This window comes from Salvia splendens, chromosome 16 (assembly GCF_004379255.2).
Source record: "Salvia splendens isolate huo1 chromosome 16, SspV2, whole genome shotgun sequence".
NCBI classification, from domain to species: domain Eukaryota; kingdom Viridiplantae; phylum Streptophyta; class Magnoliopsida; order Lamiales; family Lamiaceae; genus Salvia; species Salvia splendens.
Window position 1 is genome coordinate 15,268,592 of NC_056047.1, and position 70,599 is coordinate 15,339,190.

The following is a 70,599-nucleotide window of genomic DNA, read 5'->3' on the forward strand; positions in this document are numbered from 1 at the left end:
CAGGAAGTCGTGTACCTTGACTATTACGTTCTCGAGCACTCCTTCAGGGCAGATGCATGACCTGTCCGCCAATTGGATCACAACCTTCGTATCCACCATACCTACTACTCCCACTAACCTCTTGTATATGGACAGGGGGTAACACATTTATGGATGCTCCCAAGTCACACATAGCATGCTCAATTTTTACAATCGCCGATGGAAATAGGCAAGGTGAACATACCTGGGTCATTGCATTTCGAAGGCATCCTCCGCTTCTGAATTACCGCGGACACATTCTCGCCTATCAAGATTTTCCACTAGGTCTAGCCTTCCCAGCTATAAACTCTTTGATGAACTTGCTGAAAACTGGCATTTTCAAGCCTGTAAGAAGGGTAGATTTATCTCCAGTTTCCCGAAAATATCCATAAGATCCACTGGCTCATCCTTCTTTTTCTTTGCCTCTCCTCGGTTTGGGAAAGGTTTTGGTCGTTCCTTCCCGGTTCCGGAACATTCACCTGCTGAAGATTCATCGACTCCTTTTTTCTCTACTACCAATTTCGGTTCTGGATCTAGGAAAAATGGTTCGATTGTCCTGGGCAGCCGTTTCTCTAAATCTCCTGCCTGAAGTTCATCTCTAACTGCAGGGTTGCTTTCAACCGAGTTTCTTGATTCAGTGGTTTTTTCCTCTGTTTCCTTATCCTTAATGGGGGCTCGTGACCTCCCTGTACCTCATGACCGGCCCTTCGTACTCCTTCCCAGATCTCAGCGTGATCTGGCTAATATTGGCTTGTCAGGTGGTCTTACCGATGCAGGAATCTTGCCCTCGTTTCCCCGCATATCACTCAAGGAAGTAGCTATTTGAGACAACTGTTTGGCCAACATATCCATTGCCGCCTTCTGTTCTTGCTGCGCATCCTGAAGCTTGTGGACCACATCATTGTTCGACTGTAAATTGTTCTGAATGTGCTGCTGGGAACTAACGAGGTCGTGAACCATCTCATCAAGGTTCCTTGGTCTAGAGCTTGGCTGACTAGGGCCTGACCCTATATTTTGGTTTGTTCCACTTCCTTGGCCTGGGCGAATGTGCCTTTGACCTCCTGGATTGTTGTTGAAATTGCTTCCTTGACCTGGGTAAGGTGCTTGGAAATTCCTTTGATGTGGTGGTACATAAGAATTCCCTTGATAATTTTGATTCTTGTTTCCCCAGGTCGAGTGATCTCCTTGATTACGGTTGTTCCAATTTCCTTGCCCCTCATGATTTCTCCAGTTACCCTGCCTCTCGGGCTGCGGTGCGGACTGTATACTCAGTTGGGGTGCTGGCTGGCTTTGCTCGTTTTCAGACCATCTAAAGTTCGGGTGATTCCTCCAGGGTGCATCTCTTTGTCTTCCTTGGTTCCAACTTCCATCAGGATTCCAACTTCCCATCGCGTTCGCCTGGGCCTGGTAATCACCTTCCTGAGGTCCGTAATATTGCTGGAGTTGATTATCTACTGGACCTAACAACTTAGCAGTTTCCCTTGGTGCGGCTGTATTAGTTTTTTCGATAGCATTCAGCAAGGCTTTCTCCAGCCTATCAATCCTTGCTTCAACTTTGTCATCCTCCTGCTCCCTCAATGCATTCACAGAGCCTCTTTCTCACAGCATTCCTCGTACTGTCATACGCCTTCTTGGCGTCGATTAATCTTCCCAAAATCTCTCTTGCCTCACTTCCTCTCTTTCTTGTAAAATTCCCCCCGCTCGAGGAGTTCATCAAATCCTTAGACTCGGGAGTTGCCCCTTCATAAAACAGAGAGTAGGTCTCTGCCTCTATCATCCGATGATTCGGGCATGCGTCCAGCAATCCCTTGAACCTTGACCAGTATTGGCTCAATGACTCATCGTAATCCTGCTTGCATTCCACTATCTCCTTCTTCAGAGCGTTCGTCTTGTTGGATGGAAAGAAGTAATCTAGGAACTCCAATTTAAAGTCCCTCCAGGTGCGGATAGAATCCGGGGGTAATCTCAACAACCATGTATTTGCCTCCCCCTTTAGAGTGAAAGGAATCGCGCGCAAGCGATAGTCCTCCTCTGTCGCATCATTAGGCCTCCTTTGAATGCCACATAACTTGCTAAACTCGTTCAAAAACTCGTACGGGCATTCACTCCTTCGCCCAGAAAATGTTGGCAAGACACCTAACACATTCGTTTTGATCTCAATAGATCTCTGACGTGGGTTCATCACTATTGCGTGTGCTGGTTCTCCATCGAGATGAGCCGTTAGTGACCCTATTTCTGGATCTGGGTCCGCTACGTGTGCCATCTCAACTTCCTCTTCCTCCCCTGTTTCTGACTCTGTTTCCGATTCTGGTGGGGACTCCGGATCTGTTCGTCCTGAAGATTCCCAAGATTCGTCACTCAAAAACTCAGTCGGGAACGGATCTCCCGTCGTGAACCCTGATCTGGTAGTCACAGTGGAGGCTGTATCCTTGATCTTCCAAACGAACTGACCGTATTTCCAACCAGACGAGTTTACTCCGGTGGAAGCTCCTGCTCATGTACTACAAAGAAAACAGAAAGAAAAAGTAAATTAAAATTATTCACACCAAAAACTCTAGGCACTAACACAAAGTACGCCATCCATCCCCGGCAACGGCGCCATTTGAAACGAGGTTTTCTATTTTATATCGCGTGTGCACAGAAATAGATCACTGCAAGCGCTTGGTCAAGACACCACGCTCCTTAAATCCACTAGAGCACAAGGTCTAGGAACTTAAGAGAACATAAAGTGCTTGGTCGTTGGACACACATCGACTCCCCCTTCAAAAAAATATAAATCCCTCAAACCCGAATACTATGAATTAGTATAGGGAAGTGGGGTCGATCCCACAGAGATGGACTCGCAAAGTAGTGCTCAGAGACTTTGGACAGACAAATGGCTGCTGCCACGCAACAAAAGGGTTGAGAATTTTAAACTAACTCTAGACCTAGGCAGAAAATGTAAATGCTAGACCTAGGACATGTTAAACTTGTAATTCAGACTTCGACAACAAGAAACATAACCACTTCCTAGACAGTGTAAACAACTACCTAATCTAGCTAAACAGAATATGACTGAAAGTGGGGACCATAATTCCAAAAATGGCAAGTACGGAAAGAACTGCAGATTAACAAACTCTGACGCTAGCTCGCAGCAAAATGCATCTTCTCCACCCAATTGAACTTGCAGATGAACAAACAGAGCAAAAAGCGAGATTCGAACAGAATATAGAGATTTGGTCGTCGTTATCTTGCTGCAACTCGGAAACACATCAGATCTGCGTACACTAGACGGAATGAAAGAAAACACGTAAACTAAGCATGAAAATCAGATCGAAACTACTCAGATTCACGTCAGAATGCTTGATCCACTCCGGATCCAAGACATCCGAACCCAACAACCAACAAATCCAGCAAATCCAACCAAAATTCTTCCACAATCCAACTCCAATCTCCCAGGATCTGACCATTAACCTACAATAACTCAGTAAACAGCTGCGAAACGCATCCAACTCCGACAAATTTAAAACTCCAAAATCTCAATAAGCGAAACGATCAAACCAGAAATCAACACAATCGCCATAACGGAAAATCAAACTTGCATTTAAACCAGAAACTATTCGGTGAAAACAGCGAACCGAGCTTCGAACAACGAAGCTCGGCAGAGTAAGCAAAATGCGGAAAGCGGAAAATAAATTGTTTCTTCGCTCCTAACAAGAGCGGTGTTACACCATTTCGGAAGCTAAGATGAAACCCGAACGTGCGAACTGAGATCTCCTCAAAACTAGTATCAAGTGTGTGTGTGGGAAAGTGAACTAAGCAACAGGCTGTGGTGAGGTCTCCCCCGGGAAGATCCCTCCAGCTTGCATGCTTCTGCCTTTTATAGATGCGGACATAGCCCTTGAGTCTTCGTAGAAATCTCTATTCTACCCTTCAACTCTGGAGCTTCCTCCGTCGAGCAATTCTCTTCATAATCGTTCACTAAATCGCCAGTTCCTCGACCTTGTGATTTTTTGGTCTTCTTTCCTGGACCTGGCGAATTCCTTCACACACCTGGCTTAAAACGTGCGTTAGTCCTAGTAAAATCACGAATTAAATCCCTAGACCCATGCATGAAATTAGCCTTATCAAACTGCTCACACTTAAACCATGCTTGTCCTCAAGTATGAAAGACAAGAAAAAGAAATAAGGCGAATTTCAATGCACGACCCCCCCCAAGTACTATTTTACAAACAAAACAGACTCCTAGACCTAGACAACTACAACACGAAACACATAAAAATCACAAAAGAGAAGAAAACACATAAGCGCATAAACTGGTATTTTCCTAGCAGCCATCCCCACAAGTTTAAGGTCAATCCAAGCGTTTACAGCCTCAGATTCCTCCCCTTCCCTTCTTCTATCTAGTCGAGTTGTCAGTTCGTCAAGATAGCCTTCTGACTTCCCAATTGTTAGATTCACTCGATCACTCATTCCTCACCAGGGATGTTAGGATCGGATCGCTCTTAAGTTAAAGTTACTCCACTGATGCATCGGGTTATGAGAGTTTCTCCTTCCTACCGTCTCCTTTTTATTCCTGGGTCTGGTTACTACTGCTTCCTACCCTTAAATTTTTTTTTTTTTTTTTTTTTTCTTTCCTGGACTTCGTCCAGCTTATACCTCCGGTTTTATTATTTTAACTCCTCCCCTGGACTTCGTCCAGCTTATACCTCCTTTTCCTGGACTTCGTCCAGCTTATACCTCCAGAAACCCCTTTTTTCCGTCAGACTCTTCTCCCTAAGCATCAAGTGGTAGCCCATTCTTTTTACAAGTTAGCTCAAAGTGTATAGGCTTATAACTCGCTCTTATAGTAGGGCTGCACAACTGGGTTATCTAAGGCATCCTCTATCGTTCTCACTTCATCCAACTGACTTTGATTTATTAAGAGAAAAGGATTCACAATTTAGCATGTATTTTCTCTTCAATTACTCTCCCTAAGGGGCTTTTTGCTATTTATTTTACCAGTTATGCAAACACGAAACCTAAAAAAAACTTCTACAAACTCCTAGACCTAACAGAATATGTATAAGACACTAACTGCACTAACTGCGTCCCCCCTCCCACTTCATTTATGCTTGTCCCCAAGCAATCCGTATGAAGTGGAAAGCAGGCCAGTTAGTGGCGACATGAAACGAACTCAACAAAACACAAACTTCTCACACTTAGACCAAGCATTGGGCTAAGTGGGAGAAGGAACAATATACAACACAAAACATGCTATGACATATAACCCCTTCTCACACTTAGACCAATGCCTGGTCTAAGTGGAAGGGTTCAACACATATATACAGAACCTAGCATGCTGACAGGTAAAACAGAAATAAAACGAAAGAACTGTTAAATAAAAGAAAGAAAAAGTTACTTGGGTTTGAGGGGAAATTCAATTCGGTGTCTGGCCCCCGTGGGAGCCAAACTTTGGTGGCACCGTCGGCTGGGTCACCTTTGCTTTCTTCCTGGCCGGCATCTCCGGCTTCACTGGTCTGTCATCAGCAGGTCGGGGTATGGCTGTCCTCAGGACCACGGGTCTAGCGGAAGAGGGGGTGATGTGAGGCCTCGGGCCTTGTGATGGCTTCTGCGCGGATACACTTCCTGGACTTAGCGTTGTAATGTTGCCGCTAGACCCAGGAATAGTTTCTGATGCATCCGGGAACTTTTTGTGCAGCCATTTCAGCATGGTCGTCATCAAAGCAACACCCTCCGCCATCCTGTTGGTTTGCTCTGTTGACGAAGCCACCCAATCGGTGATTCGTCCCCTTAGGACTGCGGCCTCTTCCCTGCTTTTTCCGAATTCCCTTCGGATCTCAGTCATTTCCTTGCGTACCCCGTCGATTCCTTTCCTTACCTCCTCAACCTCTTTCTGAACTCCCTGAACCATCAGCCTGACTTCGTCCTCAGTGGCTTGATCCTTTACCTCCACACCATCGGGTTCCTGCTTGACTTGTGCCTCTGACTTACCGACCTCATAAAAACACACCTCCTTCCCTCGGGCGATCAGCAACCCCTTGTTGAAAAAAAAGTCGAAATTGAAGACTTCCGGGGCTGAGCACATCTTTACTACACGGCAGGCCTTGCTGATTTTAATTACAATGTTGCGCTGCAAATAGGCCCCGAGAAGATGGCACGTGTACAGATGCCGGGACGGGTTGGAGGTGACTTGATGGCAGGCTTGGGCTAACCAATAACCCAAATGAACTCGTACTCCTGTGGCCATGCACCACGTAAAGTATAGGTCGGCGGTCGTCAGGGCGTTGTTGGCAGTGCCCATCAAGTTGTAGCTAACAAAGTTTGGGCGAATCGCAGGACCCGATTTTCTATATGGTGTGCCTTCGACCAACTTGTTTTAAATTGACCCACTCTTGAGTGAGTCAAGAACTCCCACGCACCTTGTGCCTGAAATCCTGGCGTCAACTTCGGCGGACCAACCATTCTGTCGTTCCACAGGCCCTCATCATCTTCTGTTCTCGTTAGCAAGCCCATCCGCAGCGTCCACTCCCGGATACTCATCCTATGTTCTTCATTAAAAAGCCTGAAAGCTATGGAATCCGCATCCAAATCGGCGGTGGATTTGAACCGGAAGATGGAAAAGAATTCACGGGCCGCGTCGACTGGAACTTCGAAAGTGCTGTGCTTTAGTAACCAATCAAAACCGATTGCATCTATATACCCCCTGAACTCATCGTTAGAGCTAATATGTTTGAGTTCCGCCGGGTGGTACATTTTTCCGGACTTCGCCACCTTTCCCTCAGCACTCTTTTCCTTGTATATGGCCACACGTTTTGGATCGTCAAATCTTCTCATATTGTCTAGCAGCTCGTTTGTAATCCAAATCTCCGTCGGCTCAAAGTTCAGTACATCCTCGTCTTGCTCCTCCTCTGAATCACTGGACCTGGCAGGATTCTCGGGGTCCGCGGCGTATGGTACCTTGGCGGGTGGAGGAAGTGGAGATTCAGTAGATTTCCCCTTCTCCTTCTCGGTCGAGGAGGAAGCAATTTGTTTCCCTTTCCTCTTCTTAGCCCTCGCGCGGCGCCCCTCTTCGTCACTCTCCCTTCCACTCGGCCTGGGGGAGTCTTCCTGCGCAGACACGGCGGTCGCTAGGTCCAGCGTATCCTTTTCCTTTTGTTGGGCAGAAACGGCAATGTCATCAAGAATACTCCGACGTGTCCGTCTCCTTGTTTCCCTTAGATTAAGCTGCGAATCGGCCTCCTCAGAGACCTCAGTTAAATCCACTATCATGTTGAGTCCTGCATCGACAGTTTCTTGAGCACCCTCAGAATCGAGTGCTCCACTTTCCTCTGCTAACAATGGGGTTGCCCCCGTGATATAAACAGGGGTTTCTAACCCCGTAAGATTTCCTTCAGGTTGGGCTTCAGTGCCCACAGATTTTTCGGGAGTCCTTCCCGCATCAACATCTTCCTCAGTAAATTGGGCTTCATCGCCCCCAACTACGTCTAGGGTTTCCTTTTCAGAATTTAGGGCTTCGCCGCCCACTTGAACATCATCATCATCAACGGCATCCCTCTCAACAGACGCCTCCAGAACAGGGGTTTCCCCCTCAGCCCTACTGACAGTAATAGCGGTGTCTTCAACTACCGCAACAAGAGCATCTACCCCCCCAACAACACTCTCCACCAAATTCACAGCAGGAATATCAAGGTTTACTCCCTCTGAAACACCATCACCTCCAAACTTTAAAACAGGGGATTCCTTCTGAGAATCAGAACCTAACCTGGGTTCACTTACGGCCAATAACGTCAGTCCCGCGGCCAGATCTGTCTCTACTTCGCGAATCTCCGCAATGGGTGATCCTGGAACATCGGGCACTGCATCGTCCTCCGGCCTGGTGGCGGTTTCTGGGACTGTGTCCTGGGCAGAGGTGGTTTCTTCTGGAATAATGGTAGCAGCCTCCGGTGCGGTTTCTTGTACAGCAGTGGGTGGTGTCTCGACAACCTCCGGTTGTGTCACGGTGGTTGTTGGAACGGCTGGCATGGGTTGTCCCATTGCAAACATCGCGAACGCTTGCATCGCTTTATCGGCCCCTCCGAACTTCTGAAATAGTTCATTCATGAACTCCGCCGCACTCTTCTCGGCGGATCCAGAAGCGCTGCTGGTTCCTTGTTGGTTATCCATGATATTCTGCAGAAAATTTTGAAAAGAACTTGGGCGAAATTTTCAGATTAGGGTTAGAGAGAGATTGAAATTTGGGGTTTTTGATTTGGGAGAGAGAATATTTGGAGAGAGAATGAGTAATGAAAAAAATAAAAAAGGCCAAAACCGATCATAGTGTAGGCATTGGAGAGGACAGTTTCCTTTTGCAGGCGGGTGCAGGTGGTGACGCTAGCGACCGTACGCCTCCCCATAAAGTGCTCTTTGAAATCCGGACCGGTGCCAATTCCCTCCAAAACTCTTTTACCCCACAATTCCTTGCTCAAGTAAATTCCTTCTGCCAAAACGCACTAAAAGAAAACATCAAACTAAAAAAAACAAATATGAAACGCCAAACTCCCCGGGTCTAGGATATGACAGCATCAAAAACATTCCCGATGGGTCTGGTGTTTCGAAAATATTTTTGGAAGAATAAAAATTTTTTATTTGTTTGGATTTTTCTTGATTTAAAGAAAGCAATTAAATATTTACAAAATTGTTGTCAAGTGTTCTCAAAATTTCCTGGATCAGGGTATGGTTAAACTTTATATTACTAGACCCAGGAGATATTTTAAAAACACTTCCTTCCTAGACTGGTTAGGTGATATCAAAGAGTGCGCGTAGTGGCGCTTCGTCCACTACACACAACTCTGAGCTATCCCTAAAGACCTTTATCCTATGTCCATTGACAAGAAAAGGTATGGAGTTTGGTGCACTTCCCTGGATTTCAACTGCTCCGTTTGCTCGAAGTCCCATGATGATGTAAGGCCCAATCCATTTAGACTTTAACTTTCCAGGCATCAACTTGAGCTTGGATTGAAACAAAAGGACTTTCTGTCCTACCCTGAGTTCCTTGACCCGGAGATTTTTATCATGCCAAAGCTTAGTTTTTTCCTTATACCACATGGCAGATTCATAAGACTCAAGCCGTAACTCTTCCAGTTCCTGGAGCTGCATCTTCCTCTCTTCTTCACAAGCCTGCGGATTCATGTTGATCTCTTTGACCGCCCAGTATGCTCTGTGTTCGATTCCCACGGGTAAGTGGCACATTTTTCCGAATACCAACCTATATGGTGACATACCAATAGGCGTCTTATAAGCTGTCCTATAAGCCCATAATGCATCATCTAGTCTCTTACTCCAATCCTTCCTAGACGGGTTCACCGTTTTTTCGAGAATGGCCTTTATCTCCCTATTTGATATTTCTGCCTGGCCGTTGGACTGAGGATGATAAGGTGTAGACAACCTATGGTGGACTCCGTATTTCTTCATGAGAGCCTCTATTGTACGGTTCTTAAAATGGGTTCCTTGGTCTGAGATGACAGCCCTAGGGATCCCGTACCTGTTGAAAATGTTAGACCGCAGAAATTTGGCTACTTCCACAGCTTCGCAGGAGGTCGTAGCTTTTGCCTCTATCCATTTCGAAACGTAGTCCACCGCCACAAGTATGTATGTATTCCCATATGAAGATGGAAATGGACCCATAAAGTCCATACCCCAAACATCGAAAATCTCACAAACAATCACCGGAACTTGTGGCATTTCGTCCCTTCTAGAAATTCCTCCAATCTGCTGACACCTTTCGCAATTCTGGCAGAATTCGAATGCATCCTTATGTAATGTAGGCCAGTAGAAACCACTGTCTAGAACCTTCCTTGCAGTCTTCCTAGGTCCAAAGTGACCCCCACAAGCTAAAGCATGGCAATGATTCAGCACATCCCTTTGCTCCCACTCCGGAATGCATCTCCTAATTACCTGGTCAGCTCCCATTTTCCACAAATACGGATCGTCCCAAAAGTAGTATTTGGCTTCACTTTTTAATTTCATCTTCTGGGCCCGGGAAATTTCGTCGGAACTGGGTACTTCTCTAGTGACCAAGTAATTTGCTAGATCAGCGAACCATGGCTCTGCATTCGCCTGGCATTTCCTTTTTTCAGCATCTCCTGGACCTGTTGCTGCCATTACTTCTTCCCAATTGATAGGTCTAGGAGAATCGTTAAAATAATAAAGATGTTCTTCCGAGAACGCATCAGGTATTGCTTCATCCGTCTCACCTTGGTAAATGCGACTCAGGTGATCAGCCACCTTGTTCTCCGTCCCCTTCTTGTCTCTGACTTCCCAGTTAAACTCTTGTAACAGTAACACCCATCGGATCAACCTTGGCTTAGACTCCTTCTTTGCCAGTAAGTACTTTATCGCAGCGTGGTCTGTGAAGACTATCACCCTCGACCCGAGCAGATATGGTCGAAATTTTTCAAAAGAGTACACGACTGCCAACATTTCATTCTCCGTGGTGTCGTAATTTTTCTGGGCTTGATTTAGCGTTTTTGACGCATAGAAAATTACGTAACTTTTTCCATCAACTCTTTGACCTAGCACCGCCCCTACTGCATAGTCACTCGCATCACACATGATTTCAAACGGCAAACCCCAATCAGTTGCTCTGATGATGGGGGCAGATACTAATCTGTCCTTCAGCAGCTGAAAAGCCTTAATGCATTCCTCATTAAAAACAAACTCAACATCGTTATGCAACAGATGAGTGAGTGGCTGAGCAATTTTTGCAAAATCCTTTATAAATCTCCTGTAGAATCCTGCGTGACCTAGGAATCCCCTCACTTCCTTTTGATTTGTCGGGTGGGGCAGTTTTGATATCACGTCCACTTTTGCTTGGTCCACCTGTATGCCCCTTTCCGATACTACATGCCCCAGGACAATTCCTTCAGGGACCATGAAGTGGCATTTCTCGAAATTCAAAACCAAGTGCTTCTCTTGACATCTTCTCAGCACTACATCCAAGCTCGCCAGACATGAATCAAATGAATCCCCGTATACAGTGAAGTCGTCCATAAAGATCTCGATGCAATCTTCCAGCAGGTCTGAGAAAATACTCATCATACATCGTTGAAAAGTGCCTGGTGCATTGCAAAGGCCAAACGGCATTCTCCGATATGCATACGTTCCAAACGGACACGTGAAAGTTGTCTTCTCCTGGTCCTCGGGGTCCACGTAAATTTGGAAATACCCACTATATCCGTCCAAGAAACAGAAATATTGCTTGCCTGCTAATCTCTCCAGCATCTGGTCAATGAACGGAAGGGGAAAATGGTCTTTCTTGGTTGCCTCATTCAATCTTCTGTAGTCAATGCACATCCTCCAACCGGTGACTAGCCTGGTCGGTACCAACTCATTCTTGTCGTTCTTGACAACCTGGATTCCCGACTTTTTGGGTACCATGTGTACTGGGCTAACCCATTCACTGTCGGGTATGGAATAAATGATTCCTAGGGATAACAACTTCAATACCTCCTTCAATACCTCTTCCCTCATATTGGGATTCAATTTGCGTTGAGTGTCTCTGCAGGGTTTCGCTCCTTCATTTAATCGAATGTGATGCATGCACAGATCAGGGCTAATCCCTACCAAGTCAGAAAGTGTCCAACCAATAGCGTTCTTGTTCCTTCGGATGACTTTCAGCAGCTCCTCTTCCTGTTCCTTGATCAAGTTGCTGTTGATAATCACCGGAAAAGTCTCATTCGCCTCAAGGTAAGCATACTTTAGGCCTGGCGGAAGTGTTTTCAACTCCTTCTTGGGAACATCTTTTTCCTGGGGCAGGGGGTTCTTTTCTGCTGCTCCAGTCGTCATCCCCTTAGTCGATCCAGGAAGATCTTCCTTGGTTGCCCCATAAAGTGTCTCCCTCGATCTGGCTAGCTCGGGCTTGGTGCAAAATTCCAGAATTGCTTCTGCTAGCTCTTCATCTGACAACTTGCTCGTATTCATTGCTTGGCACCAACTGGCCACCTCCCTATCAATAGCATGACTCATCTCTGAGTTCTCAATCTGTCCCTGCATTAATTCAGTCTCGAGGTATTCCTGGACCAAGGGGTTAATGATATCTACAGAATGCATATTTTCAACATCAAGTGGCTTCTTCATTGCCTCATCTATGCTGAATGTATATTTATCCCCATTGTAATCGAGACAGATAGTACCATCAAAGACATCAATGATAGTCTTAGCAGTTCGCAGGAAAGGTCTCCCCAATAATACTCCGCCAGACTCTACAGACTCATTATCGCTCATCTTAATCACATGGAAGTCAGCCGGGTACAGGAAGTCGTGTACCTTGACTATTACGTTCTCGAGCACTCCTTCAGGGCAGATGCATGACCTGTCCGCCAATTGGATCACAACCTTCGTATCCACCATACCTACTCCCACTAACCTCTTGTATATGGACAGGGGTAACACATTTATGGATGCTCCCAAGTCACACATAGCATGCTCAATTTTTACATCGCCGATGGAAATAGGCAAGGTGAACATACTTGGGTCATTGCATTTCGAAGGCATCCTCCGCTTCTGAATTACCGCGGACACATTCTCGCCTATCAAGATTTTTCCACTAGGTCTAGCCTTCCCAGCTATAAACTCTTTGATGAACTTGCTGAAAACTGGCATTTTCAAAGCCTGTAAGAAGGGTAGATTTATCTCCAGTTTCCCGAAAATATCCATAAGATCCACTGGCTCATCCTTCTTTTTCTTTGCCTCTCCTCGGTTTGGGAAAGGTTTTGGTCGTTTCCCGGTTCCGGAACATTCACCTGCTGAAGATTCATCGACTCCTTTTTTCTCTACCAATTCCGGTTCTGGATCTAGGAAAAATGGTTCGATTGTCCTGGGCAGCCGTTTCTCTAAATCTCCTGCCTGAAGTTCATCTCTAACTGCAGGGTTGCTTTCAACCGAGTTTCTTGATTCAGTGGTTTTTTCCTCTGTTTCCTTATCCTTAATGGGGGTCGTGACCTCCCTGTACCTCATGACCGGCCCTTCGTACTCCTTCCCAGATCTCAGCGTGATCTGGCTAATATTGGCTTTGTCAGGTGGTCTTACCGATGCAGGAATCTTGCCCTCGTTTCCCCGCATATCACTCAAGGAAGTAGCTATTTGAGACAACTGTTTGGCCAACATATCCATTGCCGCCTTCTGTTCTTGCTGCGCATCCTGAAGCTTGTGGACCACATCATTGTTCGACTGTAAATTGTTCTGAATGTGCTGCTGGGAACTAACGAGGTCGTGAACCATCTCATCAAGGTTCCTTGGTCTAGAGCTTGGCTGACTAGGGCCTGACCCTATATTTTGGTTTGTTCCACTTCCTTGGCCTGGGCGAATGTGCCTTTGACCTCCTGGATTGTTGTTGAAATTGCTTCCTTGACCTGGGTAAGGTGCTTGGAAATTCCTTTGATGTGGTGGTACATAAGAATTCCCTTGATAATTTTGATTCTTGTTTCCCCAGGTCGAGTGATCTCCTTGATTACGGTTGTTCCAATTTCCTTGCCCCTCATGATTTCTCCAGTTACCCTGCCTCTCGGGCTGCGGTGCGGACTGTATACTCAGTTGGGGTGCTGGCTGGCTTTGCTCGTTTTCAGACCATCTAAAGTTCGGGTGATTCCTCCAGGGTGCATCTCTTTGTCTTCCTTGGTTCCAACTTCCATCAGGATTCCAACTTCCCATCGCGTTCGCCTGGGCCTGGTAATCACCTTCCTGAGGTCCGTAATATTGCTGGAGTTGATTATCTACTGGACCTAACAACTTAGCAGTTTCCCTTGGTGCGGCTGTATTAGTTTTTTCGATAGCATTCAGCAAGGCTTTCTCCAGCCTATCAATCCTTGCTTCAACTTTGTCATCCTCCTGCTCCCTCAATGCATTCACAGAGCCTTTTCTCACAGCATTCCTCGTACTGTCATACGCCTTCTTGGCGTCGATTAATCTTCCCAAAATCTCTCTTGCCTCACTTCCTCTCTTTCTTGTAAAATTCCCCCCGCTCGAGGAGTTCATCAAATCCTTAGACTCGGGAGTTGCCCCTTCATAAAACAGAGAGTAGGTCTCTGCCTCTATCATCCGATGATTCGGGCATGCGTCCAGCAATCCCTTGAACCTTGACCAGTATTGGCTCAATGACTCATCGTAATCCTGCTTGCATTCCACTATCTCCTTCTTCAGAGCGTTCGTCTTGTTGGATGGAAAGAAGTAATCTAGGAACTCCAATTTAAAGTCCCTCCAGGTGCGGATAGAATCCGGGGGTAATCTCAACAACCATGTATTTGCCTCCCCCTTTAGAGTGAAAGGAATCGCGCGCAAGCGATAGTCCTCCTCTGTCGCATCATTAGGCCTCCTTTGAATGCCACATAACTTGCTAAACTCGTTCAAAAACTCGTACGGGCATTCACTCCTTCGCCCAGAAAATGTTGGCAAGACACCTAACACATTCGTTTTGATCTCAATAGATCTCTGACGTGGGTTCATCACTATTGCGTGTGCTGGTTCTCCATCGAGATGAGCCGTTAGTGACCCTATTTCTGGATCTGGGTCCGCTACGTGTGCCATCTCAACTTCCTCTTCCTCCCCTGTTTCTGACTCTGTTTCCGATTCTGGTGGGGACTCCGGATCTGTTCGTCCTGAAGATTCCCAAGATTCGTCACTCAAAAACTCAGTCGGGAACGGATCTCCCGTCGTGAACCCTGATCTGGTAGTCACAGTGGAGGCTGTATCCTTGATCTTCCAAACGAACTGACCGTATTTCCAACTAGACGAGTTACTCCGGTGGAAGCTCCTGCTCATGTACTACAAAGAAAACAGAAAGAAAAAGTAAATTAAAATTATTCACACCAAAAACTCTAGGCACTAACACAAAGTACGCCATCCATCCCCGGCAACGGCGCCATTTGAAACGAGGTTTTCTATTTTATATCGCGTGTGCACAGAAATAGATCACTGCAAGCGCTTGGTCAAGACACCACGCTCCTTAAATCCACTAGAGCACAAGGTCTAGGAACTTAAGAGAACATAAAGTGCTTGGTCGTTGGACACACATCGACTCCCCTTCAAAAAATATAAATCCCTCAACCCGAATACTATGAATTAGTATAGGGAAGTGGGGTCGATCCCACAGAGATGGACTCGCAAAGTAGTGCTCAGAGACTTTGGACAGACAAATGGCTACTGCCACGCAACAAAAGGGTTGAGAATTTTAAACTAACTCTAGACCTAGGCAGAAAATGTAAATGCTAGACCTAGGACATGTTAAACTTGTAAATTCAGACTTCGACAACAAGAAACATAACCACTTCCTAGACAGTGTAAACAACTACCTAATCTAGCTAAACAGAATATGACTGAAAGTGGGGACCATAATTCCAAAAATGGCAAGTACGGAAAGAACTGCAGATTAACAAACTCTGACGCTAGCTCGCAGCAAAATGCATCTTCTCCACCCAATTGAACTTGCAGATGAACAAACAGAGCAAAAAGCGAGATTCGAACAGAATATAGAGATTTGGTCGTCGTTATCTTGCTGCAACTCGGAAACACATCAGATCTGCGTACACTAGACGGAATGAAAGAAAAACACGTAAACTAAGCATGAAAATCAGATCGAAACTACTCAGATTCACGTCAGAATGCTTGATCCACTCCGGATCCAAGACATCCGAACCCAACAACCAACAAATCCAGCAAATCCAACCAAAATTCTTCCACAATCCAACTCCAATCTCCCAGATCTGACCATTAACCTGCAATAACTCAGTAAACAGCTGCGAAACGCATCCAACTCCGACAAATTAAAACTCCAAAATCTCAATAAGCGAAACGATCAAACCAGAAATCAACACAATCGCCATAACGGAAAATCAAACTTGCATTTAAACCAGAAACTATTCGGTGAAAACAGCGAACCGAGCTTCGAACAACGAAGCTCGGCAGAGTAAGCAAAATGCGGAAAGCGGAAAATAAATTGTTTCTTCGCTCCTAACAAGAGCGGTGTTACACCATTTCGGAAGCTAAGATGAAACCCGAACGTGCGAACTGAGATCTCCTCAAAACTAGTATCAAGTGTGTGTGTGGGAAAGTGAACTAAGCAACAGGCTGTGGTGAGGTCTCCCCCGGGAAGATCCCTCCAGCTTGCATGCTTCTGCCTTTTATAGATGCGGACATAGCCCTTGAGTCTTCGTAGAAATCTCTATTCTACCCTTCAACTCTGGAGCTTCCTCCGTCGAGCAATTCTCTTCATAATCGTTCACTAAATCGCCAGTTCCTCGACCTTGTGATTTTTTGGTCTTCTTTCCTGGACCTGGCGAATTCCTTCACACACCTGGCTTAAAACGTGCGTTAGTCCTAGTAAAATCACGAATTAAATCCCTAGACCCATGCATGAAATTAGCCTTATCAGTAGGTCTATGGAAATGACTAGTTTTGTGGTAGGAATGGTTCAACTTAGGTAATATGAAGTCTTTTAGTTTATCTAATCTTTGGGTGTGTACTGGGAAGCCTCATGTGTGTACATGAACCACTTAATCAGAACACTACTAAGCAGACATTAACAAAGAAGCTAACATTATGAAATAAGGTTCCATCAAAAACTATGCATAACAAAGTTTCATGTTTAGGTAAAGATCACAAAATAACAAAAAATGCATACAAAAGCAGGGCCATACACAAGAGTTCCCAAATGCTACTGCTGCCCGAAACAAAACCACCAACTGCTGCACCATCAAAGCAAAAAAACATTACCAACCATTTCGTCACCAAGATCAGCCTTGCAACATGTTGTCGGATTCCAATAGGTCGAAGACAAACGCTGCATGAGCAGTTTCCGGCAACCCCCGAAACAGGTCAAGTAGCTCGGGTCCTTTGACCAGCTTCTTACTCACATAGAATTGTAGCTTAAGAGATAAGCCGGGTAGACCTTTCAGTTGGTCAAAGACCTCAGCCCGCTTGTTGCTTAGATCGAACTCGTATCCTATTCTCTTCGAAATCTCGGTCAAACGATCATTAGTATCGCTGTGAAGCTGTCCCATGAGCGTTAGCACGCCGTCCATCTTGTCTTCGACCTTTCGCTTCTTCATCACCTTCTTAGTTAGTTTTTGTTCTGGACCGGACCCCGACCCAGATGCAGCCCCCACGGCATGTGGTTGACGCACCCCCGCCCCCGAAACTGTCCCGACATCAACACCAGCACCAGATCCAGGCACTCCACCCTCTGTTACAGATTGGCTGTCGGCTATCATGTCTGGAAGGATCCCGTCCGGGATTGGCTCGTCAGGAAATAGCTTTGCAAACGTCATGTGGGGGGAAATGGCCTCATCGACTGGAACTTCATTTTGTTGGCCGTATATTGTACCCGCAGCAGCAGACACGTCTATACCACGTTCACCATCCGCACGGTCCTGACCAAACACCTCATTCCAGTCTTCGTATTGAGGCCACGATTTGTTCCTCATGTACTTCGCATGTCTGTCTTTCTGGGTACAAACATCCAAAGCAAACATATCAAGATTTATAAACGCACTGATCACTCCAGCAGTAGGCACGCATAGAGAAAAAAAAAACCATTTTCCAAACCCCAAAGCAAATAGCACATTACGGACCTTGCTATAAAATGAAGATTTATATAAGCAATGATCAATTCAATGTTATGAATCCTAAGCAGTAGGCACGCAGGGAAAAAAACCATTTTGCAAACCAAATATCAAATACAACTATACATACCTTGCAAAAAAGTGCCCACTGTTCATCATCGGCTTCAATTCGGTATGTACCATCCGAATTGAAGCCAATGCCACTGTGGTTTAGCATCATCTTTAGTGATCCATAACTCCTCTTCCGAGTAGTTATTTTGGAGTAGATGTGCGGGTGTGGGAGGATATCGGTATTTGGAAATTCACGCTTAATCGCCTCCCTCGCGCGTACCAGGTAACCAGAGCGAAACCCATTGTCGGATTTCCATCCATTAGCTGCCAACTCCTTTAGAGTTGCCATTAGGATCTCTTCTTCACGGACTGACCATATGCGTCTAGACCTGTCAGCTTTTGAGTTCCTATTCGGATAGAAGTCGTTGCTACCTATTGCGCGAAACAACTGATGAATCTCGAATTTTTGAGTATACATACCATAGTAAACGATTACATGAATCAAGAACAACATTACCCTCTGGACTTCCTTCGTTCTCGCTAACTTCATGGTGTTGAGAGGCCATAACACCCAAAATCTACCAAGAGGCAGAAGCAACAATGCACTATAAATCCTATACAATCGCTCAAACACCAACATACCAAAAAATCAAACACCAACATTGGAGAAAGTATAAACACCGCTCAAATGAACCCAGATTTCATACAGTTTTACAGCAATAAATTCCAACGAAGGCCAAATGAACCCAGATTTCATACATTCACAGCAATCAACTTGGTTAATCATTGTAAATTAAGTGGTTCGAAGGAATGCATACCTGTCGATATGAAAATTAGGGCGAATGGCGATGGGAATTAAGTAGTTCGAATGCCTTTTGCCTGATATCTGCGAGGTCGTTCGTCACCAACGTGGTTCTCGGCGAGGCGCGGGAATGATTTGGGCAGAAACTTGAATACACTCTATTTAGGGCTGCAAGGACAAAATGGGGTATTGAGTAAAATTATGAGGACAAAACAGACTATTTAACATCTTATCATACATTTTCTATTGCCTAATCAAAGACAATAAAAGAAACCCTAAAAACAATATCAGAGCTATCAAACATCATACTCACATAAGGCCTATCACACATATCATGCAAAACCATATAAAAAAACCCTATCTCACCCAACTCTATGTGGTCAATCAAACGAGGCCTAAGAGTGACTATTATGGTGGGATGGAGACACTATATCTTGTTTGTATCTTCATCATATAGCGTGGAAGGCTGCCACATGTGCATGCTCGCCTTCTTTTAATCGGTTAATCGGGATTCTCTCATTTCCCACTTTCCTTTTTTCTGCACAAATCCAAAATAAATCCCTCAGATCTCACCATTTCCATCCCATTCAAATCCTATCATATGCGGAATTTTCACGAGCCTGTTAAACTCTAGCTAGATTTTGCACTTTATGGAGTACACATATTCCAATTTCCCCCCTTCCTGAAACTTGCCGGATTTTCACTTTTTCGGCCAATTATTTGCTAAAAACAATGAAAGCTGCACATACCAATTCGGAAAATCTCATCCACGACTCGATGACCAAAGCTTTTCCGAAGCTAATGCTGTGGCTGATTCTGTTGGTGACGGCCACTTTCTTAGTCTTCACAACTAAGCTGCTTTCCTCCCCTCACGATTCCTGCGACGACCAAATCTTCGCCTCCGGCAATTTACCGGTCGTCCGAGCCGCAAACGAGACGACGCTGCCGGTTCAGAAACCCTCGGAATCGCTCCAATTTGTGAGCTCACGCGCCGAGAGACAGAATCAGACTGGGCTGGAGCACATTGTTTTTGGCATTGCCGCGTCGGCCAATTTTTGGGGGAAGAGGAAGGAATACATCAAGCTATGGTGGAATCCGCAGCTAGGAATGCGAGGAATTGTGTGGCTGGATCGCCGCGTGAGAGCGTACAAAAACGAGACGGAGAGGCTGCCGCCACTTAGGGTTTCGAGCGACACGTCGCAATTCGCTTACAGGAACAAGCGAGGGCACCGCTCCGCAATCCGGATTTCTCGGATTGTGTCGGAGACTCTGAGGTCGGCGGAGATGGGGGACGTGCGGTGGCTGGTGATGGGCGACGACGACACGGTGTTTGTAGCGGAGAATTTGGTTAGGGTTTTGAGGAAGTACGATCACAATCAGTACTACTACATCGGGAGCTCGAGCGAGAGCCATTTGCAGAATATACATTTCTCCTACGCAATGGCGTACGGCGGAGGCGGCTTCGCGATAAGCTATCCGCTTGCGGTTGCGCTGCAGAAGATGCAGGATAGGTGTATACAGCGCTACCCAGGGTTGTACGGCTCCGACGATCGGATGCAGGCGTGTATGGCCGAACTCGGGGTGCCACTCACTAAAGAACTCGGCTTTCACCAGGTGAATTGGAATCGGTTCTATTTCTTTATTTTGTGTTCTTTTCTTGAGTTTTTACTTTAATTGCTGTTTTGATTATGTCTATTGTCTTGATAGGGATTATCATTGACCTAATGTTTGGTTTTCCTGCTTTTGCATCATAAAGTTGATATCTTTTGCTTTCATAAAAGAAATGAATTACGTGTTTACCAATATTTTGAGGTTTGTTATTCAGGAAGATGTCTTTCTATCATTGCCTAATGCCTACCATGGTTAAAAAAGTGGTGTGGCTTGCTGTTAAACCAACCTTCCTACCATTGTTAATTAAAAATTGGGATGATTGCTAACAGATTCACGAACTTTGGTTTGATTTTGGTTTCAACACTTCTTATAAATTGTTGCACTATTAACCAAGTTTCAGTTTTAACAAAATTGATACAGCCAAAATTTTCCAATGACTGAAGAAATGACTTAGCATGATTTGTTTTGCACATTGGCTGTGTGCAGTCTCTATTCCACCCAAGGAACAATGCCGCGTGAGTATTTAAGGCCTTGTCTATGTTAATAAAAGTGGTGTCATTACTGGAACAGTTTATGTGTTGAGAAGCCAAGTGTAGACAAAGTTCGTGTACTTTTTAGCAATTTATCCTTAAAAGTAGTTGGTTGATTAAAGCAGTGTGCGGAATATGGTTGGAGTTAATGTTGTTACTTTATTGATATTAATTGGCTGATCATAAATTTTGAGAGCTATGTAACTCTAACAATGTATTCTTGGTGGATGGAAATTCAGTATGATGTTCATGGGGATTTATTCGGGCTCTTAGCAGCGCACCCTGTCACACCACTAGTGTCATTGCACCACTTGGATGTGGTGGAACCAATATTCCCCAATGTCACTCGAATCCAGGCACTGCAGCGGCTGAGAATGCCAATGCAGCTTGATTCAGCCGCTCTGATGCAGCAGTCCATTTGCTATGACAAAACCAATAGTTGGACTATATCAGTGTCATGGGGATTTGCTGTTCAAGTATTCAGGGGAGTGTTATCACCTAGAGAGATTGAGATGCCATCAAGGACTTTCTTGAACTGGTACAAGAGAGCTGATTACACAGCCTATGCATTCAACACACGACCGGTTATGAGGAATCCATGTCAGAAGCCCTTTGTTTTCTATTTGTCAAGGGCGAGATTGGAGTCATCTACTGATCAAACAGTGAGTATATACACCCAGCATCATGCTCCTCAACCTGAATGCAAATGGAATATTACTGATCCAACTGATATTGATCGAGTGGAGGTACACAAGAAGCCTGATCCCCATCTATGGGATAGGGTAAGTCAAATCTCTCTCTCATGTTGAGATACAATAATTGTTGTCTAATTCATTAGTCACTAGATACTATGTAACCACCTACTTACAAAAGAATAAAAAGGTCAACTTGATGCGATGTTAGACAACACGAAGGACAAATAAACAATTGAACCCTGCCCAATTCTATGTAACCACCTACTCACCAGCACCATCTTTAGATTTGAAAAAATTCTGATTGTTATTTACAATCATAGTACTGGTATTTTACACTCTGGTAGTGTCTTTCTATATGAAATTGACACTGACTTGTTTTTTTTTTGTTTGTGTCTAGTCTCCAAGGAGAAATTGTTGTTGGGTCTTGAGGTCGACGAAGAAAAGCATGGTTATTGATGTGGGAGTATGCAGGGAAGGTGAGATCACTGAAGTTTAAAATGCTGGCACATAGTCCCCAATCGATCTTCACCAGTTCCCTTCATTCAATGATCTGTTAATCAACAACTTGACATTTCTTGGGACAGAGGTGTATACCAAGAAAATTTTCTGAGCTTTATAGCCCGCCATTATTTATTGAGGCTATGTACCATTATAAAGTTGAAACACATGAATATAGAGAGATCTGCCATTTGTCCTGCATAAGTTTGTAAGATTATGCAGATGGCTGTATAGGTTTGGATACCATTAAATTATGTAATAGAAAATTAAAGTACAGGATGTGGTATGTTTGTACTTGCATTTTGTCAAAACGTTAACAAGAATGGGGCCTACCAGCTGGAGCTGTTGAATTTTAAGCTATCTAAGAATGTGATTATGTCCCTTTCAAAAAAATGTGATTAGGTTGCATCTGCATCTGGTGCAATTCATTGTATCTTTTGATGATATATCAATCTATCCGTTTTCATAGGCAAAAGAAGACTTTTAGAGAGATTTGTTGTGTGTTATTCTTTGTCCAGAAAGATTTAATGAAAATGAAAAAGATGAATTCTGTTTTTTTAACAATTTGGGTAATGGAAATGGAACTTCCTCTCAGTTCGCCCCTGTCCCTCTCTCAAGCCAATTTTAAAGGAATTCCGTAAAAATTTACAAAATTTAAAAAGAAGTTTTATTGAGTTTTAACAGTTTTCAAAGAAAAAACCAAACTACTTTGATGAGGAGACCTACCTCAATTATCCACTACAACATTATTTAATTTGTAAGATTGTATTTCAAAATTAAATATGTGTTTGGTTCATGAAATTTAATAATACAACTCAATCCTAAATGGATAATTATGGAATAAGTAGCCATAGGCAACCAAACACCACCTAGATAACTAAAATAGTCTCACAACTTTATCTTAGATCATATACTTGGTAGTACTATTTTATTAAGGAAACCGAACCCGCCTAGATATTCACATTAGTCGTCTTTTGTCATCGAAAGCTTGTTCTTTTGCGATAAGTAAGCAGTGGATTAGAGTTCAAATCATAAAATCACCGCTAGTTATGCTGAAGTCATTTTGATTTTCCCAGTGTCTTTTTTTAATTTAGGGAGACGACAACAATTGTGATTTTTGAGTCATTCAAATTTGATTTTTAAATTTCATGATTTATCATTTAAAATACCTTAAGAAATTATAGATTTTCCATTTAATTTATCCTCTAGAACGAATTAAACTATAACCGCACAACTTTTAAGAAATTATAGATTTTCCATTTAATTTATCCTCCAAAAGGAATTAAACTATTATCACACAACAATAATAGGGGTTTGGGTGAACATGATACTTATTAAATAAGTAGAGTTACAAAAGTTGGTGTACGCATGTTGTAAGTGGGCTCAAGTCCGTGACACCCATGGGCATTGGGCCCATTTGATTTACTTCTAATTACTTTCTGATTTTGGCTTCACATACATAATTTTATTTATGTTTTTTTTTGAAAGCTACACACACCCTCACTCATGCACACACTTATCCTTTTAAATGGTTTAATCATTCCCAATTTATTAGTTGGAGTGAAAATATTTTATGTGATCTAGTGGAGCTTATAATTTATGTGTGTATGGAACTATGGTGTATATACGTGTATACATACTTGTCAATTTATTAGTCTAGGTGTCATCCCTTGTTGTGACCAATTTTATAACGTATGTAGACTAAAGTATTTGAGTTAGGAGAATTATTGTAATCAAAAGGTCGAATTTACAACCTATCAAGAGATTGGAGCATTATTTAAATATTAAATCCAATTTTCAACAAAGACCAATTTTTTATTTGGCAACTCATAAATTCTTAATTCAACAATCACTAATTGAAACAAAATTGTATGAATGAAACTCTAATTTGGGGACGTGGTTGCATATAAAATGTCTCTTTGTGACAATTGAAAGGTGAGAAGAAAAAAAGAAAGAAAAAGCAAACAATTCTTTTGGGAGTGAACAAAAATCCGTTTAGTTGTGAGGAAATAAAATTGAAGGACCACAAATTCATCACCCTATGAATATTGGTGTCTTTTTGCAACTTGTCGATGTGAAGTCATAATCTCGAATTGAAAGTCTAACGGAATTCGATTTAATGAGAAGACAAAGATAAATACAGACTCATTGCGTGCTTATATAAAATTATTAAATTTTGATTTTAATAACCACCTCATGCCTTGAATTGTCATAGAGTTTTAGAGAAATAAAGCAAGAAATTATAAACCGATAAATTTCTTTAAATGATAAATTATTCGAGATTTGTGAATTTTACCTGTCGATTATTATTAGTTAATGGAGATGAAAAATGACCAAGTTTTCAAAGATGGGCAACTTTAAGATTCTATATATAGATATAATATCTGCGGACAAATACTTCTAATTTAAAGTCACGTTTTTTGCTTTACAAGTCTAGTTGATATCCACATAAATGGAGTCTTAATCATGACAAAAAAGAAATTCATGATACTATACACTGTTATATATTTATTTTACTTAATCAAATAAATACTAACAATTTTGTAATAAAACTAATTTTTCATATATATATATATATATATATATATATATATATATATATATATATATATATCTAGCATGATTTGCTATTATTATCATGTTATGAATTAAAAAATCTCTTCTATAAAATAGTACAATACCTATATATTTACCAAATGAACTCAATTTACTTTTTTAGAATATAAACTCGTGACATTTAAACCACACCATTTACAGATTTAATCGAAAGGTTCCTGAGACAACGTTTTCTTTTATTTTTCTCTTCTTTGTAGTACTACTAACCAAGAATATGAGTTTGAATAATAAGAAAAATAAAAGTTTTCACTTCAAATCAGAGTTGATTAGTTTAATACTAATGTGCTTTTGTGGAAAACATCACTACATGCATGTAATCCGAATTAATTTTCTTAAAAGTTTATTCATGAAAAAATACTGCATGCATGCATGCATGGCGAATGTTAGTATATTGAAATTTACCCTAAATTCTTTTGAAGTGATAAAATTTAAACTATTCTCCTACTTTATAGAAGACTCAAATTTATCCTAAATTCTAGTAGCTCATTTTGATTTCATATGCATTTCATTTTATAAGAGATGACACACATACAATATATATGTATTTGTACGTACATAAAAAATAGAAAGCAATTTCCAAAACAAAAATTACTAAAAGTTGGGTTGAATAAAAAAACACCAATTCCCAGCAAGTGAAGCAAAACGGTTTGATTGAAAACCCAAACCAAGTAAATAAATTATAGTAAAAGTATTAATCGATTCTGTACATACCATTGCCGCCTATTGTGTGTGTGCACAACAACACAGCCAAATATATTGAGAAGTTCACCGACAAATCAAAACCACTGTTCCAACCTTCACCACATATTTTCCAATTCACTTTTCCCAAATATTTATCCAGGTCCAGCCAAATCATGAAGCAGCTGCGCCCCCATCAAATGCAGATTCTGGCTTCCCCCATCAAACATTGAAGAATACTGATCCACCCTCTCACACTCCTCCATCTCCTCATCTCTAGGGTAGAACAACCCCCCCTCCGACGCCGCCGGGGTGAATGCCAAGGTCACCCCGCCGCCGCCGTGCTGCTGCAAACCCAATGTCAATGACACCCCTCCTCCTCCTCCACCACCGCCGGTATGATGAGAGGCGGAGGCGTATGATGAGAAATCGAACTGCATCGCATCGCCTCCGCCTCTGGTGATGTGATTTCTTGATGATGAAGTGTTGATTATGGAGGAGAGGCAATCTGAGTCTGTTCTCATCATCAGCTGATCCTCGGTCGGCTTGCGGTCCTCGTGCCCAGCGGCCTGTTCTTCTTTTTCTCCTTCGCCTTGGCCGCCTTCCTTTTGGTCCTCGAGGTACATTTCCTCGACCATGGGCTTCCAGAGGCGCACCCGCGCGTTGATGAACCAGTTTGATACCTGCATTTCCATACATGACTTTTTCTCAAATAGTATAAAAGAATTGGTCAATTAATTAATGGTGGGGAGAAAGAGACATGCCTGGCTTCTTGAGAGACCTGTTTGTCTGCCTAAAATGCGTTTATCTACTTCGCTTGGATACCTGCACCAAGTTCCAGTTTATGCATTTTCATCAATGCTTCTTCAATTTCATATTTAATTTGAATAATTTGTTGTGGATGACAGAGAAACATGGGTCCTCATAACCAAAAATGCCAAGAAGCTACAAACCCATAGAAACAAAACAAGAAACTAACAGCTGTAACCAAACATTAACAATCTCAATTAACAATTTAAATAATCAATTAAGTAGAGAGAGAGAGAATTTACGGATGGAGGAAGTGTTCAAAGAGCCAAGCGCGGAGGACGGCGACGGACTTCTCCGGGAGGCCGCGCTGGGGGCGCCACGGGTGATTCTCGACCATCCCCATCTGCTGGAAAGCCCTCTGCTGCCTCAATTTCTGATCGAGAATTCTGAGCCGTGGAGTCTCGCCTTTGCTGGCGCCGGCAATCGCAGCGTCTCTATCCCCCATCGCCTTGTTCGCCGCCTTAATTTGACCTAAAATCCCATCCTTGAGGCATCGGAAGTGCCGCGACATCGCCCGCAGAGCCATGCCGGAGTAGGCCGCTGCCGCGCCCTCTCCGGCCACCGCCTCGAACGACAGCACCACCGCCTGCATCTGACCGCAGTAGTGCTTGTACCTTCTATCAACCTTTCCCCAAATTTTTTTTTTAAAAAAAATGAAGAAGTACATGTGAAGCATTAATGGAAGAGTCACAAAGTTAGTTTCGATTTTAAAGGCGATTGGTCCACCGTCCAATCATTTTATGTAACAATATTACCTCTTGTAGCATTTGCAGCAGCTTCGCCTTTCGACTCTGCAGCTCCACGACGTCGACGGCGAAAGGCTCCCCCGCCGCGGCAGCGCTGTCGTCCTCGCCGCAGCTTTTTTTGCCCTTCATCTTCTCCGCTGCGGTTCCGAGATTGCAGAGCTGATTGAGGAGCTCCTTCGCCGGCTGAAGGTACCTGGAGTTCCGAATCTGAAACTGCTGTTGCATCATCTGCCGATACATGGAATTACTCGATTGACCGACGTCGTTTTGTCGCATCTGAAAGGGCTGCAGATTGGAGGAAGTGAGTGAGAGGGAAAGAGATCCTTGAGGCTGAGTGGCCGGCTGCCTTTGATTTGCATACGGATCGTGGACAATCAATCTGTTTTGATGGTGGTGATTCCATGAATCCGGTGAAAGCAATAAGGATTGGTGATTTGTGAAATCGTTGATGGATTGGTGAGTATGAATCAGAGTTTTGGAAGGAAACCCTATAATCTCCATGGGTGCAGTGAGGTTGTAGATTTGGGGGTTTTCTGTTGAAGAGGCGTCGGAATAGCAGTATCCAGTAGATGCGGCCATGATATTGATCCCTCCTCCTCCTACTGTCTTCTCTTCACCATCCATAGAGAGAGGAGAGAGAGATATTTGCAGTGTGTGTGAATATGTTGCTTCAGGCTGTGGACTAGTTGAAGATCCACCAAAAAGCAATCGCCTTTTTCAGCTCAAGTATACAATATTTATTGTGTATATTAATACGTGTGTGTGTGTGTGTGTATGTGCGTGAGAGAGAGAGAGTGTAGTGTGTGTTATAAGTGGAAATATTGTGTAGGGTAAAGTATATATGAAGACATGGGTGGTACTGTAAAAAAGCCTACAATAGATGATATATATGTACATAATTTGCTTTTCACACCCAACAACAAACCTTATTCCATCAAAGCCTAAAATTAACCTACCTCTCCAATATCAAAATTGGGTCAATCCACCGTAGCAAGTTAAAGTTGCTACTTTCAGATGGGATTCATCATATACTACTAGTACTATTGAATAATCTGCTACATACGCTATTTTACTAGAAAATATGAACATTTATATATGGGCATCACATCATATACCACTCCAACCGCCAATTATATGAGATGAGACCCCACTGATTAAAATATGTATATTTAAAACAATATAGGAGTATAGGAATATTTACTATGGCAATTATTAAATGAAGAAGAAAATAGTACAGATGGTGTCAGAAGAAGAAGATCATGGTCCTTTGCCTAGCACAAAACCTACAAGCCGCCACATGCTATATGTTGGGTTTTCTTTTTAATTTGACTCGTCACCCAATTCATTCATACATGACTTCATTAAATAGGAAACGATTTTAAGGGTATCCAGTGGAGGACACTCAAAAGCCCCGCCCCAGTTTTTATTCATAGCCTCAGTTTTTTTATCCATAGTTTCAAAATTTTATTTCCGTCACTATAGTGGACACTTCTAATAGCCTCCAAATTTTATAATCAATTTTTATTTTAAAATATTTTTAGTTTTAATCAGGTATAATTAAAATAATCGCAGTGTAAATAATTAGAAAATGAGGTAATTGTGGCCGAATATTCGTTGTATTGCATACGGGTAAAATTATACAACGAATAATTAAAATAAAATACAACTAAAAACTCTGACACAGTCTACTCGGTGTCGGAGTCGGCTTCTTCTTCTTCTTCTTCTTCTTCTTCTTCTTCTTCTTCTTCATCTTCTCCTTCTTTTTCTTCTTCTTCTTCTTCTCCTTCTTCTCCTCCTCCCTCGCTGCTGCCGGCCGCGGTTTCCCCAGGAGCATCATCAACCAACCCCAGCCGACTCTCAATCCGAGTGATGAGCCTCTTGTAGACGTTCCTGACGTACGGGTCAGATTCCGCTGCGTATTTGCTGCATACGTCGTGCAGTTGTTGCATCAACTGCACATCTATGTTATCTCTCAAGACCTCGTGGGGTTGTATCATGTGCTGTGGGATTGGGGCGAGCGGGGGGATGCGAGATCCGGATGCGGCAGCCGATAGGCGGGAGGCACTTCTAGCCCCTCTGGCGCTGCGGATAGATGTCTGTTATCCCGGGGGCTGTCGTCGCCTAGTGTGTGTAGCGGCCGGCTCTTCGACCTGCTCGTCGGGCTGCTCGAACTCGTGCGAGCCGCTTCCGCTGCTGTAGTCCCCGGCAAGGTTGTGCCTTGTACGCTTCGGCCCAGGAGCTGAGTTGACCTCTTGCGCCACGATGGCCTTGAATTTCGGACAATCCACGAGGACCAGATACTCCTCCCACAGTGTGAACTTCAGCCAGTCTTCCGTGTTGTATTGGCCCATCGGCAGGGCCTTAACGTCTGTTTCGCTTCGGCCACTCTCAGCGTGGAGAAGGTTGTTCTGGTATATGGACGCGAACCGCTTGGTCGCCCGCAGAATCCTACCCCACTTTTTTCGGAGATGTTCTGGGTCGCGCTTATCAGCACCGTGGGGTTTGAAGTCCTCGTATGCTATCATGATGCGCCTCCAAAAGCTCCCCTCAGGCTGACCGGTGCCCACCACGGGGTCCGATGTGATGGCATCCCACGCCCTCGCCACGGCAATGATCTCCTCTTTTGTGTAGAACTTGCCCCGGTTGGAGCCAGAGCCACCGCTATCGCCGACGCTACTGCCCTCGCCACCGCCACTGCCGACGCGGCTGCCCGAGCCGCCACCGCCGCTCCCCGAGCCACGTCTGCCGCCTCCGCCCCCACCTCCACCTCCACCTCCTCCGCCCATACCGCCACCGCCTCCACCCCTACCGCCTCCGCCTCGGGCAGGAGCCGACGTTTCCACCCGTTTAGTCGGCGTATCCGGGATGCCGGAACTGAGCAGACCCATCATAGTATCCAGTGTGTCTTGATCTGCTTCGGTGAAAGGAGATTGGTTGTATTGGAAAGGGGACTCCGGACGCGGCTGGTCAAGCGCGTCGAGGTTGGGTCTGTAATCTCCAAATGCGGAGCGACTCAGATTCCGCTGAATAGGTGGGAGCGTTGGAGAAGACCTCCACGGCTGAGATGGAGGTAGGTTTGGGCTCGATGCCCACGGCGGGGGAGATTGACTCCACATCCACGGATGAGACGTAGACCCACCATATCCCGTCGGCTGAGAAGGATATTCGCCATATCCCGATGGATTTGAAGGATAGCCGGCCGACGGCTGTGAAGGATTTCCGCCATAGCCCGATTCCTGTGAGTCGGGTGATTCGTCGTCTTCACTGTGCATATACAGAGAGTGAAAGTCTAGATAGTGAATGGAGGGATTTTGTGAAAATGGTGAAAAAATAGGTGGTGGAGAGTGATATTTATAGAGGAAATTAAAAAAAAATTAATTAAAAATTTCAGCTGACAGTCGCCGCGCCGGATGGTCTGCCACTATGGTCGGCGTGCCTATAGGCGCGGCTAACGGACGCCCGCTGCGTCCTCGCCCCCACGTCGCCTATCCGTCGTCCGCCGTCCTACTGCCCATTTCCGCGTCCGCCCCGGGGGCGGATAACTCCTACACTATAATCCGCCCCGGGACCGCCCCTGCCGGGGCTATAGGCGGGGCGGTCCCTAGTGGATGCTCTAAAAAGGATGGTAAATTGTCTCACTTACAAAAATTTATAAGTACTTATTAATTTATTTTTGGGGTAAATGTGCACGGTTCAAATGACCAATAATTGAAGTCTTTATAAAAGTCAACTCATTTTGATTAGGGTTGAAAGGAATTTTGTTAGGATTAAAGTGATGATGATGAGGTAATGAAATATCATCTAGTGTAAATTATAACATAGAATAAAATTGATATCTTGAAGGACAACATTTGAATAATAGAACCGACACATAATTATACCCTATTACTTGTAGTATCACTTTATCATTTTCTCCATCCATTAGTACCTTATTTCATTTTTATTGTATATAATAAATAAATTTTGCATTTCATTATTGAAATTTTATTAAATAAATAAATGAAAATAAAATACATATTTCATTAATTTTTTCTATCATGTTTTTGTAATTCTTCGAATTCGAGACAGATAAAAAAAAAAGAGGATTATTGATGGACTAAAATAAATAATAACTCATGCATTAGTAAGTGTAGCCGTTGAGTACAATCACAGATCCCCAAAAGTGAAGCTCAACTATAAATTGTGCAGGCTTTTTCAGAGGTGTGCATATTTGTTTATGGGGAACCTAAAAGCAAATCAAATATCAGTACGTACAACCCCACATCATACTTATTACTGTCTATAATTAATACTAGTAGTAGGAGTATTTTTATAATTTTGATATACTAGTATATATATACTCCCATTTCACCTTGAGAATATTTAGAGCATCAGCAATGGAGGCGTCAAAACCGCGACGTCGATTTTTCGCCGACGCCGGTTCTGACGCCGAACCATTGCGACCGGCGTCGGTGAAATCGGCGCCAACTTCGGCGTGGCCATGCCGATTCGTGTGACTACGCCGGTTCTAACGCCGATCCTCACGGCGCCATTGTAGGCCCCGGATCGGCGTCAGATTTTAATTTTTAATTTTTTTTTCGAAAACACTATATATACGCGCTTTGAACGTCATTTTCATTCGCACCACTTGTTTTAACGAGTACTCTCTCTATCTTTCTTTCTGTACAAGATCAATAACGAGCAATGGAGAACAACTACGAAGGTACTCCAGTGACTCCCGGGGGATGGTCTCAGACTCCCCCGACTCCCGGGGTAGGGTCCCAGACTTCCCCGGCTCCTGGGGGAGGTTGTTGGCCTCCGATGACCGGGTACTACAATATGTACCCGTGGCAGCAGATGATGCAGGGGTGGGCACCCAGCATGCAGCCCCCTATGCAGATGATGCCGGGGTGGGCACCCGGGATGCAGCCACCGGCGCAGCAGATGATTCCAACGCCGCAGGGGACGCCCGGGGGGGACAACGCCTATCGGCCGACTTTTGATTTTTCCACTGGTTCTTCGCACACATCGACCCCAACGGATGCACAGTATACGGAGACCTTCTCCTTAGCGGACTTGGGTTTTGATATTAACGAGGTTCCGGAAACTCTCATTCAAAGCCAGGGAGTAGGGCGGGGTAAAAAGAAGGGCAAGGCCAAGAAGGTCGGCGAGTCGTCGCAGCCGGAGGAGGACAGCCGGGTCCGGAGGAAGTGGACGGACGCGGAGAACGTTGCGGTTGCCAAGGCGTGGGTGAGTGTCTGCGACGATCCTCTCGTTTCGAACAACCAGAGGATCGTCAACTTGTGGGCCAAGATAGCCGCAGCCTACAGGGCATTTTGCCCTGAAGGGAGACCGCGCACCGGGGAGGAGTGCCGGAAGTGCTGGGACCGAATCAGGTCTGGCGTCTCTCGATTTTCGAGTTTGTACGCCAACGCCCTCCGCATGCAGACCAGTGGCCAAACAGAGGAAGACTGCAGGAGGATTGCGGAGAGAGCCTACCCCGATCCGCAGAAGAAGTACTATGAGTTCACCTTCTGGAACTGCTACGTTGTGCTCAACGAGTCGGAGAAATTTCGGGCAGGTGTCGACGCTGGCTGGCCGAAGAAGCAGAAACTGAACTATACCGGAGATTATAGCTGCAGCAGCGGTGGTTCGACAGACCTCCCCGAGACGGCCCAAGAGGTCCCGACCCCTCGTTCGTTCGGTCACCGACCTCGCCCGGTTGGCCAAAGGCGGGCGCAACAGGTTGCGAGGGCGGGCACCCCGAGATCCCAGGGGGTCCATTCGGCATCCCCCCTCGGCAGGTCTACCGAGGAGCTCAAATTCTTCGCGCGCCAACAAACGCGCGCTCAAATGGTGAAGACCTTAGCCGACTTCCAATCGGCGGTGGACCCCGAGGTGAAAGATTATCTTCGTGTATTGCTCCAGAGCCAGCGTGAAGAATTGGAGGCGATGAGGAGGGAGACCGGCGGGAATAGCCGCGGCGTAGGTGGCGACAGAGGCGGCGGCGACGACGGTGAAGAAGGGCTGGGCGACGACAGAGACGAGGACGGCGGCGAGGAGTGATTTTTTTTTACTTTTTTAATTGTACTTTTTAATTTTGTACTTTTTAAAATTATTGTACTTTTTTTTAAAATTAATGTACTTTTTAAATTTTAATAGTATTATTCAAATTTCCCGTATTTGTCTCGTAAATTAAATTCCGTATGTTGATACGATTGTAAATTAAATTATATAATTGTTATTAGTGATGTGGATAGGTAGTGGGAAGGCTATGTGAGGGCTATTTGATGTCCAGTTGATGTGGCAAGCTGATGTGGCAGGAGAATTTTAGTGCTGATGATATGGCAGTGTGAAGGTTATGTGAGGGCTATGTGAAGTCCAGTCTCATTGTGGATGCTCTTATGTAGGAAATTGTCAATAAGCTTATAATTTTAATATTATCACATTAATTCCTAAAAGAATTGCCACGGAAAATTGGAGTGTCACTAAAATATGGTTGTATACTCAGATACTTTGACCAACAAAAACTATGACTGTTAATTTTACAGCAACATATGGTGATAGTATTTCAACCAATGGTTCAAAATCGTATTAAAATTACAAAATAAATACAAGTCCGTGACTAATTAAATATAACCCCAAAAATTATAACCAATTATAACATGTAAGACAAAACATATAATTAAATAATACTACTATACTCCAACATATTGTAAATAAATATAGCAGCACTGTAAATATTATACGGTGGATGAGATAAGATGGTCCAAGTTTTCCAACTAATTGTAATTATTTAAAACCACAAGCTATTAGAGACCTCTACTCATATAATTGGGACCGCTATTCTTTTTTCCTTTTCCCATTTCCATAAAATTTCCAATACCCAAAACGAAATATTAGTCAGGACGAGACAAAATATTGACTTACTTTAGGTCTTTATTTGTCTATGTCATTAGATGAAATTTTAGGGTTTATCTAATCAAGCAGTGCCATATAATAATTTTTATATTAAAATTTTAATTTGATGGACCATTATCGTTGGAGACTTTGGACTTTTCGGGGCAGACAAAGTTTATTCAAGAAAATTAAGAGCGCATCCATTTCAAAAGTCTCATATAACTATAAATTAAATATGACTGATCACGTAATCGAAACTTCTTATTCATATCTAATTTTAAAAACTGAGTTGAGCTAATCAACTAGTTTGACCAATCCATTTTCCATTTTCCATTTTCAAGTTCTTTAGTAATTTAGTTCGTTTGCGTAAATCCAAAAATTATGTGAATTGTTCATATCAAATTACTGAATACAGTTATATTTATTTATTATTATTAATATTATTATATGTTTTGAGTTTGACGTTGTGCATAGTACTATGTTTATTATAAATGAAATGATGTACTTTGTTTTTTTTTTAGATTGGTCGGCCCACTGGAAATCAACAAGGCCACTAATAATCAATATCACATTCTAATTTATTTTAGTGGTAACTATTTATATGTTGAGTCGAAAAAGCCAAAGTAACCTTTGCTCATATTTTTCTATGGGTATTGTCCACATGCACTTTTACACAATAAATTAAGATGTCCTGCATATTTATTTGAACGTTTCATTTGTCTTCACATTCTTGATTTGCACTACATCCCAGCCTTAACAACTTTTCGTTTGGGTAAAATATTATTTTCTTTTCCACTTCCATGAACACTACTACTAATTCGCTCCTATATTATTTGCTACATTTAGGTTGTATTTTTTTATTTTAAAATTGTAATCTCGCTTTTTCAAAAATTGTTTGTCATTATCCAGCTTCATCCCTGAATAAATGGTCACTAAATCTTGATCTAGAAAACTAGTCCTACTACTTAAAAGTAAAGCGAGGAGAATATAATTAGATAAAATAAATTTAGAGAATTAGAAAAATAGTTAATTTTTGGATGTGGAAAGTTGTTGTAGAAACACGCGCAAGAAAAGGAGGTGTTTATTTGAATGCAGCTTTAATTTATCCTTTGTCGACAAAAGAGGAAGTGATCCTCACTCTCGCCAACTACTATATTTTGCCCTCACACTCACACACACCCTTTTCATTTTTCTCTCTAAATTCAGTCTGTAAATTAAGTATTCCAATGAAACTTTATGTTTACTTTTTTTACTATCAACAGAATTCCAACTGTGTTTTAGATTACAAGTCAACTTAATTAATTTATACTCCCTCTGTCCCATTAGAAATGAAACGTTTTTCCTTTTTGGTCTGTTCCATTAAAAATGAAACGTTTCTAAAAATGGAAACAATACTCTCTCTACTTTTTCTTCTCTCTTACTTTACTCTCTCTTCATTAACTCACAAAATAACACTACATAAAATCTCGTGCCGAAAAGTAAATGTTGCATATTTAATGGGACGGAGGGAGTATGTATTAGTATTTCATTATTAAAATTATGATATTGTTAGCAAAAAATCCTTGGTTTCCTTTTTTGCCCTTCTAATTTGGTTCGTGGAAGTGTGATGACGGATGGTGTCACTTCTAATGATGTACATTTCATTGTTATAACTACATATATTCAATATTTATAAAGCCGATTGATTCAATATATAATAAGTGTACATTTTCGAATATGTAATGACACATTATTTACAAATGACATGTAACAGAAACTTAACTCTATAAAATATCTCAAATTTTTTTCACAAACTGAATATCATATTAAAGGTAATTTTATGAGAATTATAATAAAATCTTAATTGTTTATGTTCACACAAAGAAGGTTGGACAAAAATTGATGTAAGTATCTCTACCAGCTTAATGATGTCCATTTAAATGTTACAATGACCTAAATTCAACGTATATAACGACGTAAAGTTAGTTATAATAAAGTGTATTTTTGAATTTGAAATAGTGCAATGGATAACTATCAACATCCTTAATTATCGAAATTCTTCAGGATAATTATATAGTTGATCACACGAAATGCTATAAGCCTATAACCTTGCCCTTCAAAATTTTTGATCTGATCAATGAGATTTTTATCATAGCTTGTTATGCATTGATGGTATGGTTTGACCCTAATACAGTTTTACAAATATGTGTATAGTTAGAAATTATATGTACTTCTTATATACTATAGAGCTTGGAATAAAAAATACCATATCTATATCAAAATTAAGACAATTATATCCTTTAAACTAGGGTGATCAACTACCTATATTACGTCACATGCATGGAAAATCGTTGACGTTTATTTTATGCGTTAAGGGTAAATAAAAAAAAATCAAAATTTTGACAGTTGTGGAATAATCTATTATGTTGTTATAATGTCACATATACAAAGTATATAATGCATTCAATTCATTGTTATACAATGTATATAATGAATTCAATTAATTGTATATATTTTAGTATAAAATAGAAAATAATGAGGACAATTATTCTTTGTAAATTGTACTCCCTCCGTTCCGCTTTAGTAGCCACAGTTACTTTTCTACACTCGTTTTATAAAAATAATAATAAATAGTTAAAGTGAAGAAATAATAAAGTAAGAGAGATAATAATATAGATAATACTCTTCTCTATATTATCAACTCTCTTACTTTACCATTTATCCACTTTAACTAAATTTATTATCATTTTTATAAAACGAGTGTGTAAAAATAACCGGAATTGCTAAAGCGGGACAGAGTGAGTAATTGTTATCCCATTTCATTTTTAATATGCATATATTCTATGAAAATGAATTATTCTGGCAACAATTTGTCATCTATAATGTGGATAGAATGAAAAAAATACCATGCTTCTAGAATCGAATACACGTTAACCATGAATCTGGAAGCGAATACACTCAACCAAAATTTTCAACAATTTGTCTTTTAGTACACACAATAATTAATTCTTCACTTGACTAATTATCTTTAATGTGGGAACATAACCCTTCGGTCTAATCAATAATACATGAATTAAATGAACACGGAAATTAAATCATTCATATTTTATATTTGAATTTTGAGTATGGCACTTTAGACCATTCACAACAGGTATCTCTCGACATATATAACTTTAATGATACATTTCCCGATTTGTGTTAAAATGATAACATCATTTAAAATGACACTGTACTATCAAGGACAACCGTTAGATTTAGGAGCAGATTCAACCTTAGTCTGCCACGTGGCATACTTGCTTGCTTATGTATTGTAGATTGCTTGATTATCTTTGATTTCATATCTTAGATTGCTTGAAACCATATGCCGAGTTGCTTGCCTATGTATCGCAGAATGTGTTCCTATGTATCGTAGATTGCTTGCCCAGATTGTCATTTTAACGCTTTGATTTTGTATCTCATATTATCAAATTGCTTGCATATGTATCATATATTGCTTGCATATGTATTGCGGATTGGTTGTTACTTGTTGTCACGTTGTCACGTTGTCACTTTAAGAGTGGTGTCACCCTAACGCACCCCTACATCTCCCATTATCATATCATTTACCTTAACGTCTATGTTAGACCACAATACCTCTCCCTTTTTACATATCTCTTTCCTTAATTATAATATTTTATTTTTTAACTATCAATAAATTTTTAACTAAAATACATAACAATATACTCCATAATAAAGTCTTAACAAATAAAAAAACTAAAGACGCATTCATTTGAGCAAATATATCTTCTATCTCCCTTCAGATTAGTGGCTCGTCCTCAACAAACATATGAATAACAGAAGCAAAGATATCTTCGTCGATCGAGATCAGATTCATTTGTGAAGAGTGATACTCCCTCCGTCCTTAAAAATTTGTCACATTTCGTTTTCTGCACTCGTTTTAGAAAAATGGTACTCCCTCTGTCCCACTACAAGTGAGGCGTTTCTTTCTGGCCGTTGTTTTGTGAAGATGATAATAAATAGTTAAAGTGGAGAGAAAGTAAAGTAAGAGAGAGAATAATATAGAAGAGAGTCGTACATACATTATTATCTTATTTACTTTACTTTATCTCTACTCTAACTATTTATTATTATTTTTGCAAAACAACGTCCGATTTGGAGTGCCTCACTTGTAGCGGGACGGAGGGAGTAATAAATAATTAAAGTGCAGAGAAAGTAGAGTAAAAGATAGAATAATGTAGAGAAGACTCCTATCTACATTATTCTCTCTCTTACTTTACCATTTTCACACTTTAACAATTTATTATCATTTTTTCAAAACGAGGGCAGAAAATGAAATGTGACAAATTTTCAGGGACGGAGGGAGTAGTTTTCATGGGATATAGTAGACGAAATGAATATAAAAATGCGGTTGTATTTATAAATTTAAAATAAAAAATAAAATAAATTTTGTACCCCCTACCCACCCCTTCCCATCCGGCAGTGCGTATTCGCGCTTCGTCCCACACCACTAGTTTCAATAGGCTTGCAAATTCGGGTACCAGCGGATACCTGAACCCAAAAAGTTGGGTATCTGATTAACTCATGTTTTGATAGGTTCAATTAGTCACTAAGTGTGTATAATGTAGATTTAATTCTATAGGCTTTGACTAATTATATGACTATTGGGAGTTGAGTTTGTTTAGAATGTGGTAAGATTAAAGATGAGAGGGACATGAAAAGACAAGAAAACAAACATCGGATGAGATTAAGTGAATGTCACTTGAACCGAGTGAGTGTCGGTTTAGTATCCACTCGGTTCGAGTGACACTGCAAGATGATGGTTCTAATCCAGAGAATTCCACTTGATCGAGTGGAATTGATCCCAAAACTCACTCGGTCCGAGTGGCCAACCAAAATCGATTCCAAAGTGCTTCACTCGATCTTAGACATCTATAAAAAACCTCATACTATTATTAAAATTCTAGAGTAACAGAGAATCAAGGTTGCAATAGCCAATAGTCGCCCATCTCCTTTCCCCAACTAAAGAAACTTACAGACCAAACATATTTGAAAATTTGGAATGTTTCACTACCATATTTATCACTAGTACAAATACTGCAGATAGTCAATTCCATTCACTTGTACGTTGCCACAGCAAAATAAAATCTAAACACCTCCATAGTTAACTACTACTCCCTCCGTTCCATGTCAATAGAGTCGTTTTTCTATTTTGGGAAGTTCCAAGTTAACTTAGTCAATTCTATTTTTGACAAAAAGTAATTCTCATTTTTACTTTATTCTCTCTTCATCTCTCTTACTTTATTGTCTCTTACTTTTTTCACCATCCATTTAATACACTATTCTTAAATTCCGTGTCGAAAAGAAATGTCTCTATTAACAAAGAACGGATGGAATAGTAAAACTTAAATATCATATATACAAATTGATAACATAAAATCTACTCCAAAAATAAAAAATTCTTTTATTAAAAGTGTAAGAACAACATAGATTGCAGGTGAACAAAAGCACCCTGAAAAGTAGCAAATTGCGAAGAAGCACCAGCTTTTCATTAAAACTTGAATTTGTCATATTTACATATGTTATGTAATTTACGTATTATTATTGTTGTGCCAGAAAATCTATTGTGGTCCACCACCTTATCTTCAAATGGACCACCCTCCCACCTACGCATTCTAGCATTATATTTCCTACTAAAATAAAAATAAAAACTCTCCAAAAATTAATTATTTAAATTAGAGTTTTGTGTTTGATTAATTGTGGTGAACATGCATGCATGCCCATTGCCCAGGTTAATTGGTTGTGATATCCTACTTCGATAATCAGAATACAATATGAATAATTTAGTGGAAAATGAAAGAATTAGTATACAAAAATGTGAAAACTGAGGAAGAGCGTATGTAGCATCATTAATCAGCTCAAGTTGTGGCATATTAAGAGCCTGATTAGTAATTTATTTCTATTTCTCAGAGCATCCGTAACGGGAGTTCCGTGTCCCGTTCCTTTGCATGGAAGGGACGAGCAGCTCGCACGGGAGGAAAATCCACAAGATGTCTCGTCCCTTTTTTCATTTTTTATTTATTGATATATACATAATTGTGTTGATTGTATACAAAATGGAGCTCAAAAGATTGTGATTTCAAAACCAGCACCATCAAAAGCTAAACCTTACTAAATATCTCTATAGTCAAGCATCACAATTTCATCTCCTTTATATATACATCGTCGAGATCTATATATTCTTTAATAGTACTATACTCTATGAAATATCAATGAAACAACCAATAAAATGATAAATTGAAAATCGAAATGCCAAAAAAATCACAAGTCACCTTCTAATTTAAAGTGTACTAGTGATTGTCTATTTGGTCAATATTTCATGATCTGTGTGTTTCACTTAATATGTAAAAAGAAGAGATCGGCAATCTCAATCTTACAAGTAAAGTAGTTATTGTGGATATTGCTACTTTTGCTTAATTATTAAAGGTGCCTACCTATCTCTCCAGTTTTACTATGTGTTGCATCAAATTTAATGGAACCTTAAATAAGGAGTAGTACTTGTGACAGTGGGAAATCGATTTTATTAACTTGTTATAGAATCAATACACCTAAATTGAATACAGATGTTTATTATACCTATTTCCTTTATAAAATGTTAACTCTACACGAGCTTTAAGAAATATTGTGTAGAAAATTGAGTCAAAAAATTAGTTGATTGTAAGTTATAGTATTACTTTTTTTTATAAGTATATAAAAAATAATAAAAATGAAATGAGATATATGATTATGGATTCAAAATAAAAATTGAGACATTTATATAGAACGAAGTATACTGCAAGTTTTATAATGTGTAACTTTTTACTTTAATTTTGGATTGTTAGTGGCTATCACCATATTATCAATCAAAATCAGCACCATCCAAGCATGCATGTATCATAAAGGATCATTCCTATACCACTTGCATTTTAGCCCAGATCATATATTCCCCACTACAATTAATACTTTCATATAGATGGATAGAAATGAGATAAAAATATTTTTTGAAATTAGTTATACTTACGGTATAATTCCCAAGAATAAGAAAATGATACTACATAATTACGAATTATGTTTCAAATACATGAACTTTTAATTATTACAACTATTCACATATATAATTCGCAAATTTCTTCAAATTAAAGTGTTCAAATTGGACATTAGTTTAGGAGCATGATACTGATAACAATGCGAAAATTCATAAGTTCATAGTAAATATATTAATTAGACTTGGAAGACAAATTTTTTAATTTAAATGCAGAACTACAATGAGAAATAAGTTTGTAGGCTTAAATAAAAATGTACTAAGATGATATTTAGGTTAGAGTGTGAGTGATTGATAATTTCCAATGATTTCTTGTTATGCAGACTTAATGGGACAAATTTGGATAGATGCAGCTTTTTGAATAGCCCAAATTTAGAAGCCTAGATTTGAACACAGTATAGGAAAAGTAACTCTGAAAATAGAAACCACAGAGACATTGGTAGAAGTGTTAATTATAGATAGCTAAGTGTTTGAGAATATAGGACCTTCTCGTTTTAAATTAATAAGAATATATTTGTAGTTCTTGATATATATACATACTATGTCCAATATGCAGATTGTTTTGATTTTTCACCGACTAAGAAAAAATACATTCTCTCAATCCCCATTATGTGTCCTGGTTTTTTTATTTTAGTTTGTCTCTTATTAATTGTCTTACTTCACTTTTACTATGTTTAGTCCAAATTTCACTAACTCATTTTCCTCTCACATTATATTATAAAATTAACACTTCTTTGAGTTATTTTATTTTCTGCACTCATTTTAGAAAAATAGTATTAATAAATAGTTGAAGTTGAGAGAAAATCAAATAAAAGAGAAAATAATGTAGAGAAAACTGTTCTCTCCATTATTATTTCTCTTACTTTATTCTCACTCCATTTTAATAAATTCATTACAAGTTAAATGAAGGATATATAAAAATCACCCCTCTTCCAAACATTAAGGGCCACTTGCTTGACTCTTTACAATCTTTTATCTCGAATGTGTGAATGGATCCAACTTCACTTATGCCACACATTTGGAACTCCACAAGGACCACATTTTTATCTCCTCATTCTTACACATGATTAAAATAATACTAATACATAGTAGTATTTCTTTTTTCATATTTTTTCTTAATTTCATCGGTTAAAGTCATGCAACACCATAAAATGCCTCGGATCATCGATAAAACAATCTTGATTTACATCATATTTCTAAATGGCATCGACATTAATTACTACTACTTTTATACATGAAATATTTATGACATCTCAATTAGTATATATACTTAAAAGTGTTGTTAGTTGGTCATGTACAACAATTGTTATAAATAATTATATGGTTTTCCAATAGTATTATTTTGCAACAAAAGGTCCAATATTATGAAATATCAGAATCAATCTATCCTATTCCCAAACTAGGAAGGTCCAAATATAGGTGATGAAAAATGGCTGGTCGAGTCCCCTGCAACACTTGTGCCATAATATGCAGCCATGAGAAGGCGAAGCCTCCGCGGCCACGCAGGATAATCCTGGTCCGGCACGGGCAGAGCCAAGGCAACGTGGATGAGTGCGTGTACACACGAGTGGCTGACCCGAAGGTGATGCTGACGGAGCAAGGGATAGCCGAGGCAGAGGAGTGTGGTAGAGAGATTAGAAAGATGATAGAGAGAGATGGAGCTCATGACTGGAAAGCCTACTTCTACGTCTCTCCTTATAAAAGGTCTCTCGAGACCCTTCGGAATTTGGCTAAGGCTTTTGAAAGATCAAGAATTGCTGGTGTTAGAGAAGAGCCAAGATTGAGAGAGCAGGATTTTGGTATTCATTCATTATTTGTTTGCTTATATTGAGATTGTGCTTCTATTTAATTGTATGGTTTGTGTTTGAAGGGAATTTCCAAGATCAAGAGCAGATGAAGATTGAAAAGGCTGCTAGGAAACAGTATGGGAGATTCTTCTACAGGTTTCCAAATGGTGAATCAGCTGCAGATGTTTATGACAGAATCACAGGTAAGGATGTGAATGAAGTTTGTGTCTCATTTATAAATTCAGATAATGGCATTAGTGGAAGTGAATCAGGGTTCAGGGAAACGCTGAAAAGCGATATTGACGTGGGGAGGTTTCAGCCACCGGGGGAGCAGAGCCCGGATATGAACATAGTGATAGTGTCACATGGACTGACGTTGCGCGTTTTCTTGATGAGATGGTACAAGTGGACGGTCGAGCAGTTCCAGGGGCTGCATAATTTTGGCAATGGCAAGTTTCTTGTGATGGAAAGAGGTTATGGAGGGAGGTACTCCTTGTTAATGCACCATTCTAGAGAGGAGCTGCAAAAGTTTGGACTAACACAAGAAATGCTGATTGACCAAGAATGGTAAAATATGACATGCTTACTTCCAAATGAACATATGCTAATGTGATTGTTTCCAATATGTAGGCAGAGTCATGCCAAGCCTGGTGAGCTAAACTATGACTGCACCATGACTGGGCCTAGCTACTTCACTCACTTGGACGACCGTCAAGAAAGCCCTGGTTGAACCATGGAGGCGAAAGATCACTAGAGAAGATGTAGTGTAAAGAAGGAAAGAAGCAAAAGGAAGCCTAGGTATAGCATAACTTGATCATTGTTTGGTCCTAACCATGTGACATTTGTAGAGGTATAATGTTAGATGAAGATATAAGTTTGTTTTGGTATTGCAGAATGTTGTAAAAATCATGGAGGTGAAAGATCAAAGTATGCAGAAGAAAAGAAAGAGAGAGAGAAAGAGGAGGCCTAGATAGTAGTATTTCACAATGGATCACACACTTACATGATATGGAAACAACATATGTTTAAATCAATCCACACTTCATCCCTGCTTCGTCCTAACCATGTCACTTTATTAACAAATCAAGAAAATAAAATACAAAGCCAAAAAGAAAAAAAAAAAAAAAGGAAAAATCATTCCAACCAGCAACTGATATTTGGATATATCCAACTCCACTTCATTGCCTTAGTCTGCAATCTCTTTCTTCACTCGAGACCTCAACCAAAGATCAAAGGGTGGCAACAGTTCAATAGGCGAATGTGTTAACACCAATCCGCATCTTTGAGAACCCAGCCAGATATGCATTTGATTTCTCAACTAGTTTGAAAATGAAGATTGATAGTGAATAAAAGTTGAGATATGCCCGAATTCACGAGTTCTCCATTGTGTCGGATATAATTCGCATTTGGTGAGGTCTCTCATCCTCGCCCTTTCGTCTCACAAACGCCCTCCTCCACCAAACTTCGAATCCCCTCTGGATATTTGGACAATCATCAGCTCCATTCAGAAATCTGTTGAACCACGAAACAAAAATTTCCTGCTGTAAGGCCATTGGCAAGGTTGATATGGTGTTGCTAAGACCATCCTCAATTGAATGCCGATCAAGACCCCTAGATGCCCTCCCCATCCATCTAAAATCCTCATAAAAGGGTACCAACCAAGTCTTTAAAAGCATGCACCTGGACTCTTTGCTGGCCAACAGCTCTCTCTTTCCGATTCCCACAAACAGCCTGGCCGTAACTCTGCTGACTTCATATCTGTGTATCGGAGGCACTTTGGGATGTGCCTCGGATAATTCAGACTGTGAGGCCCATGTTATAAGGAAGTTTTCAGTAATCTGTCTATCAATCATAATGTCGAGCAGCCAATGCAAATTATCCGCCTGCCTCGCTATCTGACCTATATCTTGCATGTCCCCATGTGCTGCCTGTAAGAAGTGACGAGAAAGTAATTTCAAGCACTCGTCAAAAGCAAAGTACATAGACTCCTTCCTCAAATCTTTCTGTGATGAATTTTCGCGCAGCAATTTGGTCACCAAATCTTTCATCTCTCTCCTAGCTTTCTCATCTTTCCCTTCGAGAACTACCTGCAACAGTTTGAGAAGCACTTCTTCGCTATTCTTTCCGTCGTCGAGCCCTGCTGCAGCATCTAAAGAAACTCTTTTCAAAACTTCCCCAGCTCCAACCCCTTCAAGTCGAAGCTCTGATAACAGGGAGGCCACCTTCTCCTCTTCGTCTTCAGCCCATGGAGCAGCTTCTAAGTATTCCAAGCATGATAGTACACCAGCATCAAACCCAATTGCCACTGACACCTATATGAGACCGACAGAAAAATTAAAGTTCACGTAGTTGTTAGCACTGTAAAAGCACAAAGATCCAGCGACCAAAAATGCTTTGAATTGATTGATAGAATATATTCATATCATTGAGGAGAGGCACATATGGAAATATTATTCTCTTACATACTGTGAACAGCTAAAATATGTATGTGTTCACATGATCATCCCAGAAGCAAAATGAAGTACTTTTGAAGAATAGAATTCTGACTCGGGGTTCATTGGGTGGTATTATATATACAAAAAGCATGTATGCATCTTGTTCTAAGAAATTAAACAGTCAATAGCACAAATCATATTACATAAGCCCGATGAAATATTAAGTGTAAAAGCCAAGCCAAGCTAAGCCACGCCCTGACGCCAGTTTAAAGATGGAGCAAACCATACTCTGCCTTTCTTTTCTCATTTCTCTAAGGGCCAGATTTTGTGACAGCTATCTTTTCATCGGGAAGCCCGTCCAGAAAACAGTACAAAGGGGTACAAGTAAATTAGGTAACTATGACTTTAGTTGACTAAAGTTACTTAGGTAGGTTGGCAGCTGGTACAGACCATATTACCAATAAAAATATTTCCCCATATTTGATAAGTCAAGATAATAAATGTAAGCATATGCATAGGTATTACTTTTAACAATATTCTAACATAATAGGATGAATTCAATGAGAAGATGATATTGATAAATTACTAGCCAAAGGATCCCCATATACTTACAATCACAATTCAGACATTTCTGGATTAAGATGGTGTGCAATTAATCAGATATATTATTTATTTAGAGGACTAAACAAAGAAGATACTCATGCAAGTTAGTCGTATTTAGTTGAAATGTGTATCAAAATTTGAATACCAGTCCATTCAATTATTCTATACATATGGAAAGTCTATATTCCATAGATATGGAACCTTTCTAGATATTTATTTGGGCTGGCAATAAAAATATTTTGGTTTGTTAGTGTCAATCAGAAACTGAAATGGGCCGTGGCCAAGTGGTAAGGTAACGTAACAGGTTTTGGTCCTGCCATTTGGAGGTTCAAATCCTTTCATGCCATCATGGAATCAATTATCTATTATTCGCAATAACCATATCATAATATAAAAAGAAGGCGGGGGATATATTTTCTACCAGTTGGATGCATACTTAATATGTAGCTTGCAAGTAATATGGCACAAGTGATCATTTTATAGTACAGACATGAGAAGAATGTTCAGATCAAGTCTTGGGTATCTTTGCTAGTCAGTTGAAGCTTTAAAGCTTTCCAAAAGTTTGTGATCTCTTAGCATATTTTGTTGGAGTATGTTGATCAGACACATGTACCAGCAGAAGTGTATATTCTCATTTATCACATGTCGTAAAACAAGAAGGTATGTTGTGATCATAGTAGTAGGTCGGTCCATCTTTAAAATCCTTACAAGGATCCCTGTCATTTGTAAATCCTCAGCTAAGGGCCATTAGCACATAAAATGAGTATGTCTTCTGTTCCGTAGTTTGTGAGGGTAGTATATCAAAGGCTATAAGAAGTCCTTTCTTAGCTGCCTCTAAGCCTCTCCTGGTCAATATGCCAATTACATATTCCACAACCCTATTCAAAATTGAATGCTTGAGAAAGGCATAACGAACACAATCCAGATGTATACCCCTCTAATTTGTCACAATTTACAATACCAATAAGCCACATTGTCATTCATGCATCATTAAGATTGGACAGGATAAAGATCTAGCCCTATGTTTTTACATGCTCATCCTGTCATCTTAATTAACTAACCAACGACAACATTACTTCACCTCCTACACACCTAACACATTTTCTACATTTGCAGCTCTTGAATATAAACAAACACACACAAATTAGGTAAAAACAGTTATGCACAGAGTAAAAATCAAGATAATTGATGTGCATTGCGAGATTACCCTAAGTATACCGAGCACCCGCTGCACATCCTCCTTCATCAACTTCCTCCTCAAGTCTTTAGAATACATAAGCCTCAGAGTCTCAATGTAAACCTCAATATCATCACAATCGGCAATCTCCACATTGTACGGAACCCAGCTCCCCTGCTGCTTAACCCAGCTCTCATTCAACTTTAACGCGAAAAAACGACTGTGAACCACAAGGATCTGCCTGTGAACCCTAATCGAGACACTCACACCGTCCTTGGAGCTCAAAGTGAGCATCACATCGCTCGAGGCCGCGTCATTGAACTGATTCCCAGGGCTCCTCGACGCCAGTAGATCCAGCAGCCGCTGCTGCATCAGCGCCTGCTTATCCACATTCGCAACGAGCCTCGCGCCCTGCTGATTTTTAACCGCAGCGGCGCCGTTCTCGAAGGCGGTAGGCGGCGCCCTAGGCAGGCTGTCCGGCTCATTCGCCATCATCTCGAAAAGCGTCGGACTCGAACGGGTTTTATCCTGCGGCGGCGGAGGCGGAGGCGGAGACATTGGGTTGAGGAGGCCGGCGGTGAGCGCGGAGTTGAATTTGCTGAGGGATGAGGGGAAGCCGTCGCCGGCGCCGTAGGGTCCCATCGCGGGGCGGATCTGAGGCGGATTGGGGTCGGGGGAGGTGGCAATGTGAGGGTCGGTGGTGGTCTCGCGGCAGCGGCAGCGGCGGCGTTTGAACTTGAGGATTTGGGAGTGGGAGTTGAGGTGAGTGGTGGTGGCTGCCATATTAATGTGTGTTTATTGGAGTAAATTTGGGGGTAAAATTTTGTCTGGTAGCACAGCAGCATTGGCAACAGCGTAGGAAATTCAGATGGCGATTGCTTCAATGCCTGGGATTGGATTACGCCATCGAATGTTATTTTTCACTGAAAAACAAAGTGGATTTATCAATTATGGCCTGGCCTGGCCTGGCCTGGCCTGGGGATTCTTCTTTTTTGAATTTTTATTGCAGTGCAGGATATTAGTAGTATTCAGTTTCAAATGTGTAATTTGTTTTAGACTAGGCTTCATTTGCTTTGACAATATTACATTTCTATTAAATCATTTAATTTAAAATTGATCACAACTTACTCCTTGTACATTTGTGATATTGAAATAAAGACATTAGAAAATAGTAGGTCGCATGATTAGAGAATAGTGATAGCCCACAAACACTTAAGCAACTGGGCTTATTTGCGCCAACTTTGAATTTTGGATTGGATGTTTGATTCCAATCGAGTAAGGTCATATGAATATCCAAACAAAAATGAAATCCAAATGGAGTACTGTATTAAACACACACAACCAAATCTCATTTCATTACATGAATGTATAAATATATACCCCACACCAATCGGTTCCGAGTTGGTTGGTCCACGAACTATTCGATCAATCAAACTAGATAAATCCACCTTAAATCATGCCTTCTTTACCTGCAATCATTTTTGTATCAATAAGTTTATATCAATCTCAAATTCTTAGTCCTCTAGTTTCAGTTATATATTTATACTATTATTCTTCACCTATTATAATAATACTAATAAATTTGTATTACTCCTTCCTTCCGCCACTAAAAATAAAAATGCAAATTTTAGTGTGAATTGGTAAAACATGAAAAATAAAAAGAAAAAAAAAATAATACTCCTATTAGTTAAAAATGAGATCCACATTATTAGTATTGCAATGTGTAATGAAATTTTTTTCAAGAATAGAAGTGAATTAATTTTAATGAGTGAAATAAAATGACAAGAGACTACCTACTGAAAGCGGATAATGTAATTACATAACTAAAAACTGATATTGCCATACAAGAAGTAGACACTCCATGTATATGGACATGGATCGAACCATTAGCGGACACACATATGCTCAAGGAGGAGCTTATGCCCTTTAAACTACATTTTATATTTTATTTTTTTAGTTATATAATATTATGATTTTGTTTGTATTTTATGTAAATTAATGTCTGAAAGTGTCTATAAAAAACAAAATATAAGAAAATTATTATCTCATACAAACTTTAGAATATATAGCCCTATGATAACAATTTTCTGTGTGAGACCCTGGATTAAACCCCTTATCAGACTTAAGAGACGAGATTCTAAACCATCGTGTCAATGTAGGTTGTAAAAACTCATACTCCGTCCGTCCCACAACAGAAGTCACATTTTATGCGGGCACGAGTTTTAAGAAATGTAAAGAATATTGTGTTGGAAAACTTAGTGGAATATGAGATCCATTTTTTATATTAGTTTTATAATAAAATGTGAGTGAATTGATTTATTGGAATGTAGAACTTACTAACCATTAATTAATGATAAAAGTGAAATATGAGTTTTATTGTGAGGATTGAAGGAATATTTTAATATAGTAGTATTAATATTTGACAGTAAAAGTGGTTTATTTATCTCCAATATTTGTTGATTGATTGTATACATACATATTGATCCGCCGTCCATCACCTTACACATTTTAATTGATTCATTGAGGTGGATTTGGATTTAGATTTAGATTTAGATTGTGATTGGTATGTATGAGTAATGTGGGTGATGAGTGTGTCAACGTGCAGAAAAGGATGTTGAAAATAAGAAGTTCTGTTATTTACAGTAAACCCCACCATTAAGAATAAAGCAGATAAAAAGGCAAAATGATTGAAACCAAACGAAAACAAAAAACTAGATAGGCCCCAATGTCTTTGGCATGGTCTCACATACATCCACTCTCTACCCACATTTCACTTTCACGTGCTTTTCTTAATATTTCCAATTTCTTTCATTAACAGACTTACTACAACTAACCAAATTATAAAAACAATAGTAGCATATAATAGTTGTGTGCATATCAAATGAGCAATTTATATAAGAAGTACATAAGCAACTCAATTAGTAAAATATTTATCCTCTTATCGTTAAATTAGAGCTTCAAATCATCTTGTGTATAAAATTTAAAACGAAATCATGATACTTCAATAGTTAATTCGTTCATTTATTGAGATCAAATCATTTTCCATCAAAATAGACTATAATAATTTATTTATTATATTAGGTATTGCAAATATTAGTCTGTAGTTCGTTTTGCTCCTAATGATAGATGAAGTTCAGAAATATGGAGTACCAAATAATAGTAATAATTTGTACAAATCTTTTGTGTAACTATATGGATGTAAGTAAAATATTGTATGTAGAAATCATAACGGGGGGAGCATCTAATTATTTATTGTATTAATTTGTAACTTTCTAATTTGATTTTTTTTTTAACTTTCTAATTTGATTTTTTTTTAACTTTCTAATTTGATTGTATGAGTATTAAATGTAGTGAAAGTTCCAATTAAAGCTTTGATGGCAATGTCAATAGAGATGCAAATAGTGCCAAGATTGGGGAAAATGATGAGCCACTAGGTTTGTTTGCAATTGCCACACCTGTTGTTTTCTCTCCAATCCCTTTATTCCCCAATCTTCTTAGATTTATTTCATACTTTGCTACTATCTATTGTCTCCACATTTGCTTTGTCTTATGGCCCTCCATGTGAAAATCTTTGTTTTGTATCGTATCTCATTTTATATTTTATTTTATTAATAGATTGTGTACATCTGCCATATATATAGTTTAATTAGAAAATGCAAGATATACATTGACAACAAATAGTTACCATTAGGAACCCATGACCTAGGCCTCCATATGAAATGAGTAGATGGTGTATATTTTTTTGCATGTTGGGTTAATGGTATAGTGGTTAATGTTTAAGATTAAAATAAATGATGTATATTTAACGACTGAAGATTAAATTAAAATTGTTCATTGCCAATATAAAAAAGTGTAACTTTTAAGCTCGAAATCACTATTATGAAATGTTTTCGAAAGCAGAACGATGAGATGAATGATATTGTCGTAATGTATCTCCTTTTTTTGCATTAAAGGAATGATCTAAAATGGTTCTTCTTTGATGATTTCTATCTTATGACCCCAAAATTTCTCGATTTAGACCTTAATATTTAAGTAATTAGTATTTTGTTTTATTTGTTTCAAGGTTTTGAATTTTTTTCAAAGTAGGATTCATTTTAAGTTTAAATAATTTTTTTTCACGTTTTATGAGATATTAATTCATATTATTACTCAGTTTTCAATAAATTTTGGTCACTGTTGAAGAGTGTGTCATGCATTTCATATAGATAGACACGCTATACTAACTTCTCAGTTCATATTATTACTCAGTTTTCAATAAATTTTGGTCACATAGGAAGAGTGTGTCCAGGCCCGGCCCTGGGGGGTCGAGCAGTGCCCCCGCCCCGGGCCCCCAAAACGTTGGGGCCTCCAAAATCCAAATACATACATGAGTATATACATGCTACTAGAAGAAACTTTTAAGGTAATAATATAAATTGTATGCTATAAATATTGTCTTGGATGTATTGAAGTGTTTTATTACTACTGTTGTTATTGTTACTATTAGTTTATAGTATTATTATGGGGCCCCTCTTTTAGTTCCGCCCCGGGCCAATAAAAACTCAGGACCGGGCCTGAGTGTGTCATGCATTTCGTATAGATAGACACACTATACTAACTTCCAATTAATTAGTATCTAAACGCATGATTTAGTCCGTCCATCAATAATCGTCACTTTTTCTCCCCGTTGAGCTTATGTAATCCAATTTTACTGCCCTAACACATTTACAATCTACATATGCCATAATATAATTGAAACCTTCCAAAAAAAGAATGATTGGTATAGACAAGTAGATCCTCGGCATGACAATGAATTCGTATTCGAAATCCAGCTTTGTCTATATGGTTTTATGTTCTACACTTGGCATGTATCATTGCAAAAATAATAATGGAGAAATAAGATATAATTTTCTTAAGAATAAATATATCAATTAGTCTAAAAAGGTATAATTGGTGGAAATTAAAAATAGATGCCATCAGGATATTTGCTATCCACATTACTTTTCTCTCTTTTGGTTCTTGCACACCATGATTGCTACTCAACAATTATTTGCTACTCCTTTTTATTCTTGCTTTCCTTTAATTTTTTCCCAGTCTCTTTCTTCTTAGAATGGACTAGCTTATGCCATTTCCCCCTTTTGTTTATCTTTTGCCTGTGGGAAAAGTTTAATTTGTTATAAAACCAAGATATTGTTGAATAATCTAATGCGATCATGATAATAAAATCATCATATATACATTTGTTTAGCATAAAAGGTAATCTTGACCAAGAGTATCTTCTTACATCTTCTTTGAATGGTCTCATTGCTAATTTATTTCATATTGATTTCTTTTGTATTTATCTCCAAATCATCACTTCAGATTATATCATATAAATATAGGCAGGAGACATAAAATACATACCTCATATTAATTATGCTATGATTGTATCATTAGAGATCCATGATGCATGCCTTTATGTTATTCATGTGAGATCAAAGGCGCTTCACTTAATACAGTAGGAATATCTTTATACATACAATACACATGCATACAACATATACATATATATATATATATATATATATATATATATATATATATATATATATATATATATATATATATATATATAGGGTTTTGATCTATGCAAAACTGGATTTAAATACAGAAACGCAGAACAATATCATAATTAGGGCACTTTTAGGTCATAATTAGGTAATTTGTAAGTCATGCTAACAAAGCATGACCTAAAACGATCTTAGTATGACATTAAATCCAAATATTATAATACGACCTAAAATTGCTTAATTATGACCTTCCGTGTTTTTGGTTAATTATTGACCATTAGATCATCTAATCCTAGGGCTGAGATTTGGTCTGCATTTCTGGATTTAAACACATACTTATTTTGATCATCTCCCTATATATATATATATATATATAGAATTGTATTCAAATCCTTTTCACCTAATAAATCCTTTATCCTTCTTAATCTCCACCGTCGATTTGCACTGATCTAGCGGTTCACATATTAAGCTGAAACATTAAAATTTAAATCATGTTAACCGTGTAAAGGGCACAATAGGAAATAACAAATGGAGTTGGTTATGGTATGTCCCATGATTTTCTCATTTCACGATTTTTGCAATTTGTCAAATTATTCCCCTCAGATTTTCGCCCAATCTAGTCTCCATTTTTGCTGGTTTATTTTTTTGAGTCGACGGTACTTTGTGAAATCGTCCTTTCTCACATTCAATCGCACACAGATTTTCATTTTTCAAGTTTGTTCGGTTGCCAATGGAAGAAGGTAAGTCAAAAAAATTTCTCCATGTTTATTGTTTTTGGTGTTTTACTTTTCTTATCGAAGTCCAGTCGCACTACCCGATGTTAGTAGATCATGAAATTTGTGTTTGATGTTGGCGTGCCTTTTACTGTTTTATCGAAATATGATGGACCGGTCACGAGTATGTGGTGGCAATGGTGCATTCAGAATACTAGGTGACATCGTCCTTCAATAATTACCCCAGGGAAGCCGATAGTAATAGTAGTATTTGACTACAGGCAATAGTAGTGTTATATTCTATTAGATTGAAAACATGTATTTATTTCCATGAATTACAGCCATCCCTATAGTGTTTGTGTTAATGTTGACGTAGTAATTGGACAAAATTATACATGCAATGTATCATTATTACTATAAAATGTATTCATTTTGTGCGGTAATGTAGCATATATCTCTTATAATGCATCTTTTGCTTAACCTACCAAATGTCATACTGTTTCGTGTTCACACGCAGTTAGGGTTGTGCCTGCCTGTTCTGATCAATTAAAGCCTGTTGTTGGTCAGAGGTTCCAATCATTAGAGTTTGCAATCGCGTTTTATGATGTGTATGCTAGGGCCGTTGGGTTTGACACGCGCAAACAAGGTGTGAGGAAGGTGGACGAAGTTACAACGTGGTATTACGTCGTATGCAATAGGGAGGGCCATAAGAAGTCCATCGACGATGACCAGTTGAATGCACGTTCCGGTTTCTCAATGAAGCGCCGACGCTTATCGAAGAGATGTGGCTGTAAAGCTAGTATTTCCTTCAAGTATTTCTCTGATAATGGACATCCAGGTTATATGGTACATGATTTCAACGAGGTTCATAACCATGAGATGGTTGAGTCCGAGCAACAGCAGTTTATGACTGTGAACCGTCATTTGGATGACGTCCACCAGAAATTCATACTTGATTGTTCAAAAGCGAATATTGGACCCACATTGACATTTAAGGTATTGAAAGAAACTCTCGGTGGCTTTGACATCGTTGGTTGTACGGTCGGTGACATCAGGAATGCGTCACGCGACATTAAAGCATATGCGCATGGTTCGATGTGCAAATGGTATTGGACGACATGGCGAAAAAGAAAGAGATGTCTGAGTCGTACACATATCATTATGAGGTTAATGAAAACAACCAGTTGGTTGCGTTGTTTTGGTGTGACGGCTTAATGAGAAGGAATTACCATATGTTCGGTGACATTGTAGCCTTTGACACCACCTATAACACAAACAGGTATATATGGTTCTGCTATAGTAAGTGCATTATAAATACGTTTGCATTCATTATATTAGTATAACAGTTGCATTATGCAGATTAGATTTTCTGTTATTTGTTAATTATATCAAGTGCATTAAAAGTACATATTCGTACATTATGATTCCGTTATTGATTCATTATGTTTTCGTTGGATTAATTGGATGACACGCAAACGATTGTTTATGTAGGTATTGCATGATATTCTGTCCTTTCACGGGAAAGGACAATCATGGAAGCCCTGTAACCTTTGCGGCTGGCTTGTTATGCAATGAGAAAACAGGGGCGTTCGGATGGTTGTTTAGACGTTTTGTTGAATGCATGGGCATAGCACCAAAGATGATCGTGACAGATCAAGACAATGGAATGAGATCAGCCCTCGAAGAGGTTCTGGTTGGCATGCGTCACCGATGTTGTATGTGGCACATAATGCACAAGTTGTCCACCAAGATCCCAAATAGGTTGCTCAGGGATGAAGCTTTCAAGAAGGAATCAGTGCATGCGTTTGGTCTGATCTGCTTGAGCCTGACGAATTTGAAGAGGAGTGGAAAAGAGTGGTGGAAAGTCATGGGTTGGAAGACTTTGACTGGTTTAACTCATTGTACGAACACAGGCATTTCTGGACACCGGCGTATTTTAGAGATTTTCCACTGGGTTCGATGATTAGGACAACATCCATTTCCGAATCGGAGAACAGTTTCTACAAAAGATTTCTGAAGCCACGTGCGAACATAGCCGAGTTCTACACGAATTTCAACCATGCTGTTGAGTTTCAGCGTAACAGTAGGACGGCGTTAGACTACCACGATGCCACTGCTTTGCCCATTTTGGCGACTACATTGCCGTTTGAGAAACATGCTTCGACGCTTTACACGGATACGATGTTCAGGAAAATACAGGAAGAAATCGTTGAGGGTAATGATAGATGTCGCGTGCTAGGATTTTCTTCGACTGAATTTGTTGACACCTACAAGCTTGGGGATAGCAATCGCAAATCGTATTTGGTGACTCATGATAGGAGTGCTGAGTCATATTATTGCGAATGCAAACTATTTGGTAGGCATGGATATTTGTGCAGACATATTTCAGGAAAATACCAGAAAAATACTGCCAAAGTAGATGGATGAAGACTCCGCTAGCCAAGGCGGTCCATGGGGATATTCATGATGACATTCCTACCAGATCTGTTGTTGACGATAGGCAAGCAGTGTCAAAGCAAGGCATTTCTATGTTCTATGGTTTCCTCCGGCGGTTTGAGGAAGACATTGATTTGCTACGGGCATTTGTAGGCGGCGTTGAAGAACTTGGTAAATCTCTGCAAGCTGGGAATCCGACAACATCAGCAATTGAAAAAAGGCGAATGATTGAAGAGTTCTATGGCATGGTGTGGCCTGAAGTTGTGGAGGTTCATCCTCCATATGTGGTCAAGACCAAGGGGCATGCTAGCAGCTCAAAGAGCCGACTGATTTCGAAAAGGGAAAAGGCTCTAAAGGATGCTAGTCGGCCTCAAAGACGGTGTAAGGCTTGCGATGAGATGGGCCACCATGACTCCAGAAATTGTCCTAGACTTAAAGAGATGGAGATGGAGAAAGAGTTGGGGAAGGGCAAGAGTACGATGTGATGTAATTTATGGATTTATGTAGCCGGCTTATTTTTCTTCTATGACTCTATATTATCTTATTCTTTTCGTTTGTGACATGTCTTTGTTGCATCAGAATTAACTAAACTCGGGAATTACAATTTTATTGAAAGACACTGTGCACATTAGCCCTCTGCAATTTCATCTTGGCCAAGTACCTACAAATGTATTTATGGTTCCAAATAATGCTGTAATTTTAAACACATGATGAACTAAAATAACATAATAATGCATATGATAAGTACTTATATTCAGCACCAAGTACAGAAGACCCGTTATGAAAAAAAACATAATGCATTAAAAAGTCCCTCTAATGTAAATATCAAACCAAATAATGCACACAATATAATGAATGATAAATGGAAAATTGGTTACCAATTTCATCTTTGCCCCAGCACCAACAAATGTATTTCTGGTTCCAAATAATGTTGTAATTTTAAACACATGATGAACTAAAATAACATAATAATGCATATGATAAGTACTTATATTCAGCACCGAGTACAGAAGACCCGTTATGGAAAAACATAATGCATTAAAAAGTACCTAAAATGTAAATATCAAACCAAATAATGCACACAATATAATGATACAGCTGAATATAATGCATGATAAATGGAAAATAATGCACATAGTAACACATATAATGATACAACTGAATATTTCGTGAGGAATGCAGAATGTTATTCATGATGCTTGGTTCTCTTTGACGTCGATACATTCCTTATATGTGGATTGTTTGGTTGTTAGTTACCAAGAAAATCATCTTGTAACTTAGGTGTATTATATTCCAATTATTGTTCATCTTAAAAAAATTTTACTACTGTGAATGCATTAATATGAACTTATTTGATATTATTATGTAGTGATGTCTTGATATTTTGTACAAGATATAAAAACACATAACACTGGCACAGGCCTTTGTGTCCCAAAATCCATACTAATAGACGTTCGAAGAACTGTACTTTACAAAAAAGAAGATAACGATAAAATTCAAAAGTTTGCTTAAACGATGCCATTGCTTCTCCCACCAACAGTTGTATAATGCATACCACACCTCACTCAAGACCGTATAGGTCGACCCAATTCTCAAAGTTGAAATTTTTCGGCTTCTCTTTCCAAAAACGCGTCGCCTTCTTCTGGTTGTCACCACCTCTTATGTTGGAAATACATGTCAGGAGGGTCCTTGCATACTTGATGCGGAACATCTCCACGCTTTTAGTTCCACTCGCACTGAGGCCACATTCCCAGTCCTTTTCCCTTTCTCCAAAATAGGTTTCCATGTGCCGCATCACATAGATCCCTGCCTCATCAATGACGTTACTGTTCCTCCAAGGCATGGCTACAAATAGTCCTCCCTCTGCAGGTGTTCGACGACAGTATAAATAGTCCTCCCTCCAGGCTTTGTTCTTCTTGTCATCACAGTCATTTTAGGCAGAGCTGGTTGAAGCTTCCGTAATTCGTTCGCGGAATTTCTGGGCTATTCCAACCGGCAGTAGATCATCCACTGCATCTTCTATGTTCCTCCGCAACTGCTTTGTCCCTGTCGAGCAGCACCAACTTGCATCATGAAACGTGCACTATATAGAATAACAAACAGAGATATATAGTAGAAACAAATCTGCCAAACGAACATTAATTCATGCGTAAAATAAAATAATGCTTCACCATGAACACATAATGCACAGACTATATAGTGTAATTTACTAACACATATTCCAGTTAATGTTTGACAATTTAAAACAGGATCCAACATAATGCAATCACATTTTCAAATAATGCAATCACATAAGCAAATAATGCAATCACATAGTGAAATAATGCAATCATAACACAAGCATGATGCATCATACAAGATATATATATATATATATATATATATATATATATATATATATATGTAACAACTTAACCATCCAAATAATGCAATCACATAATCAAATAATGCACTTATAACACAACCACGATGAATCATACAAGATATATACTTAACCAACAAACTTATTTTTTTAATGACAAATATACTTCTGGATCCACTATTCTCAGTGACCACCACCAGCAGATATAGAATTCATCTAACGATGCATATAATGAATTTAGACAGACAGATAATGCATATGTATTAACAAATAATGCACTCCCACATATATTACCGGTACTTTTTTACAATTAAAAACACCATTTAAATGATGCATAATATAGGATATTTTTATGCATAAAACAATCAAATGATGTGCAGATCCAAAAGCGTAATGATTCACTACTACAACATATTTTGTGACACTAATGTCCACTGACATACAAACAATGGAAACATCAAGTATATTAATGCACACAATCATTAAAATAATGTACAAAATCGACTAAATCATGTAGGATCAAAATTAAAATATGTGAAGCAGAAAAACAGAGCAACTAATCGAACAGAAACTCACCCTTATTCTGTGTTTGTTGTGAGTTAGTAGGTCTACCTTTTTTAGTCATTATTAAATCTGCGAGTAACAGCAAACAATCAAAAAACTACAAGATTTTAACAACAAATAGTCTAGGATTTGATGGTAATCGGTTGAATCTTGGCGTGGGCGATTTATTTCGGTCGACGCTTGTTGAAAATCGATAAAAAAAACGACCAAACCATACCTGCTGTTGTAATGCACTGAAATCTTGTTCAAACCGGGAAGGGATATTGAAAATCAAGGGAACCAGCGGTGAATCTCCAAGAAATCGTCGCGATTTTGAGTGGGCGGCGGCTAGGGTTTTTACCAGATTTGGAAAATGAGAAGACTCTTGTTGAGAGAGAATCTGGAGCGGGATTGTGATTAAATGCGTGTGATGATAGATGTGAGTCAATGCGTGTGATGAAAGTGGTGGAAGATCCCGCTAAATTTTCGCCCAATTCGTTTTCAGACGTTTTGATTACACAAATTGACTAAATCACCCCCATGATGCACCAAATTGGTCAAATAATGAAGCGCGGGATGATAAATATGCTATTAATCTGGAACGTCCATCCTCCTGATCCAACGACCGAGATTGCGAAGAAACTTAAATTTAAGGGGAGAAAATGAGTTTAACACTACCCTATATATAGGGTAGTGGGTAGTGTTAAACTCATTTTCTCCCCTTAGATTTAAGTTCCTTCTCAATTTGTAGTGTTGGATCTGGAGGATGGACGATCCAGATGACATGCATAGATAATGATCCCGTAGTTCATTATTTGGTGGTTTTCGTGCATCATGAGGGTGAAGTAGTAAATTTATACACTCAAAAACCTCCGAAAACAGCAATTGCGAAATTTTAGCGTGATATACCCACGCCCTTCCATCTAGTCTACACATCATTCATCACCCACCCTATTAACTCACAATCTCTCTACCAATTCGTCTCCCCAATTTCAAAACCCTAGCCGCCCCTTCGCAAGGTTGCTCCGATTACTCGGAACTGCAGTCGGTGTCTGATTTAGGGTCCAACAACCGTTCCGGTTTTGCACAAGATTCATCAGAGGATTTAGGTTTAGTCGAATGTTATTTTAATGGATTACTGAACGAGTTTCATCAAGCCTTTTCCCTAATTTTCGCACGTAACACATCACCCACACCACGACTCACCGGATTACCATCACCCGCACAAATTTGTTGATGAAATTTTATAGGGCTTTATTTGTTTGGTGTCTTGTGCAGTTTTCAAAATATCTAAAAGAGGACGTCCGTCAAATTCGCAACAATCGCAGAAAGATGGTGAGCTCCTGTTTTCATTTGCATTTTGAATACCTGGACTGTTGCTCTGCTTCTGTGTTTGATATATTTGGTTTTTATGCCCACATGTTTTAATCGAGTTTGTACATTATTTTCCTAATTGTGTACATTAATTTAACATATGTAGCTACTATCTGTCTGTTGCTGGACATTATTGTATACAATAATGCCATGTTAGTGTGTTCATTACTGTAATGGATCTGCACATCATATCAGTATTTATATGCATCAAAATATCTTGTATCATGCATCATATAACTGGAGTTTTAATTGTCGAAGAGTAAATGGAATATGTGTATGTGCATTACTTATTATAATATATGCATTATAAGCCTATTTAAATACATTATATTCAAAGGTAAACCCTACCCTTCAATAAACTGTCGTTGGTCATTGTTGAATTAACGAATGCAAAAGTTGTTTGCTCATTAATTAAATGAGTCTATGCATTAATTTGTCTATTTTTAGTCATTATATATCATGTATCATGCATCATGTCAATCTTGTTTTATATTGTCAAGGAGTAGATCGAATATTTATTTGTTCATTACTTGATATAATCTCTTCATTATTTGCCGATGTGACTACATTATTTGCCTATGTACATGCATTATGGTCATTTCTGTTTTATAATGTCAAACAACACATGGAATATTTGTTTGTTCATTACATCATATAATCTCTGCATTACGTGCATATTTGATTGCATTATTTGCCTATATGCATGAATTATGTTTACTTTTGTTTTATATACTCAAAGAGTAAAAGGATAATGTGTATGTGCATTAATTGTTATAAACTTTGTATTATAACTATATATTACTGCAGTATTTACCTATATGAATACATTATGACTGATGTTGGACATTGGTAAAGTTTTTATTGTAATTTTGATGTTCATTAGTTGCAATTATCTGTACAATATATATCTATTTGGTATTCCTTATATTGACTGTTGTTGTACATGTGTCAAAAAGTGAATGGAATATTTGTATGTTTATTACTTGACCGGATCTATACATTATTTAGTTATTGCATTATTTATCATGGTTTATGTGTTATGTGATTGTAAATGGACATGTGACAATGGGTAATTGCAATATTCATGGTGCATTTGTTGATTTATTCTGAACATTATTTGATTATTAAAATGCATTATGTATCAGTTTTTAGGCATTATTTTGATGTTTCTGTACAAGGGTGTATAAGTGAATGTAGTTTAACTATCCACATTATTTTGTTCAGTCTGTACATTATGTAATTAATTGTATGTTATTATTCTATATGTTGTACAACATCAAAGTAGCTAAGATTGGACATCAACGAGGTGATCGATGATATACTGCCAGTAGGAATTGCCAAGAAATTCCGGGAACGATTATCAGAGCCGGGACTAGTACAACTCCGGAAGAGTTTCTGAATTGTATAAAGAGTTTAACTCCACGGCAGAAGGAAGCCTTACGGAACTTGTATATGAGTCTAAGAGTGAATGCAATATTTGTACATTATTTAGCCATTTCTATGCATTATTTATCCTGTTTTATGCATCATTAGACTGCTGTTGTACATGAGTCTAAGAATGAATGCAATATTTGTATGTTCATTACTTGAGTGATTCTGTACATTATTTGGCTATTTGAATGCATTATTTATCCTGTTTTATGCATCACGTGATTGCTGTTGTACATACTAGACCCTAGCCCCTAGGCTTGTTAAACCCTTAGGGAAAACAAGAAACGTGCGCCAAACATCGAAACACGACACAACTTAAATTAAATGGGTCAGGATAAATGTTCATTACATATCACAAATGATGCATTACATAAACTAAAACTGCGCATTACACTACATAATATGTACATTATGTATATCTATTTTAAAAAAATGCCTACGCGCTATGCATGTGCAACCCCAGATGAATTACTACAGCTCGTGTATTTGGACAACGTTTTTTAGACTTAGAACATACTACAACCTATCCCCTAGGCTTGTTAAACCCTTAGGGAAAACAAGAAACGTGCGTAAAACATCGAAACACGGCACAACCTCAATTAAACGGGTAAGGATAAATGTTCATTAAATACCACAAATAATGCATTACAGAAACTAAACTACGCATTATACTACACAATATGTACATTATGTATATCTGTTTTAAAATATACCTACGCGTTATGCATATGGAAACCCAGACGAATTACTCCAGCTCGTGTATTTGGACAACGTGTTTTAGACTTAGAACATACTACACCCTAGCCCCTAGGTTTGTCAAACCCTTAGGGAAAACAAGAAACGTTCGTCAAACAACGACACACGGCACAACTTAAATTAAACGGGTCAGGATAAATGTTCATTACATATCACAAAGAATGCATTACAGAACCTAAACTACGCATTATACTATACAAAATATACATTATGTGCAACCCCAGACGAATTACTGCAGCTCGTGTATTTGGACAACGTTTTTTAGACATAGAACATACTACACCCTAGCCCCTAGGCTTATCAAACCCTTAGAGAAAACAAGAAACGTTTGCCAAACAACGACACACGGCACAACTTAAATTAAACGGGTCAGGATAAATGTTCATTACATATCGCAAAGAATGCATTAAAGAACCTAAACTACGCATTATACTATACAAAATATACATTATGTGCAACCCCAGATGAATTACTGCAGCTCGTGTATTTGGAAAGCTTTTTTTAGACTTAGAACATACTACACCCTAGCCCCTAGGCTTATCAAACCCTTAGGGAAAACAAGAAACGTCCTCCAACCAAAGACACACTGCACAACTTAAATTAAACGGGTCAGGATAAATGTTCATTACATATCACAAAGAATGCATTATAGAATCTCAACTACGCATTATACTATATAAAATATACATTATGTGCAACCCCAGATGAATTACTGCAGCTCGTGTATTTGGACAACGTTTTTTAGACTTAGAACATACTACACCCTAGCCCCTAAACTTGTTAAACCCTTAGGGAAAACAAGAAACGTGCGCCAAACATCGAAACACGACACAACTTAAATTAAACGCGTCAGTATAAATGTTCATTACATATCACAAATAATGCATTACAGAAACTAAACTACGCATTATACTATACAATATGTACATTATGTGTACGTTTTGCGCGGCTTCCTCCTTGTCGAACTGCAATAGCCCCTCAAGTTCTCGTTGTGATCGACTGCGATCTTGCAAGAGAGCACAGTTCCGAAGGCAGAGAAGGTCTCGAAGAGCGCCTTTGTCGATGGACTTCAATAAGCGTCGTTGCTTCAATGAGAAACCGGAACGTGCATTCAACTGGTCATCGTCGATGGACTTCTTATGGCCCTCCCTATTGCATACGACATAATACCACGTTGTAACTTCATCCACCTTCATCACACCTTGTTTGCGCGTGTCAAACCCAACGGCCCTAGCATACACATCATAAAACGCGAGTGCAAACTCTAATGATTCGAACCTCTGACCAACTACAGGCTTTAATTACTCAGAACATGCAGGTACAACCCGTACTGTTTACAAACACAATATACATGTTAAGCTACAGTAGCATTATATGATATGTACTATACATTACAGAACATACAAGAGTGCATTATATAAGCATAATTCTACATTAAATGTATAATTTCGTCCAACTACTCATTCAATATTAAACCAAACACTATACGGATGGCTCCAATTCGCGGACATACGTACATGTTTTGAAACTCATATTATACAACACTCCTGGGCCCAGAAATCGGCAGCCCTAGGGGAATGATTGAAAGCCTATGTCACATGAAATAACAAAACCTATAAGCGTGAATGAACCGTAGCAACAACAAAACCATTAAACGTAAAAAATGTTTCAATAAACCAATACAGAAGCACACCAACATGAAACACGAATTTGTTGATCTAAGAAGATTGGGTCATTCGACTGAATTACAAATAAAAATTGACAGCAACCAAATCAATACACATAGGCGACAATTGCAGTATTACCTTCTTCCATTGATAATCGAAATACCGGGGAGGAACCGTATGCATAAGATTTAGATACAATAAAGTTGTTAAACACCAATTAATCGTCGATTTGCAGTATGCTGATAAAACAAGGGATTAAGGAGAAAGAATTAAACTAAATCAGGAACAAATTTGCTGAGAAACTGCAATAATCCTCGACGGAGGAAATCACACCTCATTCCATAACTAACTACAATAGAGAATCTCTATTTTAACCTTCTCACGTTAACAAAGCATGCAATCTGATAATTATAATAAATTATTTAGTCCATTGGATCAGCTTAAATGTACGATGGAGATTAAGAAGGAGATTGGATTAAATAGGCGGTCAAGATTAAAAATCATACATATTAGACTATGTTTTCACGACATTCCGGACTCAACATGTGAAAAAACTCACATGTTGATGGAAGAATGAATGAAACGAAGAAGAGTCCATGCATGCTTTATTTTTTCACTTATCTGCATTCACCCATTAATAATAGTTTTGGTTGTAATGGGAAGTTGTTGTGCAAATCAACACCATTGGATTAAAAGATCTAACGACCTCCGTTTGGCATTTGTTCTACGTTTAAGAATGGTTCTACGTTTAAGAATGGTTCTATCTTGATCACAATCCTATATATATATATATATATATATATATATATATAATAAATTACCTATGAATTTTCTTTAACAGATGATGGTTTCAAAAAAAATCGTCACTTGTGAGTTTAAACTTTAAACCCATGATCGTGAATTTATTCAGTAACTAAAATGATGAATTCACCGTATATCTCTATAATCTAAAGACTGAAAATGTTTCTTATTCTATACTATATCAATTTGTGATATAATATCTCATTTTGTCATTTCAGTAGCTACACAATTAAAATTACAATTGAAGCTTAAATCCCACAACTAATTCATGTCTTCTTTTGCTATTCATCATTGTTCGAGATTGCTAAAATTCTGTAAATTTGAGTTTAGCTTGTGTTTTGATTTATTAAATGAAATTTTGTCGTGAAATGTTTGGCTCTGTCACTAGGTGTGATGAAGCCCCTTTGGACAATGACGAGAATCGGCTTCTTCTTCTTGTTCATTTTGGCAGATGAATGGATGAATGAAAGAAAGGAATGTTGTTTGAAATGGATGAATGGAAGAAGGGAATGTTGTTTGAGTTTTAAGAACGTCGACCAGAGGAAATTTGAGGGCTCGAACTCGGCACCTCATATAATAATGTCTAAGCTCTTTGCCGCTAGGACAAAGGTTCTGGACGAAATTTGCTGCATTTAGGGGAAAAGGATGATATATATAATGTTGATTTTTTTAATTAGTAATAGGGCATAAAAACGTCATTTCATTTGTGCAACTTGTAAAAATATATTGTGGATTTTGGCAAGGCACATCAACCATTATGATCGAAATCATTTTTATACAAAATTAATACTACTACTAGTTTATTAGTGATATAAATATAATTAATAAAATGGGCATACATTAAATTTCAAGTGAGATTTACCTTTACCTTTATCGTTAATAAAAAGTTATTAGTCGTGCAATAATGAGTGATGAAATTGATAAAATCATTCATTTTTTAGTGCGTATAATATTCAGTGCTAGTGATATAAAATAAAAGTAATTAATTGTGTCAGTTTATTTTTAATGGCGTTTTCACAGGTGTCGGCCAATTAGACGCACCCCAACGTGGCTTCCTTTTCCTTTTTCTATTTAATCCCCTTCTCCTCTCCATCTCTTCCATAACCGAAATTCACAATCCACCAATTCCACGTTTCCGTATAGATGGGCTTTCCAGTAGGATACACCGACCTTTTTCTCCCCAAATTGCTCGTCTCCCTCCTCACAATCCTCGCCTTCTTCCGAAAATTCACACACGCTCTTCTCTCCGTCCTCGGTTTCGCCGATTTCCTCGAACCGGCAGCCGCGTCGTATCGCCGCCACCACGAGCCGCGCTCCGTCTCGGCGGCGCTCATCCGCGAGCTCCTCCCGGTAGTGAAATTCTCCGATTTGGCGGCGGCGCCGGAGAGCTGCGCGGTCTGCTTGTACGAATTCGACGGCGAGGATGAGATCCGGCGGCTGGTGAATTGCCGGCACATATTCCACCGGAGCTGCCTCGACCGATGGATGGACCACGATCAGAAGACCTGCCCGCTCTGCCGCACGCAATTCGTCCCCGAGGAGATGCAGGCCGCCTTCAACGAGAAGCTCTTGCTCGCCTCCGGCATTTCCGATCTCTACGGTGAATATTTGCCGATTTCCTCCGGTTTGTAGCGCTTTTTGTAGATTTCACTATCTCTTATCTTTTTATCCCTTTGTAAAAATGTAAATATTACTCCCTACGAAGCAAGATGATGAATCAAAAGGAGATGAGTAAATCAAATTGTTTTCCAGTTATTATTATTTTAATTGTTTTTTATAAGGCGCAGTTTTATTGTCTGCTGCTACACTACGCTAAGAGCATAAATAAGCCTGTCCCAAGTTCCGGCCCCAAGTCCCCTCCACGTCATCATTCCTCTACAGTTGTGGCCCGGCCTGAGAAGCCTCTAACCATGCAGGCCGTAACTCGGGCCGCAACTAATAAATGACACTATTCACAACTCCAACCTATTTTAAACATAAAATAAAAAACGCCGGAAATTTATAACACGGAAAATTTAATTTCGCCGAATACTGCAAAATTACAACATATAAATTTTAAAACTGAAAATAAAATACATAAAAACATAACGTCAATGCCGGGTCAATTGATCTTCGAATATTCTTTGACGAGGACACATTTTTTGGAATTATAAGAAGAGATTTGAAGTTGAATGTGTATGAAAATGGAGTAGTATTTATAAAAAAAATTTCGAATTAAAAAAAAAATCGATTGCGGCCCGGCCCGAGAAGCGTGTAACGCTGGACCGGGACTCGCGGATGCGGTCGGCTCCCGAATAACGCCGCCCCAGACCGGGCCGCGGGACGGGCACCAGGCCGCGATAGCGGCACTGGGACTGGCCCAGGCCCGGGACGGCCCGGGACTCGCGAGATGCGGCCCGGCCCCAAGCGTTATTCATGCTCTAAGGTTGGTGAAGTTGTCGCTTAAAAAATAATCATAATGTTGGTGCTTTTGATTAAGCTATGGGTTTCTTATTTCATTAAATCCATTATACAACCAAAAACTTATTTATTTGAAAAAAATGGTTTATTTATACATTTAATTAAAATATATAGACACATATATTACAAATATATAGTACATGAACTTTCATAATATTGTGGTTATATATTAATAATTTGTATATAAATTTTTTACTTTTTTGAAACCATAAAATGTAGTTAATACATACTTTAATTCAAATTTGAAAAGTAATAGAGAGTCGATTCAAATATAAAAATAAAAAATTGAAAATGAAGTTGAAGTCTAATTAAATCTTTTTATAATGTACTTAGTATAGCTTTATTTTAGTTGTACAAAATTTAGTTGTTTATCATCACTCTTCTTATTTTGTATTGTTTATTCGTCTTGTGTTAATTACTGGATCTTACTCGGATCTTATTCGGATATTACTTCTATTTCATAAATTTGAATTATAATTCAATTACTGTATAATGGATGCAATGCACATCTCTTTTTTACCTTTTTTTATTAAAAAAGCTAGAGGTTTGGACAATCCTCGGTGAAACAATTAGTTCCACTTTAAGAATAGTTAAATTTTTCAATAGAATTTCTTAATACGGATGAAAGTGATTTGATCTTGTACTAAGTAAATTAGTAAATTAATAAAACTCTGGAATAGTTTATACTTGGACACTCTAAGGTGGCGTTCAGTTGCCATGACTAATATCATGAGACTATCCATCTAGAATTAAGTTGTGAGATTATTTTAGTTGGAGGGGGAGGCTATGACTAATTATCATGAGACTATCCATCTAGGATTAAGTTGAAGGGTTCATAAACATGATACATATTTAATTATGAGATTTAATCTTGCCAACCGAACACCCCGTGGATATAATTGATCTATGAACATTTTTAGGTAGCTAATCCTTGTCCTTCAACTACTACACTTTAAATGATTTGTGGGCTACATACAAAAAAAAGACTGCACTCTAGAGTAGCTATCATATACTATTATCAAACACCTTACAAGAAGAAAAAAAATGATTTATTATGACCATTCTTAGGGAGTACTTAATTATTGTCCTTCAAGCACTCCAAAGATGCTACATCTCTTTATCTTTTTAGTTTTCATTATAGTGTCTCAGTTGGAAAATTTTATGCTTTCAACAAAAATTTCACTTCTCACATGTATTTTCTGTTGAGTGGGAACATGATAAAAAAGTTGGTGTACAATAAAAAACCATATTTTCTCATCATAAATTTACAAGCAAAGATAACATACTAAAAAACAAATTGAAATAAAAGGTATTGTAAAAAAAATACAAGCACATAATTTTATTTGTAAGCAACTTTTATAGACAGTAGAGATATTAGTGATTGGGAATAAGGGCCTACAAGATAAGTGGTTTATTTGGATTGTCGATGAATTAGCGAGTATGGTGGATCATGTCTTCCTATCTCCTTTGTTTCCATGTCTATTTTTCCTATTCCTTTGTTTGTAGTATTCATTAGAGCCCACTTCACATTTATATTTCAAAATATCTCTGTTTCTATTTTAATAGAAATAGAAACTAAATAATTCAAGCAAACATGTCATGCTATACTTGTTAAGTGATAAATGTTCTTTTTCTGTAAATAAAAATATTTGACAATTAAACCTTTACTTCCAACCTGTGGCATCAAAGGAGAAATGAATGAGTTTCTAATTTCGGAAATATGGAAAAATCGAAAGGGAGTTGATTATGATGGCTCTTGTATGAATGTTAATGAAAGCTAATTTTCGTCAAGTCATGTGATGCTTTTATTCGGAACACTAGCATTAATAAAAATACAGCGTCTGTTAGGCTGAGCGATTAAAAAAAATTATAATAATTAATTTCATTAAAAATTGTACTATGAAAAATACAGTGTTAAGTTAGATTGAGAGAATAAAAGAATTATATACGGAGTAATAATTAATTTCAGTAAAAAATAAATAAATGTGTTATTCATCTTGATGTCCTAAAAGAAAATCGACTCGCTTACTTTGGAGAGTTTAATGTACTATATAAAAATGTAATACTAATTGTTGAAGCTACTGCAATCAAATCTGATTTCAGAATTTTTGTAACAAAACTAATAGTAAAGGACAACACCATTGTTTTGTATTATATTGTCATTTGAGGAATGTAAACCATTAAATATCATAAATTCATTTTTATTATTTTTGATAAATATAAGAATTTATATTTCGCTTAACTCATTTTACTCAAATTTTATTATTATAAAATTAAAGAAAAATTACTAAGAATATGAAGTTTGATAAAATTTCAATTCATTCCGCAACTCTGAAATGATCTTATATATTATACTGGATAAATTCTAACTAGCTAGGTTTTTGTACAATATAAATTTGATCAAAACATCTCTTGCGGACAATATCAGTTATGGCGTACTGAGACACAATTCCGTAAAGTAACAATGCTAGTTCTTCTCGTATGTTGATCCTAACATCCAAGATGGCTGTGTTACGAAAACTCCGTACATATTGACAAATCAAAGTTGGGTATGACCAACACCGTGTGATTGAGATTTAATAACCACTAAGGTCTCCAACTTGGTTTAATTAAAACGACTTTAGAAATATTTTTAATGAAATATAAAAGAATTATAAAAACAAGAAATTGAAAACAAAATATACTCCCTATGTCCACGAAAAATTGACCGCTTCCATTTTCTGCACCCGTTTTGAAAAAATGATAATAAATAGTTAAAGTGGAGAGAGAGAGAGTAAATTACGAGAGAAAATAATGTAGAGAAGTCTCTTGTCAATATTATTTTCTCTCTTACTTTTCTTTCTCTCAACTTTAATTATTTATTATCATTTTTTCAAAATGAATGCAGAAAATGGAAGTGGTCAATTTTTCGTGGACGGAGGAAACGGAAATTCTCTTTTTATTCATTTTTTACTCTATCTCTTTTACGTAATCAATTTTATATTAAAATTTATGTTATTTCAAGAAGTTGTATCTTTTAGGAAATGGAGAGTATATAATTGTGTCCTAATTAAAGAGCAATATAAGATGGAATTCCACGTTCTAAAATTATGATGTCAAAGAAACAATTTCCATCTTAGCAGATTATTGGTAAATTTTCAGTTTGTACAAGTTGAGAGAAAACCGAAAAGCTGTTTTTTTGCGGTAGCAGAGGAATTCGATCATCACATCAATTGAAAAAATCCCTCGTCACGATCTTCTTCATGAAACCAACCAATCATCAATCTACACATGCACCCAAAGCTCAGGTTATATACACGAATGACTAATCTAAATAATGGAGTAAACTACAATTGTAACAAGATTAGATGTGCGCAACTTGAATCAGATTAAAGAAAGATTTGAATTTGCTTTGTTATCATTAATAAATTACTTACTATTCCTTTTAATTTAGAAGACTTTAGTTATTTCATACTAATATATTTAGAGACTTTAATATTTTGATATAAAATCAGAACGAATATGAAAAGAGTTTGTAGTATTACCCAAAGATGATATTTATGTTGACATGATTGAAACAGGGAAGGTTGGAGAATCTGTTCGGCCTCGTCGTTTCGAACAAATCGACCACGTATTCTTTGCCGAGAGTCGGCTAGAGTTTTCCGGCATGCATACTTCCATCAGAGTAACAAAACAAAGGGTAAGGAAAATATATAGTAATAGATAGTACTATAACATGGAGTACTTTTGAATGAAATCATGGATAGTGTTATTTTGGTTTTCCTTGTTTTATAAAAATGGACTACTATTCTATATAGTATGTTTGTACATTAAATATTAGTGCTACTGAATGATAATTGATTTTACCTTAATGGTCTTGTTGAAATTTCTGCGAGTCCTTTTAGCTTTGTATCTATCAATCCTCAGTTTCCTCTCTTCTTTGCTGTATTTCCCCACCTTAAAAACACCATCCGAATTTGTTT

At 39.0% G+C, this 70,599-nt stretch overlaps 9 protein-coding genes across 17 annotated transcripts in view; 4 read left to right on the top strand and 5 right to left on the bottom strand.

Annotated features, from left to right (window-relative positions):
• Positions 1-16,549: 16,549 nt before the first annotated feature.
• LOC121772052 lies at positions 16,550-19,331 on the bottom strand. Of its 7 annotated transcripts, none has more exons than XM_042168995.1 (5): positions 18,811-18,942; positions 18,461-18,612; positions 18,160-18,220; positions 17,722-18,074; positions 16,550-17,474 (listed from the first exon to the last, which is right to left on the bottom strand). In XM_042168995.1, exons 3-5 carry the CDS (start codon positions 18,206-18,208, stop codon positions 16,764-16,766), a joined length of 1,113 nt encoding a protein of 370 aa, XP_042024929.1. In that variant the 5' UTR covers positions 18,209-18,220; positions 18,461-18,612; positions 18,811-18,942; the 3' UTR covers positions 16,550-16,763. The 7 variants fall into 7 exon arrangements, with proteins under 7 accessions (XP_042024929.1, XP_042024928.1, XP_042024926.1 ...); XM_042168994.1 differs by having other exon boundaries at positions 18,160-18,256; XM_042168992.1 differs by having other exon boundaries at positions 17,722-18,220.
• LOC121772051 lies at positions 19,174-22,253 on the top strand. The gene is made up of 3 exons (XM_042168988.1): positions 19,174-20,058; positions 20,825-21,367; positions 21,678-22,253. Exons 1-3 carry the CDS (start codon positions 19,177-19,179, stop codon positions 21,774-21,776), a joined length of 1,524 nt encoding a protein of 507 aa, XP_042024922.1. The 5' UTR covers positions 19,174-19,176; the 3' UTR covers positions 21,777-22,253.
• Positions 22,254-25,027: 2,774 nt separating this feature from the next.
• On the bottom strand, positions 25,028-27,436 carry LOC121772591 (homeobox protein BEL1 homolog). The gene is made up of 4 exons (XM_042169747.1): positions 26,638-27,436; positions 26,125-26,507; positions 25,837-25,897; positions 25,028-25,755 (listed from the first exon to the last, which is right to left on the bottom strand). Exons 1-4 carry the CDS (start codon positions 27,250-27,252, stop codon positions 25,228-25,230), a joined length of 1,587 nt encoding a protein of 528 aa, XP_042025681.1. The 5' UTR covers positions 27,253-27,436; the 3' UTR covers positions 25,028-25,227.
• A 1,094-nt stretch (positions 27,437-28,530) lies between these two features.
• Positions 28,531-29,516, bottom strand: LOC121770242 (glycogen synthase kinase-3 alpha-like). Its single transcript, XM_042167010.1, has 2 exons — positions 28,878-29,516; positions 28,531-28,551 (listed from the first exon to the last, which is right to left on the bottom strand). Exons 1-2 carry the CDS (start codon positions 29,514-29,516, stop codon positions 28,531-28,533), a joined length of 660 nt encoding a protein of 219 aa, XP_042022944.1.
• Positions 29,517-41,901: 12,385 nt separating this feature from the next.
• On the top strand, positions 41,902-43,385 carry LOC121772325 (phosphoglycerate mutase-like protein AT74). Of its 3 annotated transcripts, XR_006044329.1 has the most exons (5): positions 41,904-42,363; positions 42,435-42,554; positions 42,624-42,918; positions 42,982-43,149; positions 43,245-43,385. XR_006044329.1 is itself a non-coding variant. In XM_042169377.1 (4 exons), coding segments are annotated over exons 1-4 (786 nt in total). In that variant the 5' UTR covers positions 41,902-41,993; the 3' UTR covers positions 42,987-43,243. The 3 variants fall into 3 exon arrangements, 2 of the variants coding, with proteins under 2 accessions (XP_042025311.1, XP_042025310.1); XM_042169377.1 differs by lacking the exon at positions 43,245-43,385 and having other exon boundaries at positions 41,902-42,363; positions 42,986-43,243; XM_042169376.1 differs by lacking the exon at positions 43,245-43,385 and having other exon boundaries at positions 42,982-43,243.
• LOC121772324 (BTB/POZ domain-containing protein At1g63850-like) lies at positions 43,326-47,592 on the bottom strand. The gene is made up of 2 exons (XM_042169374.1): positions 46,597-47,592; positions 43,326-44,663 (listed from the first exon to the last, which is right to left on the bottom strand). The coding sequence occupies exons 1-2, from the start codon at positions 47,347-47,349 to the stop codon at positions 43,722-43,724; spliced, it is 1,695 nt and encodes a 564-aa protein (XP_042025308.1). The 5' UTR covers positions 47,350-47,592; the 3' UTR covers positions 43,326-43,721.
• A 5,232-nt stretch (positions 47,593-52,824) lies between these two features.
• Positions 52,825-55,728, top strand: LOC121770243 (protein FAR1-RELATED SEQUENCE 5-like). The gene is made up of 5 exons (XM_042167011.1): positions 52,825-52,834; positions 53,325-53,913; positions 54,299-54,664; positions 54,721-55,111; positions 55,168-55,728. The coding sequence occupies exons 1-5, from the start codon at positions 52,825-52,827 to the stop codon at positions 55,726-55,728; spliced, it is 1,917 nt and encodes a 638-aa protein (XP_042022945.1).
• Positions 55,729-65,251: 9,523 nt separating this feature from the next.
• On the top strand, positions 65,252-65,938 carry LOC121770625 (brassinosteroid-responsive RING protein 1-like). Its single transcript, XM_042167376.1, has one exon. It carries the CDS (start codon positions 65,321-65,323, stop codon positions 65,807-65,809), a length of 489 nt encoding a protein of 162 aa, XP_042023310.1. The 5' UTR covers positions 65,252-65,320; the 3' UTR covers positions 65,810-65,938.
• Positions 65,939-69,701: 3,763 nt separating this feature from the next.
• The window catches only part of LOC121771312, a 1,310-nt gene continuing 412 nt past the window's right edge, over positions 69,702-70,599 (bottom strand). Inside the window, exons 2-4 of the mRNA XM_042168094.1 lie at positions 70,484-70,599; positions 70,162-70,290; positions 69,702-69,901 (exon numbers count right to left, since the gene is read on the bottom strand). The exon at positions 70,484-70,599 is cut by the window's right edge and continues 7 nt beyond it. Coding sequence (XP_042024028.1) covers positions 69,878-69,901; positions 70,162-70,290; positions 70,484-70,599 — 269 coding nt within the window. The 3' untranslated portion in view covers positions 69,702-69,877. The remainder of the gene's footprint in view (positions 69,902-70,161; positions 70,291-70,483) is intronic.

Bases quoted from the DNA above. Each gene is read 5' to 3' on its own strand.
- LOC121770242 (XM_042167010.1), bottom strand. From the start codon at position 29,516: ATGGGTCTGCTCAGTTCCGGCATCCCGGATACGCCGACTAAACGGGTG. The intron at 28,552-28,877 runs GTCAACTCAGCT...CGACGTATGCAG, and splicing joins AGGCCATCGTGGCGCAAGAG to CAAATACGCAGCGGAATCTG.
- LOC121770625 (XM_042167376.1), top strand. From the start codon at position 65,321: ATGGGCTTTCCAGTAGGATACACCGACCTTTTTCTCCCCAAATTGCTC.
- LOC121772052 (XM_042168990.1), bottom strand. From the start codon at position 18,282: ATGTTGGTGTTTGAGCGATTGTATAGGATTTATAGTGCATTGTTGCTT. The intron at 17,475-17,721 runs GTATGTATAGTT...GTTTGTACCCAG, and splicing joins AGTGGGCACTTTTTTGCAAG to AAAGACAGACATGCGAAGTA.
- LOC121770243 (XM_042167011.1), top strand. The intron at 54,665-54,720 runs GTGGAAAGTCAT...GTACGAACACAG, and splicing joins AAGAGGAGTGGAAAAGAGTG to GCATTTCTGGACACCGGCGT. The intron at 55,112-55,167 runs GTGACTCATGAT...ACTATTTGGTAG, and splicing joins GCAATCGCAAATCGTATTTG to GCATGGATATTTGTGCAGAC.
- LOC121772325 (XM_042169376.1), top strand. From the start codon at position 41,994: ATGGCTGGTCGAGTCCCCTGCAACACTTGTGCCATAATATGCAGCCAT. The intron at 42,555-42,623 runs GTAAGGATGTGA...GAAGTGAATCAG, and splicing joins TGTTTATGACAGAATCACAG to GGTTCAGGGAAACGCTGAAA. The intron at 42,919-42,981 runs GTAAAATATGAC...TCCAATATGTAG, and splicing joins ATGCTGATTGACCAAGAATG to GCAGAGTCATGCCAAGCCTG.
- LOC121772591 (XM_042169747.1), bottom strand. From the start codon at position 27,252: ATGGATGGTGAAGAGAAGACAGTAGGAGGAGGAGGGATCAATATCATG. The intron at 26,508-26,637 runs GTAATATTGTTA...ATTTGGGGAAAG, and splicing joins TGCTGCAAATGCTACAAGAG to GTTGATAGAAGGTACAAGCA. The intron at 25,898-26,124 runs GTAAATTCTCTC...AACTTGGTGCAG, and splicing joins TTTGAACACTTCCTCCATCC to GTATCCAAGCGAAGTAGATA.
- LOC121772051 (XM_042168988.1), top strand. From the start codon at position 19,177: ATGAAAGCTGCACATACCAATTCGGAAAATCTCATCCACGACTCGATG. The intron at 20,059-20,824 runs GTGAATTGGAAT...ATGGAAATTCAG, and splicing joins AAGAACTCGGCTTTCACCAG to TATGATGTTCATGGGGATTT. The intron at 21,368-21,677 runs GTAAGTCAAATC...GTTTGTGTCTAG, and splicing joins ATCCCCATCTATGGGATAGG to TCTCCAAGGAGAAATTGTTG.
- LOC121772324 (XM_042169374.1), bottom strand. From the start codon at position 47,349: ATGGCAGCCACCACCACTCACCTCAACTCCCACTCCCAAATCCTCAAG. The intron at 44,664-46,596 runs GTAATCTCGCAA...GGTCTCATATAG, and splicing joins GGGTGCTCGGTATACTTAGG to GTGTCAGTGGCAATTGGGTT.